General features: G+C 41.7%; 1 protein-coding gene and 2 long non-coding RNA genes across 3 annotated transcripts in view; 1 reads left to right on the plus strand and 2 right to left on the minus strand.

The window, feature by feature from the left end:
• The window catches only part of HTR1B (5-hydroxytryptamine receptor 1B), a 5458-nt gene extending 3447 nt beyond the window's left edge, over positions 1-2011 (plus strand). Inside the window, exon 1 of the mRNA XM_072999426.2 lies at positions 1-2011. This exon is cut by the window's left edge and continues 3447 nt beyond it. The gene's annotated coding sequence lies outside the window, so the exon portion shown is untranslated.
• An 11944-nt stretch (positions 2012-13955) lies between these two features.
• Positions 13956-37708, minus strand: LOC144586790 (uncharacterized). The gene is made up of 2 exons (XR_013541819.1): positions 37609-37708; positions 13956-37110 (listed from the first exon to the last, which is right to left on the minus strand). It is a non-coding gene; the product is annotated as an uncharacterized LOC144586790 (long non-coding RNA).
• A 3121-nt stretch (positions 37709-40829) lies between these two features.
• Positions 40830-55277, minus strand: LOC144586792 (uncharacterized). Its single transcript, XR_013541820.1, has 2 exons — positions 50075-55277; positions 40830-49645 (listed from the first exon to the last, which is right to left on the minus strand). It is a non-coding gene; the product is annotated as an uncharacterized LOC144586792 (long non-coding RNA).
• Positions 55278-72089: the final 16812 nt, after the last annotated feature.

Below are 72089 nucleotides of genomic sequence, written 5' to 3' on the forward strand. Positions count from 1 at the left end.
GAAAGGAGGGCTTTGAGAAATGTTCCCCTGTACTGGCCAGGGTGCCAAAAAATCTGATTTGTACAGCAGTCACTGCTTCAAATAAGCATGGTATTTAGAAAACCCTGGTACACCCTCATTTGCCTGTATTATGTAATATGTTCAAGGGAAGCTTGCTGATCTGCACATACAAGCCCCACTTTTCACAACAGTAAAGTTGTTATTAAGATCACTTTCCCCATGTGGCAGGCTTTACAAAGAAAGTCTTTAATGTACACACTGTTGGGCCTGAAGACCTGCAAGGTTTTCATTAAAATATCAATGGTTTTTCAGAATGCAAAACATATCCTGCCCCTTGCACAAGACTGCAAGTCACTTGCTTTGCCTGCGTATGGGGACTGAGCAGAAAAATCCAAATCGTGGTCCCTTTAGGTGGCAGAAATAGAACTTCATTTATATTATTACCACTGTAGAGGAAATTTTTTTTGGTTCCCCTACATATGATTAATAGTCATATGCTTGCTGCCTTTTGCTCCAAAATATGCCACTTAAGTGAAAGCCCTAACGATAGCATGGATCCTAGTGTTAAATGGGTTGTGGGAGGGGGCATGGATCTCATGATCTTTCTCCAGAAAATTCTTGAAAGCTCTACCCAGAGGTCCAGGATTCCACTCATCCAAAAGTATGGTGTTTTCCTGCCACACCTGAGGTCAAGCAGCCAGCTAAGGAGGCCAATGAGGACCTCTTCCTGTTGCCACGTACTTGTGTACGTCCCTGCCTGTTGAGTTCACTGCTCTTTCTCTGTTGAAGAAGAACTGCAGCCTATGGCATTTTGCAGAGTAACAGAATGAAGAAGTATCCCCCCCCCAACCAAACATGCTTCAAGGAGTTTAGAGCCCACAGGATTGATAGAAGAGGCAGAGGAAGCAGATAGAGGAAAAGGGAAAGGAGAAAAAAAATGCAGGGTAGCAAAGAATGGACCTGATCCAATGTACTAGCACACACATACCCTTTGAGCTGAACTGAAGTGCCGTGGAAATTGAGTTTAGTTTTAAATTAAGAACATGTCACTTTTATACAAATCTAGTTCTTTGAAAAGGCACACTTGATTTGGAAAAGAAACAGGGAACAAAAACTTTATCTGTCATGGGAATCTTCTGCCTTTCTCAACTAATTTGCATGGATATGCACACAAAAATTCACATATTTGTGTCTGTGTACTAACATTTTGGAGTCAACACCTCCCCCTTTCCATTTTTTTTTCTAGAAAGAGTTGCTGATCTCATTCTGAAGGGCTAGAAATTCACAACATTGCACTTAAATCAACAATAAGCTAAATGTTCTAACCTCTTTCCAAGTTGGCTGCTTGTGAAGGTTGTTCAAGAAATATATCTATATATCTATTTCAAAACAGCCAATGTGGACACTGTGACAAGTGAGATCTAGAGCTCAGCCAACACACAGAGGGAATGGATTATTTATCTCTCAATAATTAGGCGTTGTTTGCACTACTACAGTCCCTTCAGAAATGAAGCACTTTGAGTTCCTGCTTTGGGAACCTTGGAGGAAAAAAACATGAAAGTAGTCCCTCCACCCTTTTAACTAATTGGGAATAAGAAATAGCCATTTGATGTCGTGACTGCATAGCTTTTTCCATATCTGCATCACTGTTACCTCATCAGACACTGAGGAATCTAAAGTCATCTGGAACATTGAGTGCTTGGTGTTTAGATGCCGTGTGAACCTGAAGGAGTAGGGTTTTTTTAAAACCTACTATATCATTTGCAAAATTAATGCTTTATCAAAAACTGAATAAACTGATGTTACTGGAATTTGAACTTACTCCATTATATATTTTTACTCATTATTTTTCTATGACTAGATAGGTAACTTCTATGTAATAAGCCCAGCAGTCAAAATTAAAAATTCAGAATATGTTCCATCTGCTTTGATAGGATTGCATTGTAAGTGTTCATCCTAAGTGTAACTGAAAATCAAACAATAAAAAAAAAGCACTTTACTGTGTTCTCAAGAGTATTGACAAAAATTGTGTTGCTAATTATGGGGATTTTTTTGGGGGGGCGGGGTTTACCTGATTGCAACATATTATCTTTTACAGGTGAGACTTATTTGATGATGAGTCATTAAAGAAAGGTGATGACTCATGACTGAAACCATTAGCTGCCAATGCAAGCAAGTGGCTGAGAAAAAAACAGCACAGGGGTTATGCTCACTTGTTGGTCCCAGCAAGAGTCAAACCCCCCTGACTTAAGCTGTTCATTCGATAGTACAGTTAATTTAAAAAGTTAGATGTAGCTCAAAGTCTCTAACAGCAGCTTAAAGGCTGTCACATTTATCACAGTACAGGTTTTCAGGGACACTTCATCAGATTTGTGGTGTTACCGCAAGCAATCATATATTTAATAAAGTGGACTGTAGATATCTGAAAGGTTATTTTATTTTATTTTATTAAATTTCTAGCATACCTTCTTATGTCGAGACACTGAAGACAATAGGCATGAAGTTTTTTTTTGCAGGTAGTCTTCCGTCCAGGGACTTACCAGGTATCAACTTATTTACCAAGGTGGTTGCACAACCATAGGCCTTCTTTTTGAAAGTAGTCTTGGTAACTTATTTTCTTTTCAATTTAAAATATATGATTAGATAAGACAAATACAGTATTTGAAAGGGTGTTTTGTTACAGAAAACGGAAAGTGCACCACGGCACATAAGCAGATTGAGAACTCCGACACCACTCGAATTGAAATAGTTGCTTGTCTTCGGGGCAATTGAGAATTATGAGGATCATTTTACCTTTCAGTAACTGGATTTTGCTTAGATGTGGGAATGATTGAAACAGCCTTGATGGATGCATTGCACTTGCCAGCTAAATGAGGAATTCGGTCCTTATTCCTTGTGCATTCAAGATTTCTGTTACCTGATGATGATGCTGAGTAGTGTTTTCCCTGTGGGGTTTGCACAAAACCATGTATTTTGCATTAAAAACCTTCTATCATGTGCAAAACTCTATTTTATTTAAAAGCTTTGTACATATTTTGCATAAAATGTAAAGCTTTGTGCAAAAAACATTTCCATGAATTGTTTGCAAAAACGAAACAAAACAAAACAAAAAATGGTGCAAACAGAACGCATGACAAATCGCACCACGGAAGAAGAAAACTGTTGAATTTTTTTGTTGTCACTTGTGAGAAGGAAATGTGAAACAATTTATGCCATCACTTTATCATGCCAAACAATTCTTCATTGTTTTACAAATTTCTAAAGCTCTTTAATATGTCAAGGATTTATATATATCAACCTGTGAGAATAATGTGTTATACCTAGGCTCAAAAAGTACTTAAAGCACATCTGTGTTTTTGTGCTGTTTTTTTGCAAGGAAAGATTCACATATAATTTTTCCCATTTTGAGACTTGGGACAACAAGAGCAGTTTTCTAAACAAATGCTATTACAAGAGGGGCTTGGAATAATTGCTATTAATGGTAATAGTACTGTACTTGGTCAGTGCAAATCTGTCATAGATGTACCCCACTTATCTAGATGACAGAATACTCACATCTTGGCTGTTCCTCCCATACCACTTGTATAAAACATTCTGCCCATATATACAAGTTACAGTGAAACATTTCCTTAAAGCTAAATAGTTACCAGGAAAACCAGTTAATAGAGAATGCATGTTTAGGTATTTCTTTTTTAGATGTATGAGCCCTACAGAATTGTTTTAACCATTTCTGAATATTTGTTCTAAAGATTCTGTGTCCAAATCCTGTGATGTATTCGTTTCCCTCTATTCAACACAGTTTAGGCCTTATCTAGAGTACTGTGTCCGGTCCTGGACACTGCACTTTATGTAGGATGCCAATTAAGTGGAGTAATTTCAGAGGAAGGCAACAAGGAAAGTCAGGGGACTGGAAAACAAGCAATGTGAAGAAAGATTGAAAGAACTGGGCATGTTTAGCCTTGACAAAAGAAGACTGAGGGGAGATATGAAAGCATTTTTAATTTACTTGAAAGGCTTCATAAAGAAGAGGGGCAGGATCTGTTCTTAATAATCCCAAAGCGCAGGGCACGTAACAATGGGCTCAAGCTACAGAAAGTCAGATTTAGGCTGAATATCGGGGGGGGGGGTTTCTTAACTGTTAGAACAGTGCAACAGTGGAATTCAGGAAGTTGTGAGTACACCAACGCTGGAGACATTCAAGATAAAACTGGACAGCCCTCTGTCAGATCTGCTTTGACACGGATTCCTGCGTTGAGCAGGGTGTTGGACTCTATGGCCATATAGGCCCCTTCCAACTCAATTATTCTATAAATCTATGATTTTACTGATAAATGTAGCATATTTTCTCAAATGTTTACTTGTAAGCCATAACCGTATATGGTGCTTAGACTGGAATGAAACATGTTATCCATTTTCAAACTTTTTGTTAGTGTTGGGCTGAGTGATATGTCATCATTTGAAATGTTATCTGGTTCTAGTTCACAGTCCATCTCATTTCTAGTTCTTGAAGGAAATAGAACCTAGATATGTTCATTATAATTGGTTTACCTGATTATACCATGAAACCCTGTTTCCATATAAGGCTGATGATGTAATTGACCTCAGCAGTTTTTGGAAATTAAAGACTCCCCCCAATCCCATAGCCCCCCAATGACATGCCCACAATGAAAGGATCCCAAGAGAGCTGCAGGAATAGGAAATTTTTAATTTCTCATAGAAATCCATGTGCTTGATGATGAAATCAGCCTTACACAGCGTACAGCAAGATTTCATGCAGCATTTTAGTTTTCAGGAAGCCTATATATTGTGTCTCAACTTCAATTTTCCAACTCTCTCTCTCTCATCATTTGCCACAGCTGTCGTGCTGATGATTCGGATGATCGTGATGAATAACCACAACTAAAGGCAGAATTGGTGGTGCAGCCTTGTATTCATACAAATGCTTGCCATATTATTTAGGAATAAGTACCAGTACCCATGTTCATCCAGTATTTGATCTAAGCATTAGGAATAATTTGGGTTTTAATATATGGGATTTTCAAATCTTTTTAAAAATGTCTTGGCTTTAACCAAGGAGGGAGGCATTTTGTTCCTCAATGGGCTAATGAGAAGCTTGTCTAAGAGGTGTACTAAGCTGCCACAGACTTTCAATCCAGATAAATCAGTCTTTTGACATTCCGCTAAAATGCAGAGATACAAGAGGAAAATTAAACAGGGGAAGATTTTGTGTCTCTTGAACGATGCTGACATGGCAAACTCAGCTGTGCAAATGTTAAAAGATTTTGGAGTGCAGTCCTCTGAGGTGCTAGACACTCTCACAGTGCCAGAGGTTTAGGAAATACTGCCTGCACTACTTTTTGGGCGTCATGGCAGCAGGAAATGCTGCAGAATGCTTTATTCATCAGAATTCCATACAGTGGGGTCTTGACTTGAGAACTTAATCCGTATTGGAAGGCGGTTCTCAAGTCAAAAAGTCTGTAAGTCAAGTCTCCATTGACCTACAGTGCATTGAAAACCGATTAATCCCGTAACAGGCCGTTTTTGTTCCATTTTGGTTTTTTTCTGGTCTGTAAGTCAAATCTCAGTCTGCAAGTCAAACCTAAATTTTGCGGGCAGAGAAGTCTGTAACTCAAAAAGTCTGTAAGTCAAGCCGTCTGTAAGTCAAGGGTCCACTGTACCTAGTTAGCACCGTTGATCTATTTCTAGATCTTTAGTTTTGCATTTGTTGCTTTCCTAGTTTCACTTTTTGTTGAGTTAGGAAATGCTTTTTCCTTAGGTAAACTATTTTTTTAACTCACTGCTCAAAAGATGATGCAAACGGATCCATAATAGTTTTTGGTGTTAGAAGCAAAAGGACAAATAAAGATATTCAGAAGATAAAATAATGGAACAAAACATAACATCAGCTGCAACAAAAGGAAACTAACAGTCCCTGCTGAATTCTGAGACAGATGTTGGGGGGGATTGTTGATAGCATTTTTTGGCACCAATATTACAATATATTTACTGCAGACATTGTAAGTAGTATGCGAGTGAGTAGGAGGGGAAAATTTTTTGGAAAGGCAACAGTGGTATTAGGGAGTATTGTAGACACAACCCATTTTAGTCCATTGGGTAGAGCACTGGCATGCGGAAACCCCTTGTTCTATTTCTTGCTCATGGCCACGACTGGAATAGAGGAAGCTCTTATGTGTCAAGTCAAATCATTGTCATTCGTGCCCAGTGGAGGTTGTAGGAGTGGGGAGGACTTAGAGGGACAAGCCCAGTGAACTTCTGCTTCTCCTGTGCTTCTTGTAAAGTGTACAGGGTCTGTCAGTCTTCAGCCATGGATTGAAGAAAGAGCAAGGAATCACTTTTTTCACTCTTTGGATCCACTGTGTTCCATACCTGCCCAAACAATACTGGAAGTGACCAGAAGGCTACTTCCATTTTAGTAGAACCCCATGGGGGGGAGTGTGTATTTGGGCACACTTTTCAAACATACATGGTCATAGTCATGTACCCTGATGGTTGCCCTTTACTCCTGAAATCAGGGAGCTAAAAGATCTGAATGCATTTAAATAGCCTTGCAGACCACGAAGTGGATAAAATAGTGCAAACTCTTATTTAATGTGAATTTCTTTCTGATCCGTATTTTTGAATATACACCCACAAGATTTGCCTCAAAATCCTCGTGGCATGTTAAAAAGTTATATACAGCTCCGTAATTTGTATCAATTTTATAGCTTCTTTCACCAAAGCGAATTGCTGTGACGTATATTCTCTCTTTGGTAGGAACTACCACGGACTGTAAAGACAGTTTCTCTGCCTTCAGTTTCTCTGCCTTTTAAATCAAAAGTGGAGGCCATCTGCCGGGATTTTGCACCCTATTTGAAAACAGCGGATTGAGCTGAGACATCCAGCACAGCGTCTTGTCCATAGAGAATTACTCAGCTTAAACCTATGACATTCGTAGAGGTGGACAAGGTCCTTGATCGCTGCCGAACCACCTCCTCCTCCCTTGACCCTTGCCCGGCCTGGCTAATCAAAGCTGTCAAGCTGGTGATAACTGAATGGGCCACTGAAATAATAAATGGGTCTCTTCTTGAGGGCAAGGTTCCTCTTGCCCTTAAGGAAACGCTCATTAGGCCCATTAGAAAGAAACTGAGCTTGGCGGTGGACATGATTGGCAATTATAGGCCCCTTGCCAATGTTTCTTTTCTCAGCAAGGTAGTTGAGAGGGTGGTGGCTGACCAGCTGCAGGCTCTCTTGGATGAAACCGATGCCCTGGATCTGTTTCAGTTGGGTTTGACGCCACAGCACAGCACGGAAAAGACATTGGTCTCCCTGCTGGATGACCTACTTAGGGAGGCTGACAGGGGCAAAACGTCTTTGCTCATCCTCCTTGATATCTCAGCCAACTTTGATACCGTTGACCACGGTATCCTCCTGGGGAGGCTCTCTGAGTTGGAGATTGGTGGCCTTGCTCTCGCTTGGCTCCGGTCCTTCTTGGAGGGCTGTCCCCTGAGAGTGCAGCTTGGGGAGAATGTATTGGTCCCGTGATCCCTCAGTTGTGGGGTCCCACAGGGTTTGATAATCTTCCCAATGCTGTTTAACATCTATATGAGGCTGTTTGGGGGGGGGGTCATCTGGGGATGTGGAGCTTTATGTCACCAATATGCCAATGACACCCAGCTCTACATCTCCTTTTTTCCATCTGCAGTGGATGCTGTTCCGTTCCTTGGGTGCTGCCTGGAGGCCGTTCTGCAATGGATGCAGTCGAAGGGACTAAGGATGAACCTGGACAAGAGGGAGGTCCTGCGGGGGGGGGGCAATGTTAGTGGTTTGGGGAACTCCCTCTCTTTTTTGGGGAGGTGACTTTCACCACAAAGAATTCGGTTCACAGTCTGGGGGTCCATCTTGACCCAGCGCTTACCATGGAGACCCAGGTAGTGTCTGTGGTTCAGTCTGCCCACTTATATCTTTGGCGGATCACCCAGCTGCATCCCTATCTAAACACAGGGGTGCTCACCATGCTGGTCCATGTGCTCATAGTCTCAAGAATAGACTACTGTAACACTCTCTACGTGGGGCTTCCTTTGAGACTGATGTGGAAGCCTCAGATGGTCCAGAACAGGGCGGGCAGGCTATTAACAGGGGTGAAAAGGTTTCACCATATATTCCCCACTTTGGTCGCTTTACACTGGCTACCTATTCACTTCCACTTTGATTTCAAGATGTTAACCATTACATATAAAGCCCTTAATGGTTTAGGACCTCGATACCTGGCAGAGCACCTTCTTCCACCCAGTTCTACCCGCATCACCCACTCCAGTCAGGCTGGGCGGCTGAGGGGCCTAAGACCAAGAGAGGCCTGGTGGGAAAAAAGCAGAAATTGGGCCTTCTCAGCAGTGGCCCCTCAGCTTTGGAACAAATTACCTGTTGAGATCTGCCTGGCTCCCTCGCTGAGGGCCTTAAAGACTAATTTGAAGACATGGCTATACAGGCAGGCCTTCCCTACAGCCATTACCTAGCCTATCTCCCCTTTTCTTCTTTTTCTTTTTTCTCCTCCTCCTCCTCCTTCTTCCTCTTCTTCTCCCCCTCTTCTTTTTTTCCTTTCCCATCTTGGATTAATCTGGATTTTATCTTAGTTCATTTTTATATTATATGTAAACCACCCAGAGTAGACACGTTCTATGGGCAGTGTATAAATCTAATGAATGAATGAGTGAGTGAGTGAGTGATTGAGTAAATAAGTAAGTAAGTAAGTAAGTAAGTAAGTAAGTAAGTAAGTAAGTAAGTAAGTAAGTAAGTAAGTAAGTAAGTAAATATATAAATAAATAAATTTGGTATTGTTTAGTCATTAAATCATGTCCGACTCTTCATGACATCATGGACCAGAGCATGCCAGGCCCTCCTATCTTCCACTGCCTCCCGGAGTTTGGTCAAATTCATGTTGGTAGCTTCAATGCACTGGCCAACCATCTCGTCCTCTGTCGTCCCCTTCTCTTCTTGCCCTCACACTCTCCCAACATCAGGGTCTTTTCCAGGGAGTCTTCTCATGAGATGGCCAAAATATTGGAGCCTCAGCTTGATGATCTGTCCTTCCAGTGAGCACTCAGGGTTGATTTCCTTCAGAATGAATAGGTTTGATCTCCTTGCAGTCCAGAGGCATCAATTCTTCGGCTGTCAGTTTAGACCTTCTTTATGGTCCAATTCTCACTTCCATACATTGCTAGTAGAAAAACAAAATAGCTTTGACTATGCAGACCTTTGTTGGCAAGGCAATGTGTCTGCTTTTTAAGATGCTGTCTAGGTTTGTCATTGGTTTCCTCCTCAGAAGCAGGCGTCTTTTAATTTCATGGTTGCTTTCACCATCTCAGAGACTCTAGCTCTGATCATTTCCCTTCGTAAGGCTATCTTCGAGCCTTACTCCAGTCCCTTTTTTGTTTTAACAACCCTCAACAACAAATAGTGCAAGAGATTTATTACTAAACCCTTGAAAGGATCAGAGAGCACGCATCGGTTCAAAGGGAACCTATGTTTCCACTGACCGGTTTTTCCCTTTCTATTACTTTCCTCTATATCTTTGCACTGTCCATTTAAGAAGGCCTTCTTGTCTCTCCTTGCTATTCCTCTCCCAGCATTCAATTTTCTGTAACTTCCCCTATCTCCCTTGCATTTTGTTTCCCTTCCCTTCTCTGCTACTTGTAAGGCCTCGTTGGACAGCCACTTTGCTTTCTTGCATTTCCTTTCCTTTGGGATGGTTTTTGTTGCTGTCTCCTGTACAGTGTTACGAGCCTCTAACCATAGTTCTTCAGGCACTCTGTCCACCAAATCTAGTTCCTTAAATCTGTTCTTCACTTCCACTTTGTATTCATAAGGGATTTGGTTTAGATCACTGGTTCTTAACCTTGGGTTACTCAGGAGTTTTGGACTGCAACTCCCAGAAGCCTTCACCACCAACTGTGCTGGCTGGGGTTTCTGGGAGTTGCAGTTCAAAAACATCCGAGTAACAAAGGTTAAGAATCACTGGTTTAGATTATACCTGACTAGCCCAGTGGTTTTTCCTACTTTCTTCAGTTTAAGCTTGAGTTTTGCTATAAGAAGCTGATGATCAGAGCCACAATCAGTTCCAGGTCTTGTTTTTGCTGACTTTATAGAGCTTCTCCATCTTTGGCTGCAGAGAACATAATCAATCTGATTTCATTATTGCCCATCTTGTGATGTCCATGTGCAGAGTTGCCTCTTGTGATGTTGGAAAATAGTGTTTGTGATGACCAGCGTGTTCTGTTGACAAAACTATATTAGCTTTTGCCCTGCTTTGTTTTGAACTCCAAGTCCAAACTTACCTGTTGTTCCTTTTATCTCTTGACTCCCTACTTTAGCATTCCAGTCCCTTATAATGACAAGAACATCTTTAGTGTCAATTCTAGAAGGTGTTGCAAGTCTTTATAGAACTGGTCAATTTCAGCCTCTTCAGCATTGGTGGTTGGTGCAAAAACTTGAATTACTGTGATGTTGAAAGGTCTGCCTTGGATTCGAATTGAAATCATTCTATCATTTTTGAGATTGCATCCCAGTACAGCTTTTCCCACTCTTTTGTTGACTATGAGGGCTGCTACAATTCTTCTATGGGATTCTTGCCCATAGATTTCAGATATGATAATCTGAATTGAATCCACCCATTCCTGTCCATTTTAGTTCACTGACACCCAGGATGTCAATGTTTATTCTTGCCATCCCCTGTTTGACCACATCCCGTTTGCCAAGGTTCATAGATCTTATGTTCCAGGTTCCTATGCAGTATTTTTCTTTGCAGCATCGGATTTTCCTTTCACTTCCAGGCACGTCCACAGCTGAGCGTCTTTTCGGCTTTGGCCCAACCACTTCATTAGCTTTGGAGCTACTTGTACTTGTCCTCTGCTCTTCCTCAGTAGCATGTTGGATGCCTTCTGACATAATGGGCTCATCTTCCAGCGTCATATCTTTTAGCTTTTTTGTTTGTGTTCATGGAGTTTTCTTGGCAAAGATACTGGAGTGGCTTGCCATTTCCTGCTCCAGGTGGATCACGTTTTGTCAGAATTCTCCACTATAACGTGTCTGTCCTTGGTGTCCCTGCACGGCATAGCCCATAGCTTCTCTGAATTACTCAAGCCCCTTGCCACGACAAGGCAGCAATCCATGAAGGGGAAACAAACAAACAAACAAACAAACAAATAAATTCTTTTTTAAAAAACTAGACCTGCCAGTTGGAGTCTGGTGTTTGCAAAATGGCTCAAAGAAGCAGACATACAACCACACGATACATTACAGATGGCACATAATTAAAGAAAACTTTTTATACTGTGCAATCATTTGTGCAAACAAAACCTAGGCTGACCTTTCCCACAACTAACCACATAACTAAGAAAGCTAATTGACAAATTAGAGGAGATAAGAAAATGAGACATTTACATCAGTCAAAGGAAACCCCTCTTCAAAGGACAGGTTATTTGTAATGTATAGTTTGGCTCAAGCATGAAGAATTAAAGAAGAGAAAAGGTACCTTTTCTGAGCACATATTTGGGAATTTGTTTTTGATACTCGAAATGAGATTTTGGTCTCAGCATTTTTCCACCTGTTTCTTCCTCTCACCACATCCTCAGAAATTATTAGTTGCAGTCCCTAGGTGGAAGCCACTGGGAAGATCTACCTACTCCAACCTCCAGAGCAGCACATGCAGCTGCTTCCAGTTACTTCCATTACAACCCAACATGTAGTTGATGCTGGCACAGTGTGTGTGGGGAGGGGAAGGAACTGGGGGGGAAATGAAGAAGTGGATGAGAAGTGCAAAGGAAGCCTTCAGGTGATGGAGGACAGTACAGTATTTGAGGATGGAGTAAGATGTATGTTGGAAATAAACGTCTCCACCTGCTGTGTCGAATTGTAATGACATGGCTAGGTGTCATTTCTCTGTAACTTCCTACTCTTGGACAATGCGCCACCTCGTGGCATGGAGTGCCCATAGCGCCCAACACCCAAATAGGTGCAAAATAAAGAAACAGCAACATTTACACACCCAAATAAATTTGGATAGAAGCAATATAGGAATGGAGTTATTTAAACCTGCTAAGCAGGTGAAAAAACTTGGTTGGCCAAATAAATCTATTTTACCTGTGTGTTATGTACATGGGGATTTATAAAATTTGTTGTTGTTTAGTTAAGTCAGGTCCGACTCTTCGTGACCCCATGGACCAGAGCAAACCAGGCCCTCCTGTCTTCCACTGCCTCCCGGAGTTGGGTCAAATTCATGTTGGTTGCTTCGATGACACTGTCCAACTATCTCATCCTCTGTCATCCCCTCCTCCTCCTGCCTTCACACTTTCCCAACATCAGGGGCTTTTCCAGGGAGTCTTCTCTTCTCATGAGATGGCCAAAGTGTTGGAGCCTCAACTTCAGGATCGGTCCTTCCCGTGAGCACTCAGGGTTGATTTCCTGAGTGATAGGTTTGTTCTCCTTGCAATCCAGGGGACTCTCAAGAGTCTCCTCCAGCACCACAATTCAAAAACATCAATTCTTTGGCGGTCAGCCTTCTTTATGGTCCAGCTCTCAATTCCATACATCGCTACTGGAAAAACCATAGCTTTCACTATGTGGCCCTTTGTTGGCAAGGTGATGTCTCTGCTTTTTAAGATGCTGTCAAGGTTTGTCATTGCTTTCCTCCCAAGAAGCAGGCGTCTTTTAATTTCGGGGCTGCTGTCTCCATCTGCAGTGATCATGGAGCCCAAGAAAGTCAAATCTGTCACTGCCTCCATATCTTCCCCTTCTGTTTCCCAGGAGGTGATGGGACCAGTGGCCATGATCTTAGTTTTTTTTTGATGTTGAGCTTCAGACCAGGTTTTGCGCTCTCCTCTTTCACCCTCACTAAGAGGTTCTTTAATTTCTCCTCACTTTCTGCCATCAGAGTGGTATCATATGCATATCTGAGGTTGTTGATATTTCTTCTGGCAAGCACAATTCCGGCTTGGGATTCCTCCAGTCCTGTCTTTTGCATGATGTACTGTATTCTGCATGTAAGTTAAATAAGCAAGGAGCCAATATGCAACCTTATCCAGCCACCTGCCCTGTTAAAAAACAATGAGGGTAATCTCTGGCTTGCCCAGGAAAGAGCTAGAGATCACAGATTGATGCACTGGAATGTTATGTGCTGCCTGTTCACAACTGGGTACTGGCCAATATAGATTTATATATACACAATTGTGTGTGTGTGTGTGTGTGTGCGAGAGAGAGAGAGAGAGAGAGAGAGAGAGAATCCTTTGCTCAACATCTTTACTTCTTCTAAGCAATTATTGACAGCTACTGGTATCTGTCAGTGGAAGACAGGAGGGCCTGGCATGCTGTGGTCCATGGGCTCACGAAGAGTCGGACAGGACTAAACAACTAAACAACGACAACGATGACTGGTATCTAGATTAGAGATGGGAGCTTCGTATTCATCTCCTGGAGGCTACAAATATGACGTTTGGCAGCACAGGTGGCCAGCCTGACTGGACCCTCACCCCCCAAAAAAACCCAGGCATCCACTTGCCACTCTCTACATGGCACACGTGGCCGGTGTCATCAAAGCATGCCAATCATGGCAGTAGCCCGACTGGTGCTGCCCTGCCTCCCCACTCAGCTCTGGTCAGGGGCGGGATGACAAGCGCCTCCCCACTCAGTTGCTGAGTGGCCAGCTGAGCAGGGAGGCAGAGCAGCGCCAGCCGGGATACTGCCATGATTGGTGTGCTTTTGATGACACCAGCTGTGTGAACTGTGCAGCGAGTGGTAAGTGGACGCCTGGGTTCGGGGGGGGGGGGAAGGGTCCAATCGGGCTGGCCACCTGTGCTGACAAGCTTCGCATTTGTCTTCCCCAGGAGGCGAATATGAAGCTCCCATCTCTAATCAAGATTCCTCAGTGAGCACAAGCGTTTCACTGTCTTTTTTTAAAAATGTGGCTCTCAAAGATGCAAAATACGCACATCACAGCTAGCTATAGATAGCAATACATTTCTTCCTGAATAAGAAGTATTAGAAGCATCAGGAGAAATGTGGATCTTCTAAGTGTCTGTAAAACAATCTGTTCTGTATTATTTTCTCTCTCCCAGGATGCTAGCTGAAGGGAACTCTTAAGAATCACATAAAACATGATGATGGCTAGGGTGATCTTATGGCCCTGCTACTCCCTGTGGCTTTTACACTATGGCACATGCCAGTATGTCACAGTTACAATCCTATATTCAGCAACCCTATATTCAGGAAGCAACAGAGGCAGTACCAGAACAATCTGCATAAAACCAAAAGCCAACATAGTAACACAGGCAGACAGCCCTCATAGGAGTGAGCAAATCTGCCAGTTTCAGTCCATCTTTTCTCCAAGCTTTGTTTCACCCCAAACCTTGAGAGTTTCCCCATTAAATTTGGTTTGTGCCGAACTTGATTTAAAAAAAAAAAAAACCAAACTCCCCCCCATGTTTCCATAAACATTTATATGTGCTTTTCTGTGCATCTCTTCTGACAGATGAATCTTGTGTTGAGTTTTACCCGTTATTATATATGTATACTGTATTTTTGCAAGCAATTTCCCTAATGCTTTACAATCTTAGTTCACTAATGCTGAGTGCAGTTTGACCTAATATGTGCATTTTTATATGCTATGGAACTTTAATTTCAACAAACGTATAATCTGGGACCCTAGGCTGGGTAACTTCAAGCGCTCTTATGACCCACATGTGTCTATCCTCAGTGCCAGAGGGCTAGTCCTACAACCCCTCATTCTTCACATTTTCTTACCAACAGAGGGGGTGCTGAAAAGCCCCCTTATACTCTCAAATGGTCAAAAATGCTTTTTTTTTTTTTAAAAAAAGAACTAATTATGGGTATTAGAGGGTGGGCTGCTAAGGGGGGATGTTAAAATATGGCGGACGTCTCCCTCTGCCTCATACACATTTGGGGTGTGAGGATGCAAGGTTGTTGTATTTGGACCCCAGGGGCCACATGTATCCCAATGTATGTCACTGACCAACATTGTAGGCCATTGGGTATCTTACCAAGTCAGTTCTTCAATATTTTGTGAAATTACTGGGGGCAAGGTAGATAATCCTAATGTACACACAATAGATTCCACTGCATTGTTTAAAGTTCTTTCCCTAAAAATATTCTAGAATCTCCTTTCCTCAGATCCTTTAGAAACACGATTCCAAAATTCTCTTTTGTATTCCATTATTGCCTGGTTTAGTTTCCTCCAGTTATTATTGAAATATTACTATTTTCCTTACTTATTTTCTGATGATTTATACTCGTTCCACATTCTAGTTTCTGGGTACCCTTTCAATCCTTTTTTGTTTGGATTTTCTTATAAATGTTATCATCTCTTTTTTCATTTCCCTGCAGTCCCCATCAGATCACTCACATCTGTAAAGTCTATTATTACTCTGAACACAAATTGTTGTCACTAGTGGGTGTGAGACCTGGTGTGATTTCATCATGTATCCTCTGAATATTATCACGTTCCTCCACAGTTCCCTTCCTCAGACTTAATTGACCATTTTGTAGTATACAAGTTATGCTCTCAACTAAGTGCATAGACTGTTTCAGTTTTCTATAGCCCAGGATTCTGACCTCTGTTTTATGCTCTCCACTCAAAATGGGAAAACGGGTAGGTTCAACTAACTATAACCAAAAGGAGTAAATAGTCACTACCCACCCTTTTGCTGGTAGTGAGTAGTGACTATCATACTGCAGTAGAGATGCAAATGTAATTCCCTACACTAGGGAATTTGCTGCATATAATGGCTTCCTGTACTCTACTTTAGAGCACTGTTTAAATAACTTATTTAACAGTTTAGTAGAGGGGGTGGGAAACACCACCAGTATTATTTACTGGGGATATATCTAATCCTAATCACTCACTCTTGTATTGCACACTAAGCTTCCTTCTAATACAAGTATGTGCTGCCAAGTAAATTCTGACTTATAGTGGCTCTTTTTGGGGCTTTCCAGGTAGAAAATACTCAGAAGTAGTTTACCATTCTCTTCTTCTGGGGATACCTTATGGCTGTGCAGCTTACTTGTTAAAGGCCACACAGGTTGAGCTCCTAAACTCCACTGCCAGATACTTAAATCACTGAGCTATCATCCAGCCAATTTAGCTTCCTTCTGGACTGGCAAAATTATGAAGAAATCAGGGTGACTTATTTGCACATTGGAAAACAATCAAGGACATTCCAAATAATTTCTGCAGTTACGTAACATCTTTGCAGAAAGATACAAGCATGCAGGCAAGCCAGCAGACCTAGCTGCCAATATGGGAGAATTAGTACTTGTATATAGTGATCGGTTAGCCAGTCAATGGCCAAAATCTCTATTGCAAGTGGCACTGATAGCAAGTTGCCAAATCTCTGCTGCCTTTACCCACATTTTTTTTAATTTTAATATGTAAAACATGAAAAAGTAAATTTATGTAGAAATAGACCCAAAAACAATTCCCAAGGATGAGATAAAAGGATTATATGAAAGCAATTCAGTTTATTGTAATCAATTAAGCAAGCTCTTCTATATAGAAGTTTGTGATACAGGAGGAAAGATATCCATTATACATTCTTCAACTGAGTTCCAAAAGCCTGTGAATGGGTACCTGTTTTCATAAAACTGAATGCCAGTGACATTTCCTTGATTAACCCAAATGCATGAATCCTATACACCAGATCCTGGTGTACCAGAGAGTAATAACCTTGTCCTTTGAGTATTCCAGTAGGTTGCAATTACCAGTCTAACAGCTAGACAAATATTGAAACCAGCTGTGTATGTAACCAGTTTGCATTTCTCCCTTGAGACCCAGTCAGCAAACCCAAAGTGCATACTGGATGATACCTTTAGCTTCTATTTTTTTCCCCGTGTTCCAGAAAAATCAAGTTCCAAAACGTGCTGACTCTTGGAACATGACCATCACATATGGTAATATGAAACTAAGACCCTGACAACACATAGGATTAGCTAAATTATCTCTCCCATATAATCTTTTAAGCATCAAGTGTAATACGTATATGAGTATCAATTCCATTTGTTTAATTGAGATATTCTTGACTATTGTTTTCATCCACAACAATTCTTGAGTGTTATTGTGAATGGTGGCTCCCATTTTCAACCCTGAAATAAGACAATTATATAATAGGGATACCAAACTGGCTCCACAGAACAGATCCCTAACTATGCACTCATAGGAGCCGAAAGGAGGAGGAGGAGGAGGAGGAGGAGGAAGGGAACGGGTGATGTTGGCTTTGAGTGGGGCTGTCCAGGGCACACCCTCTTTACTCTCCTGCCCTATGCATGATGCTTTCAGAGCACAGTCCTATAGACTAGACAGAGAGGAGCCTTTTCAGGATTGGTACTAGTCGAACAGCCCAGGCTTGCTAGGATGCCTTGACTCTTTTCTTGAAAGGGAATAAGGCTGAGAATAGTCACATGCTATAGCAGAGGAGTGCAGTGATAAGACAGCACTCAGGCATATATTACAGAGATATGGGTAAGGATGTGATCCAGTGATGGCTAGAGATATCTTTCATTGTGCATTGCCCGTTCCATCCAAGTCAGCTGCACTTTCTTTATGTTCTTCCCATTGATTACCAGTCCCCAGTGTGCGCGCACATGTTTTCTCCCAGCAGACTTTCTTATCAATCTCCCTGCTCCACGCTGTGGCAGCTGCATGGCTGCATTTATAATCATGACACTAGCAGAAAATCAGGCATTCATCTCCCTGGCTTTCAGGAAAGACAAATGAGGACATGCCGGGAGAAGAACGGAGTAACTGTGACACAGGTCCAGCATTTGTCGAACAAAATCAGTTACGGAGTGAGATTGACAAGTGTCGCCTAAAAATGTGGTGACCTTTTTGTTCATGCAGAGCCCCTGTGCTTGTGACCGGCACATGACAGATGACAGTATAACAGGTGCATCTTGCCCCTTGCTGCACCTGTTAACTATCACACCCCTTGGAAAGGCACAAGAGCTGTAGGATGACAAATGGAGCATCCCAATAGAGGAATAGTGCAGTCTTCTCTTCCCAGATGCTGCCACGGCTTTGCACGTTGCAGAAGAACTGCCTCCCCACTCCAACTGCTGCCCATCCTTCTGAAAACTGGAGTATTGCCCATGTTAGGAAGACCTAGAGACTGTTGTGAGCAAAGAGTAACATCAATTGAAACTGAAATGGACTCATACTAAGTGAATGAAGGTCACCGCCTATATAAAATATTTTTATCCCACCTTTCTCCTTCAAAAGGACCCAGGGAGGGTTACATCATTAAAAAGACAATATTCAAAAGCTAAAAACAGTAAGTCTACAAATATTTAAAAAGAATTAAATGAGTATTATATTAAAAGTGGTAAATAAATTCAATATTAAAACACATTAAAAGCATAGAGCACAACAACCCATTTAAAAAAACCCTCTCATATAACATGGTCATTAGGATAAGTCTCTCTCACACATGCACAGTGTCACCACTGCATTGAACGTCTGCCTCCAATTGCTATGTCTTCTGCTGCTTATGACTGAGCACATGCTGGCAAGGAAGAGTTCATGTGCCTTTGGCAACACCGCAAAGCGTTAATGTTGTGCTTGTTGTTTGAAAACAAAGGTGACTGTGCTTCATGTTGACTTCACTGAGGCACAGGAGGAACTTTCCAACTTTCAGGGACTTAGGGTCAGCAGAGATGATTCTGTGTCTGCAAATTGTGTACTTATCTGGCATCCCTTGTAAAAAGCTGTAAAGCAATGGAGTGGTGTAATACAAGGATTTGGTTTCCTTAGATTGGAGATTGGGGTAAGACATTCTGTCCCCATGGATGTCTGAGTGTCTTGCACCCCACATGGTGGTTGCCACAAGGGATGGAGAAGATTTGGGAGTTCCACTTTTGGACATAGCCTCCTGTTCCCATACATCATCTGTTTAAGAATTTGTGACACACTTAGTCTTTTCAACTCTATTTTCATCAGCATAACATTACAGTATTGTCAGAGCCACAAATGAGACTTGGTAAAGGTAAAGGTTCCCCTTGACATTTAGTCCAGTCGTGTCTGACTCTAGGGCACGGTATTCATCCCTGTCTCCAAGCTGTAGAGCCAGTGTTCATCCATAGACAGTTTCTGTGGTCACGTGGCCAGCGTAACTAGACACGGAATACCGTTACCTTCCCACCGTGGTGGTACCTATTTATCTACTCGCATTTACATGCTTTCAAACTGCTAGGTTGGCAGGAGCTGGGACAAGTGATGGGAGCTCATTCTGTGGATTCGATCTTACGACTGCTGGTCTTCTGACCTTGCAGCACAGAGGCTTCTGCGGTTTAACCTGCAACATTAAGTTCCTCTAAAATCTCAGTGCTCCCACACCAAATCCCCATGCTATCTAGTTCTCACTCCTCTCACTGCCATTGTCTTTCCAACAATAGAAAAGTGTCCATAGGTAAATGTAAGCTTTCTCCTTAACCGACCATGTGATGCTGTGTTGCTGGGCCAGTGCAGAACAGTTCTATTCCCCATCCCACCCCCAAGCATATGCATTGCATGTGAAAGGTCCCAAGTTCGATCCCCAGATAAGTTTAGAAAGGATTCTGCTTGAAACCACTGTGGGAGGTCATGTCAAAGTCAAGAATTCTGGGCTAGATGTACCAATGTTCTGACTCAGCATAAGAAAGAACGGTTTGGCCCTTGTGCAAAATCCAAAAACAAGGGGAAGGCGATCTCTTAGTGAGGCAACTAAAAATCTCTAGTTTCATTCAAGAGTGGGTGAGGGTGAGCAAGCTGAAAATTGAATCCTGACAAGATGGTGGTGGTGCTAGTCAGTAGAAAGTCAGATTCAGGAACTGGGATTCAGCTTCCTCTAGAAGGGGTTGGGCTTCCTTTGACAACTGAGGTTCATAGCCCAGGGGTGCTCATTGGCTCTTTACTGTTGCTGGACATGTGGTACTGCTACAGAAAGACTCAGCTGGATTTTCTTCATAGAGATCACTGCCTGTGCAACAAACAGTGCTCGCACAAGAGGTCCTAGCCTTCTTTCCTACATTGGTAGGATGTTCCACTGAATGGAACAGGACCACAAAGTAGGTATTAATGTACTCATAAGTGACTTTATATTAAATTTAAATTAGTATATTAAATTGTATTTTTTAAAATTGCATTTTCCTGTTTTCCTGCTGGGAGGCAGAGAGGAAAATCAGCTGCATTTCTTACTTGTGTATTAGTGTTGTGTGTTTTTTTTTAATGAACTGAAGGTAGAGTGGGGCATTTTCAAGCACAGTTCAGATCCCTGCAAGAAGCACGGTTTATAAAGTAATCACAGAAATATGCTAGATTATTGCAGAGGGACTGGAGCAAAACAAGTGGACAGAAGCACCATTTTTCATAATAGCTCTTGACAGAGGAGATGAAATGTTACTCTAGGCTAACTGAAAACTTTGCAAATGCAGAGGAGAAGAATGACAGAAGGCTGAACTGCTTGGCAATTGTAGTGCTTCTTCCAGTGATAAATAAAGACAAATAATTAAATCCAGTCAGGGGAGCTGCCCAAAACAACAACAACCCTATTTGCAGTTGTAGTAGATCATAATAAGAAGCATCTCAATATGTGGTTGTTAAAGTATCATGGCCACCTAAGGGTATTTTGCCATGGGAATAATGAAATGGTAATAAAGGAGGCAGCAGGAGGCAGGAAGAGTCCTTCAGAAATAACCCAAATGGAGGAAAGTTGAGTAGATTACTATTCCAAAAATGATGTGGCTGTACTCATTTGGAGAATCGCAGAACATGCATTGTATCAAAAAGCCTCGAGTGAATGAGAAGACAGGAAAAAAAAACCAAGTAGAAACAGCAAGAGCACATTAAAAGTAGGATGGGTAAACACAATGAATATATGGAATGCAAGTAACATTTTTCTAACCACTGCTTCCAAGAAAAAGTGAGACCAGGCTTTTAGGATTTGCAGATGTGGAGTAAATGTATGTAGTTATGACACAGTTTATGATGGAAAGGGTCATGTTTTCGTTTGAGATGTGTGGGAGGGGTCCCCAGTGATCAGTTTCCGGCACCTGTGTTTAATGCTGCAGTAATGTTTCTTCCCTAACTCTCACCACAGAGTAACCACAGCTGGCACACCTGGAATTAGGAGGCAATCCTTGTAGACCAGAGAACTGGAGAGACATTTCTTCTTAAAAAATAAACCTCTGGAAATGTGAAGATGGTTTATTGTAAAACTCACTGCTTTTGTAGGCTATGTTATCATAACTGTTAGAGCAACTCAAATATTATTCTAGCTGTATTAGTCACAGGAATGTGGAGACAGTGGTTTAGGCATCTGGCCGTGAAACCAGAGGTTGGGAGTTTGACTCCCTGCTGTGCCTCCCTGACAGACAGGAGCTGGGCTTGATGATCTATAGGGTCCCTTCCAGCTCTGTAGTTCCAAGATGATTCAAGGAGCTCCTTGTCCATCAAGGGGCTTTCCAGGGCCTAACCACAATTCTACCAAGTAGACCGCTGCTACTCTTGTTCTGTCCAAGGTAACAAGGCATTCTTGGGACACTAGGTAAACAAAGACCAAATCTGAACCACCAACTCCCATAGTCTAAGAACAGGACCCTTAAACAGTACCAATGTATCAAGGAGTGAGATGCTGACTTTAGTACCGTTTGAAATTCGCACAACCTGTAGGGAGGTAAATTTATTTACAGGAGATAAGAGGGGAAGAAATAACTGTATAGAGAACCAGAGCAATTTTGGGAAAAAGGCAAAAAAAAGTAGAGCAATAAGATAATTCTAGCTATTCATACTAGACTATGGACTGTACTGTAGCAGGTATCTGACTAGCTTAACAGATATCAAAATGCAAAGGCATGAAGCACAGCATGAAGCAAATGTGAGACATAGATGAAGCTTAACAGGAGACAGGAGGGAAGCAGTGAGGCCAAAACCCCATAGCAACCAAAATGGATCCTGTTAACCAATCACAGGCCATAGTATCTAGAAGATTCGAGCACTTTGGAGTGCATGCTGCTTCTCAAGTAAACCCAGTCAGAAGCATTTACTTTAATTATCAGTCCATTTCTTTAATAGCCTGGACCATTTCATATTCTGAGATTCCCCTCATTGTTTGGAAAGGGGAATTTAAAAAGCCCCTTAAAGCTAGATATAAGAAACTCAAATACCCGGAGGTGGGGATAGTTGGTTTTAAAATCACTGGGAAATTGACTGTATATTTATATGTGTGAGGGTGGCCATCTCTTGATCGCCAAAAAGGAGGAAATGGAGGGCAAGGAACACTGACAAGGAAGTGTTTACCCTAATGTGGTGGCATACATGTTGAAATCAATCGATCAATGTTTGTTTGTTTTATATGCCACCTTTCTCCCAACAAGCAGACTCAAGGCAGCTCACAATATTAAAATAGAATTAAACACATAATAAGTGAAAGAATAAAAAAACAATTAGACAAACAAATAAATAATGGATCGTTCTTCACAAAAGACGTACATTTTGCATTATATTTGTACATACTAATTTAAAGAAATATATACAAATATAATCTCAATTGAACACTCTAATTTAAGTGGAAATCCACTACTGCTCACCATTAGGAATGGGGATATTTGTATTTGTAAATGAATACATGTATCGAATACATGTATCTCCATCCTGGCTGCACCTAATGCGGGTCTGGCCTTCAGAACTGGCCCGTCCACTCATATACCACCAGCATCCTGCTTTTCCTGCCAATCGCGGCAGTAGCTCTGCTATCTCCCTTCTCAGCTGGCCACTCAGCAGCCATACAGGGAGACTCGTCTTCCTGCCCCAGCCTGGACGGTACTAGTTGTCATTCTTCAGGGTCTAGAACCACCCCCCCTCTGAGGTGTCATTGCAGATACATTTTGTCTTTATGCAGAAGAGGCTTATAATGTTGTTCCTTCCCTGAAGGAGGGCAGCTCTGTGCCCAGCTCCAGAGAAAAAAAGGTGAAGCTAGTACATTACAATGATTTATTGTATAATTTCCCAAAATATCTTTACACCTCATGAAAAAAAAATGTCCGTGCTTTCTACTACATTCTCAGCACTCGCCAGAACTTTCCTTGGTAGTACCTATGAGCTTACTACAAAACTGTCAGTTAGGCAAGGACACTGCATTATTTATTTTCTGTTACGCATCTTTTCATTCCAAGGAAGTGACATTAGCAACCCTAAGAATATGAATCGAGGTTGAAGGAAGGTCAGCACAGACCAGAACAGATAAAAGACAGTCTAGGAAAACTGAGGAGGTCCATATGGTTACCAAATCAGGAACCTTTTCTGACTCTCAAGCAGGGAAGAGCGAAACCTCAGTAGTACAGAGTTTGCTGTGTATTGCATTTAAGTGCCTCACAGGCAGGGTGGCCATTTATTTCTTGATCACCCAAAAGGAAGAAATGGAGGGCAACAGCCGCACACACTGAATTCAAATCTTACTGTGCTGGATGGGCCAACAGGTTAGTGTAGGGACAGATTTGAGTTTTGACACTGTACAGAAGATACTTTGAGTTTTCAAGCAGGTTGTTTGGATTTCCAATATGGAAAATCGAAGTGTTTTGCCCATTTTTGTTTGCCCTGCTGCCATCAAATCTTGAGGCCTTTCAGGGTGAAACATGGTAACTGCTGAATCCAGTTTGGTAATCTGAAGACACATTCTCATCTGATTACATTTCAGTAATCTAATAATGGTATTACCCATTTGGATTACTGGATTATGAACAAGGATAACATGGCTCCCCCCCAACCCACCCCCATTTTGTTCTTCACCCTTAAGGCAGTATGCAGTTCATGCAGCTTTATATGGATTTTAATAAAATTTAAGGCATGAAAAATAAGAAATTCATATGGGGAACATATGTCTTCACAGTCATTCACAGTCAGTGCTCAACATAATTGCCTTGAAGTACAGACATCCCTTCTAAACCATACCCTAAGAGATTATATATAGCAGTGGCAGGGAATATATGTTCCTCCACATATTAGGCTGCAGCTGCCATCAGCGTTACTAATAGTGAAGCAAAATTAGAGTTGTCACCCGAAGACATCTAGAGCGCGATGTATTCCCAACCCTGGTATATAATGTTCTTTCTGTGCAACCCGAGTAAGTGCAGGCATGCATCTAAGTGTGACCGCTCTGAAGATTGCAGTTTAAGATGAAATGAAAAGGAAACAGCATATTGGTAACCCAGTAAGGGTGTATTGGTCACAAACTTGATTTTTGTGGCCATGTTTTTTGTAATGTGCAACCTGGGAGAAATAGCTGGCAAATATAGGAAGTGAAAAATAACCATCGCCATTTCATTTGCTCCCTGCTAGAAGAAGGCACGAATCTCTCCATTTATCCTGGGGGAACCTTCCAGCATTTATTTATACATTCCATATCCCACTTATGCTGGAGATAACGAAATGCCAGTCAATCCGTCCTTATCTGACACACAGTCCTAGATGAATCTTAGCTTTTGCCAGAACTGTGTGTTTTTATCACGTTGCTTTTATAAAGTATGTGTAGAGACAGACAGACAAAGGTGTCAGCATAAACAGAAAACTGCAGTGTAGCGTTGTTTTAAAAGGAATGGAGAGCCAAAGAATCAGAGAAGCAGCACAATGTAGCAGATAGTGTTTGTTTGTTTATTTATTTATTATTTATTTATTGGATTTCTATCCCACCCATCTAGACCAAAGGTTTTGGCCTGGGGAGGCTTGGGTTCAAATTTTCCCCTCATCCATGAAGTTCAGAAGGATTTGGCTGCTTCAGAACATTGCCGTATGAGAACAAAAGTTGGACAGCATGCCTTGAGTTTTGAGAAGACCCAAGTGGTGGAATGTCTCTGAAATACAGTAGGATACAGCACAGAAGATTTCATTCTGTCCGCCTTTCACCCATCTATAGATGGCACTCCGAAGTTTACTCCCAGGAAAGTGTGGGCAGGACTGCAGCTGAAGGTTCAGGCAGTCCAATGGGTTCCAACATGTGGAGTAAACCGGCAGCACTAAGGCAGCTCAGCCACACACCTCTGAATACAAGACCTGGAGCAACACAAAAGTGAAAGCCGGCCTCCCACCTATACTTCTTCTTCTTCTTTAATGGACTTCAGCACAAGTGAAAGAGCTGCAAATGATGGGCATTTGAAATTCACCCAGCTGGCTGCAAATGACAGGAGAAAGAAACAGTTGGCCCAGAGACCTTCATATTGGCAGCCCTGGCTTTGGTGGATGGAGCCAAGTAACGCTCCACGTGCAGTACAAATTTATGCCGTGGTGTTGGCATCCAATCCAGCTCCCACAAAGGGGGTGCTGACATTGGTGGATGATAAACTTGGCCATGAAATATTCTTTGAAATGTATACCTTTGTGTTTTTGTGTGCGTGCTGCCAATGCAGATGCTGCTTTCGGGATACAGATAGAGGTTTCTCCACACAGGCTAGGCTTCCTAGGAACAAATGGGTATTTTAAGAAGCGAGGGCATGGAATGTTTCTGACAGCACAGTCTTGTGCATGTTTATTCCAAAGAAGTTCCAAGCTATTCTATAGGACTTGCTGACAGCTAATAGGGCCGTATCCTTAGCCTACCTTGTGATGCAAAAACTGGCTTCTTTAAAAATTAAAGGAGAGTCACTATCAAATCAAAAGCACTGCACAGTCAAAATTAGATTTACATCTGGATTGCAAATAAAATACATCTAAGGCTTTACAATCCAATTGGTCCTCGTATAAAAACAACTTCCATATAAGGTCTGTATTTCCACCTTCTCTGACAGCGTTTAAAAACCAAATGTGCATGGACATGCACCAGAGCTCTTCAGGTTTTCAGCCTCTTTTGCTACTTAAATAGCTGAGCAGTGCTTACAGCCATCTCTTCTAGGTGAAACACAGAGAGAGACACAAATGGATACTCCCCTCAAAAAACATGAACATCTGAGCATAGGAGCTTATGTACTTGGCAGTCAAGGGACAAACATTTTTCAGGAACCACTCTTTTTTTTTCTTTTTCTTTTTTTGATATTTGATCTGATTTCTTTGAATCAGAGATTCCTTTTGCCATCCTAGGTAAAGGTAAAGGTTCCCCTTGACAAATTTTGTCCAGTCGTGTTCAACTCTAGGGGGCGGTGCTCATCCCCGTTTCCAAGCCATAGAGCCAGCGTTTTGTCTGAAGACAATCTTCCGTGGTCACATGGCCAGTGCGACTTAGACACGGAACACTGTTACCTTCCCACTGAGGTGGTCCCTATTGATCTACTTGCATTTACATGCTTTCAAACCGCTAGGTTGACGGGAGCTGGGACAAGCGATGGGAGCTCACTCCATCACGTGGATTTGATCTTACGACTGCTGGTCTTCTGACCCTGCAGCACAGGTTTCTGCGGTTTAGCCCACAGTGCCACCACGTCCCTATTTGCCATCCTAATTACAATCAAAATGTAGGCCAAACTGAAATAAAGGGAGATGAAATATAACTTCTCTGGATAACTTAGAGAGCATTCCATATGGCACAGTACCTAAACTTAGGCAAGTTGAAGATTGTTTCAGGTAATCTACTGGCAGATGGCAAAAGGCATGAGTTCCTTTCTATATTGTGGTAAATGGTTCCCGAGTGTTATCAATCCAAGACTGTCTGAAAAGCAGTCTGATTCACAAAGTAGTCTTGACTTTTTGGCAGCAGTCATGATGGCACTAGTGTAATGCATAGATTAGTCTGAGGCTGCAGAAGGTGAGAGACAGAATGCTACCTTGGGAGGTGGTGATACTTCAGGAGGTGGCGAGTGCTCCAAAGATGGAGGCATTCAAGAGAAAATTAGACAACCATCTGTCAGATCTGTTTTGCCTTGGATCTCAACATTAAGCAGAGGCTTGGACTTGATGGCCTTTTATATACCCCTTCCAACTCCATTATTTTATGATTCTGCATTTCAGTGATGCCATACATCTGGATGAATTCCATGATAAATAACTTTTCTAAGTCCTATAGTATGGTAAAGCGGTTTATTTAAGCAATGTGGGGGGATGGAGGTAGACAAATGCAAAAAGGGCCTGGAAATGTGAGGCCAACCCAATACTGTTAAACTCCCATCTAGCCCCCATGATCACCGTGGCAAGGGATGTGAGTACTGCCGATCTAGCAATATTTGGAGGGCTGTGCATTCCTTATTGCTGAATTCCTTATTGCTGAGGAATGAGTGGTGTAGCAGAACTATAAAAATGGTGATCGTAGCATGAGTATGTGTGTGGTTTTTAATTTATGCTCTAATTGGTGCACAAACATGTCTTGATTCTGAACTAATGCTGTTTAAGCTCCAGTAAATGCGTGGAATAGAAGTTTGTTCATGATTAATTTTTGCTGGATTCTACAGATTTAAAAGTAATAATTGGATTGGACTGTAATCATTCCCCTCCCAATATGTTTATCTTCATGGTGTGCATAAAATAACATCCTAACCAGTCCTGATCTGGACCCTCAGTATTTATATAATAGATGCATAAGCAAGAGCAAGCAGCTGCACAATTATAGCAGCATATCAGCATGATGATCACTTACCTGTACATTTGCAGTTCCCTAAGAATACAAAACCAGTCCTGCTGGATTTGTCCAATCATTCAGCTAGTCCAGTATCTTTTTTCTCATTATGACAAAACTTTCACATTGAAATCATTGCCCCAGTAGATCTATCGGCTGAAGGGGAGAAAGAATTCTCAGCTTCTTGACCAATTCCTAGAATAAAATATAGGATTTTTTTTTCACTCAAAAGTCCTACATCCAGAAAGTTCATTTTCTAGTAATATATGGCAAAATAGCATCATACACAATTAAGAGAGAGAAAGAGGGATGATGATCAACTATCGGAGATCACAGAGTCAGGGAAAAAATTAGAACCAATGTACATACTACAGATGGAAGCTGTCTAGAATAAGGAATTCTTAAGAGCTCAAAATACCTGATTGATATAGAAACAGATTTTCACACCTTGCATAGTTCACAAATTTGTTTGCTTAATTTATCTGTGAAGATTCTCAGTCATCCAGGTGAGGTTATCTGGAAGCTGAGTCATGGCAACTGGACTTCTTTATTAAGTCAAAATGTTTCACTACTCATCCAAGTAGCTTCTTCAGTGTGAGGAGGGTTGGTAGGAGATCCCTGATATATCTTCCATGCTGGTTTCACTTTCCCCTGGTCTGAATAGGCTCATTAGATGGACAGTGGAGGGTGGTGGTGGTGTTGAGTGAAAATCCCACCTCTGCAGTCCTTCTCCACCCATTGTCCTGGGTCGTTAACAGTCATTAACAGTGGTCTTGCTGATGAGTATGGTCCTGATCTTCCTGGGGAAGATAAATAGGAGACAGATCTAAGGCCTCCACCCCTGTTGAATGAGGGATTTTCTGTATGCACATGTATGGCCTCCTTGACCCCTCTCTCAAACCACCTATTCTCTTGATCCAAAATAGGTACATCTTGGTTATCAGATGAGCGTCCTTTGTCCTTCAGATGGAATACTGCTGATTGTGGTCTTGAGCCCTTGCCTGTTTAGTGGCTGTTTGGTTTCTCCAATGCAGAGCTCTGAATAATCCGCTTTGCATTAGACCGCATATACTATATTGCTCCTGTTATGTTTTGGTGTCCTGTCTTTTGAGTGGACAGGTCTCTGCCTTAGTGTGTTTGTTGGTTTGAAGTGCATGAGTATGTGTTGTTTACCAAAAGTCCTTTTGAGCTTTTCAGATACACCCGCTATGTTAGGAATGACCAGTCCTCTGTTGGCTCTGGGTCTCAGACTGTTCCATTGTCCTGCTGGGTCAGGACATTGCCTTGTTAAAGGCCCATTTTGGATATGCGTAGGCCTTAGGGGCTCTCCTCAGATGTCCATCTTCCTTCTTTGTTTGCTTTGTTTTGTGACTGGCCGCTGAAAGGTATGCACAGGCTTCATGTTTGGAGATGAAAGGTTAATCCGTATCCTTAAATTAAAGCCTAGTGATGATGTAGCCACAGGTATCTGAAATGCTACATTTGGGAACTGAAGTTCTCAGAATCCCACAGCCAGGTTTTAAATGCATGTATGAGGATACAGGGGGAGGCGGGGAATGTAAACAATCAGGTCTTGGTTTTAAAGAAATTGACTTCTGTGAAGTTAGGGTGACAGCCTTAAAGGTGTGTGCAGGAGATATTGTTGGGTGGAGGTGTGGTTTTTGAGGGACAGGAGTGTTTCATTCCTTGGATTCCATGAGATACTTCACAGACATTCATCAACCTGCCTCCCCCTTTCCCTGATTGGGTTTAATTTTAAAGACTTACCAGTTTTTGAAAGCTGATTTCAAAGGATGAGAAAGGAAAAGGGCTGTAGGTTGCCTCTGTAGTCCAAATAGATGGAAAAGCTGTATCTGGGCTGGATATGGATCTCTACACAGCCTGATGATTTCTTACATTTCCACAAACAACTCTTGTCTATTTTTCCCCCTCATAAAAAGGTCATGGTGCATTGTATTTCTTGGCTAGTGAGCCTCTTCTCATGTCTGATGTCCAAACCTGATGTTACAGATCTATTAGGAAATCTCGAGGGTGCTGCAGACCAAATGTCAGAGCCAACGTTTACTTTGCTCAGTAGCAAAGGTAGCTGTGTTGGCCACAAGGAGTGATATGTATAAGGGCATTAAAAAGAATGAGATCTCCTGGTCTCTCCCTCAAGCAAGCTTACATGAAAAGTGGGGAAAACAGAGGAGAAGAACAACAAACTGGACTTGACACGGAAGCCATAGTGTCCATGGGATACCCTGAGAAGGAATGAGGAAGACTGTTCTAATGCAGACATCCAAATAAGGTTTCACCTTCATGTCAAGTGATGGTCTTATCTTAAAGCAAAGTGTGCTGCTTATATTCCGCCCTATAGCGCTTCAAGCACTCTCTAGATGGTTTATAAGTTAATTATGCAGGCTACACATTGCCCCCCCCAGCAAGCTGGGTACTCATTTTACCCCCCTCAGAAGGATAGAAGGCTGAGGATACCTGGGATTGAACCCCAGGTCATGAGCACAGTTTTGGCTGCAGGACAGCAGTTTAACCACTGCGCCAGGAGGCTCTTGCAGGTTGTGTTGGAGGATAATCTCTCCCCTGCCTCGCCCGCCCCAAGTCGAAATTTGTTCTGACACAGCTATAAGACTTGGATTGGTCTCCTTGCCTGGGATAAAACCATGTGGATGAAAAGGGGAAATTGTCTGGGTTCCTATAAGCATACATGCAGCTTAGCTTAATGATAGAATATTCTTTTGCTTTCATAAATGAGCCCCTTTGCCTCATATTAAGGAACAAAAAATGCCCTTCAGACAAGGTAATGTGGTTTCCTTACCCATAAAATAACAATGTGCCATCAAGTCAATTCTGACTTATGGTGGCCCTTTCCGGGTAGAGAATGCTCAGAAGTGGTTTACCTTTCCCTTCTTCTGGGGTCATCCTGGGACTGTACAGCTTGCCCAGGGCCACATAGTCTGGCTCTGCTCTCAAGAGACACAGTGGATAATCAAACTCTCAACCTCTGGCTCTGTAGTCAGATACCCAAAGCACTGAGCTATCCAGCCAGCTTAACTTCCTTCTGGACTGGCAACATTATGGAGGATTCAGGGTGACTTATTTGCAGGTTGGAAAATGCATTTCCAGGTAGAGAATGCTCAGAAGTGGGTTACCCTTCCCTTCTTCTGGGGGCATTCTAGGACTATGTAGGTGGCCTAAGGCCACAGAGGCTGGCTCTACTTGTAGGAAGCACAGTGGGGAACTGAACTCCCAGTCCTTGGCTCTACAGCCAGAAACCTAAACCAGATTTTCTTACCCATAGGGAGGAATTATTTCTCTTAAGCCCACAACAGTGTGCACAACCAAAACAAACGAGGGCTGACTGCAGCATTCTGCCTCCCAGAATCTCAGCACGAGGGACAAGGTATTAACAGAAGAGAAAAGAATAGGGCAGAATAGAGAAAATTGCTTTTGGCTTGTTACTGATTAGGCCCCCAAGATCAGATCATTTGGTGACAGCCAGAGCCGTACATCATGACAGCATTTTGGTGTCACTTGCAAACATCAATATGCACATCAAAATGGAGAAGCTATATGGAAATACCAAGGAAATCCATGATGAGGATAGGGAATCAGAAGAATAAGCACATAGTAAAGGCTGATGCCTTTGATTTCATGAAAGTGTCAGAATCCGCTCTAGCTTTTAAACTGGACTTCACTGGAGTTATCAAAGATGTGGAGTCAGGTCTATTGAAGGCTGGTTGCATCTTGTTGACTATGATAAGTTCTGGCTGGTGCTTCAATTTTCCCACCACCACTTTTTTCTTCCCCGAATAGGTGCTTACCCTGGTGAGCCACATTTATATTCTGTGGAACACCCAGAATACAAAATTATGGGACTAGAGGTCCTCAAAATCCAAAACTCCCGTGTCTACAAGGTGCCATAAAAGTGTATTGTAAGGTTATATTGACCCCCAGTGCAGAGTTGCATGGAATCTGGACTCTTGCAAGGTTTTCTGAGGAGAGAAAATGGGCAAATTATGCATCCCATGCATAAAATATTCATGCACAAAATGGCAAACGAATTGTATATTTTAGAATCAACTTAATGCTAAATCTGTGAGTCACAAAGGGAATCAAGTGAAGCAACATGAAAGAAAGTACGATACTGTCAATCAATGCAGCTTATCACACCAGGAAAAAAGTAAAGTGTGTAATATATTTAAAGAATGGCATAGATGAGTACATCTGTTATGATAATAATGAATGTGTTACTTGCTAATTTGGTACCAAATAGGGCAACCCCCCATGGCATATAACACTGCATGCAGAGTCACATGAATGTCCTTAAAATAGCAGTCACTGGGGTACCTGGCTGAAACCAGGGCTGTGGCATGTGAAATGGGAGGGGTAAGCCGACTCCTGTCATAATCAGGTCCTGTTGAAAACGGTCTCCTCCTGGCCCAGGAGCAGAATTCTCATTGTTGCCTCTTCTGGCAAAGAACAGCTTTAGTTTAGATTATTCCTGGCAGGGAAAGAGTCAACCCCCTTTTTTTTGCAAGCACCACCGCTCTGATCCTGATCATCTGTACCATTAAAAAAAATCTTAATAATGGATCTAATGTCCTGTGTAGTTTGACCTTTAATTTTTAAAATTTTCAGAAAATACAGCACTAAGCATAGCATTTCATGCAAATCAAACCTAGTGAAATAAAACGGTGTTCTTTTAGACAGTTTAAGGGGGAAAGGCAAGTGTACTGAAGCATATTAGGCTTCCTCAGATTCATTGCATCTGAAACTGTATCATGCCTTTTAGCTTTTCGGAAAAAAGGCCATTCAGCCCCTTGGCATTCGCAAGAGTCCTATTTTGGACAAGCGAGAGGAGTGTGGTTGGTTACCGAGAGGCAATAATGGCCTCCCTGCCTGTGTTCCGCAGGGCTTACTTCTAGATCAAACATTGCGCAATGTAATTATCAGTCATACTGCCATTGATGATAATGTAAAGTATATGCTGAAAAAAAAATAGGCATGGCATAAAACCTGCTGGGCTATTGAACAAGGAATAGGACAGGCTGCTACTACTGAAGAATATGGATTGCATGATAAAGAGCTCAAGAACAAAATGCATTCATCTAATGATGGGGAAGCAAATGACAGTGAAGCAGTGTAACTTACACTCAGCTGCGGGGCCACTGTATATAATTGGTTCAGCACGGCCGGCAGTTTGTTTAACACAAAAGCGGAATTCAGAATGTTACATTTTTTAGAAATAAAGTTGTATTTCTCATTACTTCTTGGCAACTTGGTTGTTGTTACCATTGCTCTAATCACACAAGTAATTTGTTTCATTACATGTTATTACCGCAGTGTATTATTGTTACGGGCAGAGAAACAGTCTCTAGCTTCCTTTGAGTGGCAAAATTTAATATTGCACCTTGGAAGGATTTATAAAAAGGCAAAAGACAAATCTGAAGAAACCTGGAGAAATATTTCCTCTGGTATTTGAAGACTGACAAGAGAATGAGAAGAATTTGGGAAAATTTCCTGTCAAACTGCTTTCTAAAAATGCCTCAAAATGTCCTTTAAAACTGTTTTGTTTTGTTTTAAATTACCTCGTTGTCATCGTTTAGTCATTTAGTCGTGTCTGACTCTTCGTGACCCCATGGACCAGAGCACGCCAGGCCCTCCTATCTTCCACTGCCTCCCGGAGTTGTGTCAAAGTCATTCTGGTAGCTTTGATGACACTGTCCAGTCACTTAAATTACCTAAGGGTTACTTATTCTCCACCCACCAGTAAATAAGGATGTGGGACTCAAGAGATGGATTCAAACATGGGCCATGGTCCTATTTTGAAGTGGGGCTAACTATATAAGCCCAGTGCCCCATCCCAATGCGTGGTGCAGCTGCGATGCAATTGCATCACATGCTAGTCCCACCCTCTTCTCATTGGAGGGGGGAAACGTCCCCTCCCTCTCAATTGCCTGGCAGGGGGTGCACGGAGTCAGCATTGCTCCCAAGACCTAACTTTGTAGCCATTAGTTTGTTACCCAAAAGTACTTAGTTTCAAATGGATGAGTTTGCAACTAGTTACTTCCAAGCTCTGTAAAGAACTCACTTGGGAAAATGATCAGTATATTAAAAAAGTCCCTATCATTGTCAGCAAATTTTGCAGCCAAACATTTATCCAGTATGTTAGCAATATGTTTCAGCTGCTAAAAGGGTGATTTGACTTATTTACTTACATGCACATAATTCACTGATGAAAAAAAAATTAATGAAGCAACCAAAACTTTCAACAGTTCTGTTATTAATATACTGCTTTGCGTTGTTCTTACTACAGATCTCCAGAAGGTTTGCCCTCCATGAACACCTTGCCAGTCAATTCTGAATTTCTCTTCTAGGATTAGAGTAACTTGCTATCTCCAGGTTCTTGGTTTTTTTTTTCTTCGCATTTTTGTTAAGAGTAATATATCAGTATTGGAAACGGGGATGAGCACTGGGCTGTACAGTCGGACAGGACTGACTAAATGTCAAGGGGAACCCAATACGTATATCAATGGCAGCTTCTGAACCTCACTGTTTTCTAAGTGATAAAGCACCCAAGATGGGCAGTTTCACCATTAGGAGGGATTAGGAGGTAAAAAACAACAACCCCATTTTAGCTGCAGAAATGAATTTTTCACAGCTGCCTTGCTTGCACAATCAACATGCAAACACAGCTCATTGTTTTCTCATGTTGATCCATCACCAAACAAAAGCAAACTAATTTGCAATTTGCAGCACTGTGAAAGATATTTACAGGATGATCACACACCATCTAAGGTCTACGTCAGCTGCACTTCTAATTGCTGAGCTCCCCATCTCATCTGCTTTGTCTTAAAATCATCACATTAGAGGCCAGGCTTTGCATACTTGGAGGAGGCAGATGTGCCCACACTCATCCACGCAGCTGTAACTTTGAGATTAGACTACCTTAATTCACTCTATCCAAGTCAGCCTTGGAGGGTCACCCAGAGGGTTTACAGAGTCTATGGCAGGACTTATGTTGGGGGCTTATGCTTCTGCCAATATAAGGACCGAGGCGTGTGTGTACAAAGCCATGTTACACTGATTGTAGAGGCATTGAGTTTTACTAGTGCAAACAACACTGAACAATTGAAATTTGAAAAAGACATATATTTTCAAGCCAACTGAATGGCCATGGGTGTTGTTAATTCCCAAGGAATCTGTAGAACCCTGGAGTGGTGGGGAGGAAAGGTCACAGATGCTTATTTTGCCAGCCATTCTCAATACAGACAAAACGCTTAAAAACACATAGTCCCTGAGTTCAGCTTGTCTCACCCTTCCCTTTAGCTTGGTGCTCATTTACCTTGGGCAACCACCTGCCTTGCCCACTCCTTAAGGCCAGTCCTGCATGTTCCACCTAGGCTAGTAAAAGTAGCTGGTGTTATCCAGAGCACAACCAGAACACGCACAGAACACAAATCTTTCTATGGTATGTTTTTAAAATGTATGGATCTCAGCCATAAAAGCTGCCTTTTATTTTCCCCTTAAAATCTTCATTAGTGCCTATATTCTATACAGATCCTTTCCTTTGCCACCATGCACAGCATATATCCTGCTGGAATTGTTGGTAACAAACAAATGCTTAAAAAATGACGGGGCAGGCTAAGAAGGATGAGGAGGGAGTATTGTGCCCGTATAGACCAGAGATACAGAAAGGAAAATATATGATTGAGAGAGCAAATTAAAATTGCATTTAAATAGCATCTGTGTACATGGAATTTTTTTAAAAGTGGCAAACAGCTTGCTTTAGAAAGGGAGAGAATGAAATATTAAGTTGATTTACATTGTGTCTCTCTTTCTCCATAACAAGTTGAGAACATCAGTTGGGACCCAGTCTTTTGTAGCTGAATTGTGCGTGCTGAACAAGGTGAACAGAACATCAGGCTGGAAGGCTTCACTCAAGAGGTGAAACATCCACACTGGAAAAAAAAATGTTGTTAGCATTGTTCTTACACATTGCAAAAGAATTAATAGCTCAATTCAAGAAGGCAGTAAACCAGAGTGCTTGTCTCCAAAGGCCTATATAATACAAAGATAAGCAAAGATGGGTTATAAAAGTGTAAGCACTGAGCATTATCTTGTCAGGGCGTCACACACGGATGCCACCAATAATCAGCACACAGACTCCAGCGTCGTCTTGTTATTCTTAAGGATTTATTCCCATGAAGATTTTGCCTGGGTCCTATGATCATCTTAACTGCCACTGTCATCATTACAGAGCAAATTTGTAAATATCTTAGCCTTTACTAATGTTTTCTGATTCATTAGTATTTTGTTCTTTCTAAATCGAGTTCCTATAAGCCTTTTTCTAATTAATCCCCTGCTTCTCTGCTCTGTTCAGATTCTGTTCAAACAAAATGTCAACTCATTTTTTAAATATAATTTGAAAATGCATTTAATTTTCCTCATGTTTTTGTATAATTAAGAGGCCCTAAATGGATCCTGCATTTATTAACAAAGGGTTGTTTTAAGGCTTCGTACTAATGGTACACAAGGCATTGGGGTTTCCCTGAGGAAGGCCATTTACTGGAGAAAACCACAAGCTTCCTTCTGGACTTTTTCAACCTCAACCTGGAGAAAGTGTGTCTGGGAAGACTTTTCTGCACTGGGGTGACTGTCAATCTGTCAAGTAGTAACCAGTTATTCCTTTCCTGGCTCTGAATTCAAAGAGAGCCATACCTTTTGGCTCAGTGTATCTCTTTACCCCTTCTGAGGCTGTTGGAAGCAGTTGATCTGTTGAGGCCTGTTGCTCAAAGCAGTCACATTTCTCAGTTTTGCTGTTTGATCTGTTCACTGTAAGTAAATGAAATGCTTTTATTTATTAATTTATTTTTACAAATGTCTCAGAATAAATTATTAAGATTGTAATTGCCATGGACAATTAAAACAAGCATTTAACCCTTGCAGTACAAGAGCAGTTGTTTTTTTTCTAAACTAAAACTTCAGCATTTGGGTTTCAATTGCAGTATTGTCACTTTGAAATAAATAAGTTGATTTTGTGTTACAGTTTGTGCACTCAGGCTCAAAAAAGGTTCACCATCACTGCACTAGGCACTCAAAGGCAGCCACTGCCCTCAAGCAGCAGATTTTTCAGTACCAGTGTATTTTTGCCATCTATTCATGGTATAGATCCACATGAATTTTAATGTACGCTCATCTCCAAATCATTGCCCATTTCCTTCGTTGTGGCACTGGTGTGAGAGGTTGAACTGGAAGCTTCTTTGAAGTGGCATATTTTCTCCCCACTTGTACTCTGCAAGGAGCTGTCCATGGGGTGCTCATGGTGTTGATGATGAAGATGAGGCTTCCCAGGTCTCAGAGAATGAGCTGCTGTGCCAGGAAATGGCTGGGCTCCCCTGAATCTCCAGGCCAGGCAAACAAATGTGAGGAGCAGTGGTGGAAGGGAAGGAGCGAGTCTCGTTTATTGTTACGGGGTGGCCATAGTGTTTGGGTACCCAACTCCAACCCTCTCCGAATGGCACCAGGGCTCACTGGCTTCCTGTGTCTGTCCAACACGACGCATAATATACTTGCTTAGGAGCTCAGACAGGGAACCCACAATGCCTAGCTCATTCCCTCAGATGTGCATGGAGAAATATTATGTTCCCAATTCCTGTGACATCACAAGGCCCCACACCATTACTTTACAAAGACCCACCCCAGGCATTGGGCCCCAGATATAATGAGGGGATGGGGAAGATAATCCCATGACAGCCCATGACAAACAAGACAACACTTCAAAACCATTCCAGAAAATTCTTTTATTGGTTTTGTAAAAGAGGCTAAATGGGTATCCCCAGCGGAGACAATGACCTGGTTCAGCTCCAGCAGGATGCCTGTCTTCTGGTCCCTCGCATCCCCCTGGGGAAGAGAACACTTCGGGCCCTACGAGAGAGAGAGAAAAACTACAACTAAGGGGCGAGCTCATCCATTGCCGTCAACCAGCTTTAACCCAGGCGTATCCACCGACCAATGTTCTGGCAACTTCATCCCAAAGTTCCACCTGCCAACATCCACTGGCTTCCACCAGGAATATCCACCCGTTCATCTCTTCCACTCCGCTTCTGAAGCCAGCTTCCACCAGCTCCCAAATGCTTGTGTCACACACAAGCACCAGCAACATCCCCCATTCACACACACACACCAGCCAGCCCCGACACACACACACCTTCACTCCACCAGCCATTCACACACACGCCCGGGCTTCCATCCACTAATATCCACCAAGCTTCCGCCAGCTGGTTTCAGGAGGCTAATGTCCCCCGCCTTCATCCGCCAACCTCTGCCGGCCTCTGGGAGATTGCACCAGCTTCTGTCTGCCGGTCCATCATTGTCATCAGCCAGCTTCAAGCCACAGATCTCTGCCAGCCTCGAGCTGTTAACTTGCAGGCCCACTTAGCAAGTTCATCTGCTTTCACGAAAGAACTTTCCTTGGGCAGAAGGGCTGGGTCCCCTGCAGCCGCTACCGCTCTCTCTGCCAGACTGCCCTCTGGCCACTGCCCTCCCTTCTGGTCTCCTGCCCTGCCCAGCAAGCCCCTTTTATCTGCCAGCAGAGAGGTGGGGCTCTGTGAGGTCACAAAGAACCAGGAGAGTGGGGTTGCATTCCCAAGGCAGCAGTAGCACCCTCGGGATTGGCTGAGTCCTGAAGATGTCAATAGTCTCTCTGATCATGTGATTCACCCACAAAAGCTTGCATTTTGCATGATGTTTTTAAAAACTTTGTGGCCTATAAATGTATCCCCTGTCACCAATCCCTCTGGTTGTTAAATCTCCCCATATTGGCCTTCTGACAGGATTCTAGGCTGGTGCTCCAAAAAGTTATCTTCCAGCATTTGCATCAAAAGGAACTTTCCTAAGCCCTGAGCTAGGGGGGAAAATGAAAGTAATAAATGAATAAGGATGGGCACAATCACACAATGAAGCCTTTGACCCTTTTTTTGCCTCTTTTTGGACATTTCTTTCTTGCCCTTGCCATGAAAAAGATATTATAAGGAGCCCGTTAAGAAAACAAACTAAGTGTTTCAAAGACTCTTCCAGCCTTTAGAACTCCCTCCCATTGGAAGGCAGATTTGCCCCACCAGTAAGTATTTATTTGTTAATACCACCCATGGGGGGGGGGGGGGAGACACAAGCATTTAACCTTTGCAGTGCAGGAGCAGTTGTTTTTTCTAAACTAAAACCTCAGCATTCAGGTTTAAATTGCAATATTGGCACTTTGAAATAAATAAGTTGATTTTGTGTTGCAGTTTGGGCACTTGGGCTCAAAAAGGTTCACCATCACTGATTTAGAGCATGGAATGATAAGAAAAAACTATTAATAAGTACAGAACCTAAAGAAAATTATATAAAAATATTATATAGATGGTATATGACACCACAGAAATTGGCAAAGGTAAAGAAAAATGAGAAAGATAAATGTTGGAGATGCAAGACAGAAAAACAAACACTATATCATATGTAGTGAGGATGTAAATTTATTAGGAAATTTTGGAAAGAAATAGAAAAAATAATCACCATATATTTAAAAATAAAAATGGAGATGAAACCTGAAACTTATTTGTTCAATAGGGTAAAGTTAAACTCAAGACAAGAGACAAAAATTGTTTATATATATTAGGCGCAGCCAGAATTCAAGTGGCAAAACAATGAAAAGACAAGGAGGAAGCTTCGGTGGAGGATTGTTTAATAAAATTAGAGGAATTAATATTATTGGGCAAACTATCAGACTCATTGAAAGGAAGGAGTAGAATGGAGCACAAATCTCAATGGGGGAAAGTAAAGATTTATCTTAGATAGAAATGAAATAAAGATTCCAAACCTGTACCAAGTGACTTAGGTTTAAATTAGAAGCAGAATTGCTCTCAATATTGGCAGAAGTAAAAACAAAATAAAGCAGATGGTTAATATGGACATAAAATAAGAATTAAGAAAGATATTATTAAGATTGCAAAGAAAATAAATGTCTGGTGGAAAATAAGGAAGTAAAACTGTTAAAAGACTTACTGTTTTGCAAAAGAGATAATAGAAAGTTATTTCGGTTATGTGCTAATATTGTGATAATTATTTACTTATTTTTATATATTTTTAAAAATACAATAAAATTAAAAATTAAAAAAAAAAGACTGCAATTGCCAATTAATGAGAAAAGATGTGGTCTACTCTGAATTCATTCTCTATGAATCCCTGCACTTCTGCTGCATGGCTAGAAGAATCTAACCAAAAATTCAAAACTCTGTAACACTTCCTTGCCTTATTTCACTTAAGGTGATGCTAAAGGTTAAAGCAGGTGTGACAATGGGGAACCCATGATCAGATCCTCATTGTTTACAAAACAACACTTGCAATGGGAATATGCTGTGTGTCTTTGGATCGTAATGTTGGGAGCATAGTGCTGAGCAAAGGAAAATGTAACCTTTTTTCCTTGGGCTGTTTGCCTAATAAAAATCTCTCATTAAGCTTTTTGCCCAGCCCATAAAGTAGAGATGGGCAACACATGACTGCAACACCCATAATCTCATACCAATAACTGTACTGGGTGAAGGTGATGGAAGTAAATTCTAATAACATCTGGGGAGGCATGGGTTACAGTGGACCCTCTACTTAAGGAATTAATCTGTATTGGAATGGTGGCTGCAAGTCGAAAAGTCTGTAAGTCGAATCTCCATTGACCTACAATGCACTGAAAACCGATTAATCCCATAACCAGTGGTTTTTATTCTATTTTTATTCCATTTTGGTTTTTTTCTGGTCTGTAAGTCAATTCTCTGGCTGCAAGTCGAATCTAAATTTTGCAGCCAGAGAAGTCTGTAACTCGAAAAGTCTGTAAGTCGAGCCGTCTGTAAGTCGAGGGTCCACTGTATCTGCTCCTGCCATGAAGAAAACTGGGAATGGAACATTATCCCACAGAGACCTATCAGATATGTTGATGGGTCTTTGAGGACTAATCCATCTCCAGTTTGTGCTGCGTTATTAGAATGCTAAACAGAGATGGGTGAGAATTTCATTGTAACAATTTAACTGAACTTTGCAAATAAGAAGCATTATAAAAAGCTTAATTTACAACATTCACATGAGGAAACCAAAATAAGGGATTTGTTCATCCAGTCTAAAAAGTCCAGTCCTACCATCTTTATGAACTCAACCCTAGGAATAAGGCTGAGTTGGGCTTGTCAGCTCTGCCCCTCTGACCCCGACAGTTCTGTCATGTTCAACACTTGAATGGGGTGGCAGGTACAACCACATCCTCTCCACACTATGAGAAGCTAAGCCTTTTGAATTTGACCCACACAGCTGGGCAATCATTTAATTTGGCTCAGTTTAATGAGAACGTCATCATAAGCAGGGAGGAAAGAACTTGATTCTCCTCTCCCCCCCCCCCAAATGAACATAAGAAACAACAGAACCATCAGATGTATCTTGCCCCTATTTGTAAAATCGGGGGTGGGTATGTGTGTCATACATTTGGCAGTGCATAATACATGACTGAGAGACTACATTTGGCTTAGTGGCTTGACACCTGCTCGCCTTCACTTAATATGAGGATGGCTTCTTGTTTTTAGCACTATTGCTTTGGTTTCTATACAGCACGGGGCATGTTTTGTGTAAATCAATTCCCTTCAATCAATAACAGTTTAAGAATGTATTTGTCCCCAGTGATCAAGACAACTGCAAGGCAGTATACACACCGTTGTTTCTCTGCCAGAACCTTGTCATTATACACAAGCTGCTTACCTTCTCTCATTTCCTTTATGTTGAAGCAATCTCGTAAGGTGCAATGTAGCAAATATATTAACAGAGCTTTTCTGCCAAAGAGCTTTTCAACACTGATGCCACTCACATGGCATTGCAACCCACCATATGCGGGTTGTGTTGAAAGGTCCAAGGCAAATGCCTGTTGTGTGGCAAAATGGCTTCTAGCATCTGGAGTAATGGGTTGGGGTTGATGGGGTAAGGCAGCAATATGTGTGGAACGTGTGAGCTGCTCCCTGAACTCCCCAACTACATCTTTCCCTTGCAAATATTGGAAGACATCTGGGCCTGTTCTACTTGCTGAGAAACAGTGAATTGCTAGCTGTCACAAAACAGATGAGAGGTGATGTACTGGAAGCTGATGAATCATACACCAAACAGAGGGAGAGCCATCCCTCCAATTCTAAAACCAGAAAGCAGTTGGCCAGCTCTGCTGATCTCAGGTTTAATGAGAAGGAGATCAGAGTATCATGAAATAATCACGGAACTGAAGAGGTGGAAGGTGCCCTAAGAGCCATCTAGTCCAACCCCATGCCAATGGTGGAAATCATGTTTCAGCTTTTCAACTGAAAATGGCACCACGTGACCTATTGAGCCACTTCTCTCCAATATTATCATGGACATCTGACACGTGAAAGTCATCATATTCTGCCTTTTTATGCTCCCACACCTCATCATTTCCAGTGACCACTGGAGGCAATAATGGGAATGCACGAAGTGATGACATAATTTTACATTACAACACATTGCCGGGGAGAGGAAAGGCAGTTGGCCACAGGGCTGCCATTGTCAGTAGCAGAACCCTGCCCTTTGTCCTGTCTAGTTCTGTGCTGACAAACACAGTATCAAGGTAGTAGCAGTATGATGCAATAAAGGGGCGGAGGCGGGAGGAGGAAACAACCCATCCCTGAATAGAAAGCGGAGGGACATAGGAGTCCAAAAAGGAAGCAGTTATGGAAACACTGAGGTTGTTCCCATTCCATGAAAGTCTTCCAAAGAAACTCACCTGAATTCTGGCAAGCAGGCAAAGAAGCCTCACATGAGCTGCCTCTGACTTTATTTGGTGCCCTGCTGTGGGCTCACTGGATGTTGAGGCAGCAGCAAAGCAATGAGCTATTAGGGATGTCTGAGAGCTACCCCTCACTGCTCCAATATAAATGCCTCCAGGTTATGCTGGGGAGGTGCAAAATGTCAGACAACAGAGGATCTTGAATCCATGAAGATGAGCAGGCAGCTGGGCCCAAGCCAAAAGCCGGCATCCTGTGGGGGAAGAGTCTGCTGTTGGGCCTGAAATTGTTTTTTAGTGCAAAGAAATAATCCTATCACCAATATTCTCTTATGTCTGCACAGCCAGGAGCCTGGCCAACGACAATTGGTTCTGCTTGAGCCAAAGTCTGATACACTTCAGTCAGTCTGTCATATAATCAGTGGGATTTAATTAGTGGTAAACAAAGAACATAGCGAGCTTCCCACTCATCTCTGTTCCAGTATTTCAATGACTGCTTAAGGAAAGATCGTTCTAATCTACTTCAGTTATTGTGGACACCAAGTCAGTGGATGGCAGTTTAAGATTCTTCATGTAAAAGATGGAGGTTTTACTGAGGCTCCTTTAAAGAGCAAAAGACAGTTGATTCCTTATATGATTTCCTACTGAACCAGTATATTGCTGTTGATGACACTATACATGGAAAGAGGAATTAAAGGGACTTAGAATAAAAGAACAGACTTTGGACACTGGGGGGGAAAAAAACCTAAATTACAGGTTTTTCATTTGTAAAGGTTGTTGTCTTGTGGTGAGTTTTAAAGACAGGACAGCTTCCATTTTTTACATCATTTCCTGTTGTCGCTAATCAAATCAGGGTAGGTATTTCCAAAAGAAGTGCTTGGAAATGCGGCACATTGATTGAGTCAAATCTTGTCTCAGTTCACATCAGGGAATCCTTGGCAATGGCATGATTTGCAGAGAAAAATGGGCCTTTATTTGTTGCCTTATATATCTCCCCTTAGTGAAGCCCTTCAGTGCACAAGGCTCCTCACAAAGACACGTCTTCATAAGCCATTTCCCCCCAAAGTTACTGCGTTTCTGAGCCAATCTAATTTCAAGAGGCACGTTTCCCTCTGTTGATACAATGCCACCTGCTTCTGCATTGTCTCTAGTGTTTCCTTTGCAAAGAGAGCACAAGGAAAAAGAAATCTGTTTGTTCTCAAGAATATTTCCTTAGAGTCCAAAAGGTCTTATCTTGACGCAGGTTTTGAAAAGCAAACTACAAATACTACAGATACTGTCATATCCACAAAGCTCAATTAGCTTGGAGGTGTCTCAGAGCTTAGTCATAAATTGAGGGGGACTTTTCCAGATGGGGCAAAAGGTCCACCTGCCCCCCTGTCCTAGTTGAACCCTACTGGTTGCAAAGGGTCATAAGACTAACTGGAATTTGCATCCTGCACCACACCTGAAAGTCGTTTCTCTGAAAACCACTTTTCTCCCAAGGAAATATTTAAATCCCCCCCCATTTTTAAATGTTTTAAAATTTTCTCTGCTCTAGCTTTCCTCATGGAGCTTTTGAGGGTGTGTGTGTGTGGGGGTGCTCCTTAATTGAAAGTTTCCAACCAGGCTTCTGACCACAGAAATGAACTTCACAGCTTCCCTCTTAAAAATATCTGGAAATCTTTTGAAAATGTTTAATAATGCCACTTCTCTGCTGGAACGATTGGGATTTTTTTTAAATTAAAAAAAATTAATTAGGAATTTGGTTATTCTTCTTGTTAGCAGCATACAAGGCAGAGAAACACAAAACGCATGGTGAGATTAGCTCAGTATCACCTCCCTGTCATGGAAGAGAGTAGTCCATGAGCATTCCATCCTATTAGAACAAGGCTGTCATTCTTTTCCAAGAAACGCCTGGTCTTTGGTATCTACAGTATATGGCACAATATCTTAAGAGTTATTCTCATTTGTCTTTGAGCATTGAGACGCCCTGCATAAACTGCAGTATTGCAGTCAAAGACTGTGCTCATGTCCTGAGTTTGATTTTCATGGGCGATCAGCCCTCTGTCCTTCCAAGGTCTGTAAACTGAGTACCCAGCTTGCTGGGGTTGGGGTGAGGGCGGGTGGGAATGTGTAGCCTACATAATTAAATTGTAAACTGCCCAGAGAGTGCTTTAAATGCTATGGGGAGGTATATAAGCAGAACACTTTGCTTTTGCTTTTCTTTGTTAATGCAAATTCTCTTTTAGTTTGTTCTTGAAGGATTTGCTAAATTCCACAAATCCCTCACAAATTTCCACATTCTGGATGGAGTAAGGTGGCCTTCTGAATGGAGGGGAAAGTGAAGCCAAGAGAATTTTCTGCCCCTGTCATCATACCCCCTCTCCCAAGGCAGCACCGTCCCCTAAGGAAGAAAGTGGCATTGGGATCAGTGCCATTGGGACCACTGATGGGAAGCTCCTAGGTAATGGATCTGCTTTGTGTCTTGTCTTTATGGAAGCCTTAAGACCTTTGCAGCCATGTGCAAAAATCATACACTTTCTTCTACACTTCTCAGTATAAATCTCTGTTCTGATTTCAGTACCAAAACTGAATGAAGCTCACCCTCTTCTCACACAAAATCCATTCTTGGTTACTCCAAGTTTAATTTCAGCAATATAACTGAGGTCAAGGTGGCTGCAAAGGGACTGGGTGACTATGGAGTCATTTTGTTGCTGTGATCATCTAACAATTGGAAATCAGGAAACCTTGCTCATCATCTACTACCTACAGATCACCTAGAGATTGACCAGGAAATCCAGAGCTGCTTTCTACTCACCTTGGCCTGTTGGGCACCCAAACTGCAACATTTTCATGAGTATCAAACAACATAAAATAGGTTTTGGTATTAGTCACTACTTACTCCTCTCTCCCCCAGCCTCCCAGGGATGATAATGATCATCATCGTCATCGTTAATGTCTTAGAAATGCAGAGCTGGAAGGGACCCTATGGATCACTGAGTCAAGGAGGCACAGTGAGGAATTGAACTCCCAACCTCTGGCTACCTAAACCACCGAGCTATCCAGCAGTTCCATGGAATGTATTGAGACCAATGATTGTACCTTTCTTTAATAGCCACATTATGCAATATTTTGTATCCCTGATAGTGGTAAAAAAATAATTACACATTTTCCTGATACTCTTAAGTGGAGATGGGAATGTTTTGCTAGGAGTCAAATATGTTTTCACAGCATTCTGTTCCTGTGCAATGTCTGTATTTTATTATGTGCATCTAAAGAAATACATCAGAAAAGATAAACTTTCTCCGATATAAGTTTCAATAAAAGCAGTTGTGTCTACCATTTCTTTCTTTCTTTGTTTCAGCTGTCAGATATAACATGAATGTGATATGCCATCACTACTACTACTTCTTCTTCTTCTTCTTCTTTCTGTTAACTTTTGTGGACCATTATAAAACAATGGAAATGTATGTATATTTAAATTTCATTCAAATTAAGTTTGTTGAGACCCCTTTTAACTGGATTTAAAAATACCCTCCTAAACTGTTTTTGTTTCTGTTTTGTTTTTCTGCTATAATAATCTCTGCATAAGCCTATCATTTGCATGAATATAGATTTTGCGACATCCATATATTGGTAACTATAGTGTCACTGTAATTGCTGTATTGTAATCATATTTATGACAGATAAATACTTAGACATACTTAAGGGGTTTTGGTGGATCTCTTCTTGCGGGTGTGACAAGATCTAGAACCAGATACTGTACATGAAACTGAATTTGGTTACCTACAGTAACAGCTTTTTGGCGAACATAGCTTGGGAACCCTGACGTGGGATGTCATGAGTCAATGAAATGTCAGCCATGAAATGGCCATCTGAGGGGATGTTTATGAACAATCCAGCTGCATACAAAAGAAAGCTCCGAGAATAGTTGTAGTTCAAGTTTTGTGTGAGAAATTTATTCATTTGGTTTGGATTTAATCCTCGGGCCGGAGGGACAGGAGATAAAGAAGAAGATCAAGTTAATGGCTGAGAAGAAAGATGGAAAGGTAAGAAGGGGAAGACATCACAGAAACAAGATGCCCGAAGGAAATTACAGTGTAGCAAAGCACTGAGAAATGGAAGTCGATGGAGAAAGCAGCAAGAGAAAGAGGAAGTTGAGGGGAAGAGACCTGGACAAGAAAGGAGGTGCCAAGGTAAGGGTTTTTTTTTGATAGCTTGGTCCTTTCCTCCATCCCACAATGGAGCAAAAGAAAGAAGAGACTCTTCCCATGCATGCAAGTTGGCAACCTCAAGTGACATCAGCTTCTCTTCCTTCTTTCATAATGCTTGTGGATTTTGTAAGTTTTCATTTGATGTCACTTTCTAGGTCTATAGCAACATGAGTAATCTTTGCTTGAAGTAGCTCTTTAGAAATGAGGGCAGTCATAAAAAGTGAATGTTATAAAATTAACCTTTCCCCTCCATTTCCTCTTCACAAAACCTTTCATGCTGATCAGTTGTCTATGCTTTCTACTATTATTTTAAAAAGCAATTTGAAAGATTTGTACCAAAAAGGATTTCAAAGGTTCTTTTTTCTTTTCTTTTTTCCTTTCTTCTTTCTTTTCTTTTCTTTTCTTTTCTTCTCTCTCTCTCTCTCTCTCTCTCTCTCTCTCTTTTTTACAAACCTACTCACCATCTGCAATTGGCAAATCTCAGTGACATGACTCTGCGTTGCTTAGCAATAAATACTTGTGTAGTGGCTCTGGAGTCACAAAGAGCCTTCATTACTTTGTCATCCAGCCATTTTACACATCTTTGAGGGCTAAAGCAGCCTTTGATTCACTTAGGCTTGGGTGAGAAGAACAAAGAAAGATGAAAAAAGTACATGCGGGACGTTCTGATAAATGTGCCGTGTCATGAAGAACTTGAAAAAAGATTCACAGGATAAAGAAATTAAAAAGTAAATGAACACAGTTGAACTTTTTTATCAGCAGGTCCTAGAATATTTGTTAGAACACAGATTGTGCATGAACATTTGAAAATGTTCTAAAAGGCCATATATAATAGATGATTAAAATGGCATGTAAGAAATTGCAGGGGAGTTAGTGACAACTACATTGCCATGATGATGCTCACTGCAGCATCCAAGTTGTTCCACCAGCTCAATTGCGCACAGCAAGGTTGCGAGTCCGCTATCATTAATTTCAAAGTCACATTCACATACTATGCAAAGCATGTATTATCTTTTAAAGAGGATTAGAACAACGAGAACAAACTGATTGGAACAGCGTTAATTGTATATTCACACACGAAATGGCTGCAACAGGGTGAGCAAAGATATTGATGAGATGATTGCGATCTGTCAAGACCAACGCAGTTGGCCCCGGATGCATCCACAGAGAAAGCAAGAGATAATTTCTGGAGCGGAATGACTTATTCTTATGATGTGACAGTTATCCAGATGTGTGAGTTTAACCATTCCTTTGCTCAGGTCAACCTTGTTGAGAGACAGGGTAGGGTAGTGATTAGCGTGTTGGACTATTACTTGGGAGATCCTGGTTCTAGTCCTCACTAGGCTGAGACATTCTGCATGACCAGAGGCTAGTCATTATCAACCTGATGGGGACTGGTCTATCTAAATTAGGGAAGATGACGATAAATATGACAAATAAGACAGACAATAAGGCAGACAGCTATACACAGCAGCGGCAAAAGCTCTGCCCAGGCTTTTCGGTCTGATCTTGGGCATCTCATGTGAAATGAGGACATTCTGGATTCTGAGCTGGTTATGGAATTTTCATCCCTATACAAACATTTCAAAAAATTAAAAATATAGCATTAGCCCTGTCTGCAATATGGCTGCTGTGAAGCAAACCACTTCTGTGGGGGGGGGTCACCTGTTGCTGTTCCATTCTAGGTATGTCTGTCCAAGTACTGGGATAGTAGATGGCTTGAGGTCCCTGGTAAGCTGCTCAGAGCTTTCTGAAGGGAATATAGCCCCCTTTTTATATGGGTTTATGGCTTAATAGAGGCTTATCTTATATCCTTCTGCTCCTCAGAGTGGAAAATATTTGCACCTCTTGATAAAATGATTCAGTTTCATGTTCAAATTCAAGGGCTGCCTACAGTGATAAGCCCAAATCAAATACATAAGAGATAAAACCAACAGAAAGTAAGAAAGAAACTGAGTAGTATTGAAAGGGTAATGTAGTCCTAATTTTCATCTTCCATTTTGGTAAAAGATAATTTGGTACAAATGGCCACACTCACGGTCTTCCACTGGTTCTCCTGGTGCAAATACCAGACTACGTGACAGCAAATAAATGGATGGGGAAAATACTATCCTTTGTAAGAATGTGCCTTTGGATTGCAAGGAGCTTTATGGTTGTTAATACAGTAGCAATTTGCAAAGATAAAGGGCAGCTTCCCTTTGGTGTGCTTGAATTGTAAATGCAGGAAGAGAGGGGACGTCCTGAAGAATATGTCCCACATTTTGCTCTTGTTATCCGTTTTGTGAGTTATCCTGTGTTTGGTTGGGGTGGACTATAGCTTAGGTGCAGAGTGCATGCTCCCTGTGTAGAAGATCCCTAGTTCCACCTTTGGCAACATTAGCTCAAAGCATGAAATAGCCAGTGAGGAGAAAGACCCTTGCTTAGCATTAGGCAGTGGTTGGCAAAGTGCAACACCCCCCCCCCCGAATTTCCAATACTCCAGTGCAACAAAATTTGAGAGGGAGGGGGAAATGGGTTCTCCTGTTCCTAGAAGCCTGTAACAGGCATGATATGCACTTTAAGCCCAACTGAAAGTGGTCAGCTTGATTCCCCTCTTTCTTTTTGCCATTTTTGGTATTCTCAAGGCCCAGCACATTTCTCCTGGTTGAATATTTGACCCTCTATCCCACCACAGTTGCCTACTCATAGCCTATACAGATTGTGGTATTTGGAATAATGCACAAAATTTCATTTTACATGAAAACGAACATTTTATTATCATGAACTACATGTTAGGGGGAAGAGAAAAGACTGGATCTGCTCTCTCTTACTACCAGAATAAAAGACAGAGGTTAGGATCCCAGGAGAACACATCAGTGAACCCTAACTACATGATTCTCTTTCTGTTGTGTCCTAGTATTAATCTTGTGCAAAAAAGGTTGTCACCTGAGATCCAAAAAGATGCTAACAATGTTCAACTAAGTCGGTGGTTCCCAAACCTTTTTTGCCACACAGATCCATTGACTTACTGGCCACTAGCCACGGCTCACCAATACAGTAGGACTGCCATATCCACAGGGTCAGCACCCACAGTTTCACTTATTCACTGCCTGAAAAAATGAAATAAAATTAAATTAAAAAACAACATATGCATACAACTTCCCAAAGTGCATTACTAGGACTGGCCACTAGATAGAACTAGAGACTAGAGATGGGAATGACTCCCCATTTTGGCGAGTCGTCCCACTTCATGAGTTGCCAAAAGTTTACATCTTGCGAAGCACGAAGTTGCCCTCATGAAGCCACAAATGATAAATATATTGTCGGTTTGGGGGGTTGTTATTTTTAAAAAAAAACACCCTGCCACCCCCTTCCACCCCCAGCCCCACTGACGCCCCCTTCCTATTAAAAAAACAACAACAAAACACCATCGGCGGCAGAAAGGCAGCCACCCCCCGCAGCCACCCAAATCCACAGCCTACACCACCCCTTCCTTTCCCTACTTTAGCCCTCCCCCACCCCCACCGACACCCCCTTACCTTAATCACTGCTGCTGAGGTCTCCTTCTGGCCTCCCAGCCACGGCATTTAGGGTAGGGGTAGGCATTTAGGGTAGGGAAGCTGATCATACTGTCTGAACTGATGTGAATTGATCTGGTTTTAAGTAGACGCTTCAGTGATAGAGATAAATAGATGGGAGGGGGTTCTGATTTGCTTTCCCCTTTGTGTCATATGGTCAGTGGAGGAAAAATGCAAATCAGCCTCTAGCACTTCCCACAAAATTTTGCCAAAATGATCACACTGTCAGACATTGTCAACAGGGTAGAAAGAATTTTGATCTTACTGCTGCATGATGTTATATTCTACTAACAGATACAAAATGGAAGGGCAATTTATTATAATCTACCAAGCACTGTCTGCTATATGACTACATCAGGACTTTAAAAAAGCAACATTTGTTGAACTTCACCCTTTATTGAGAAAATTACAACAAAATAATGAATGTTTAGGGAAGAAACCCAGGATAATAAACAGTGGTGATACAAAACTCCTTTGAGCTATAATTTTATTTTGAAATGCTGAATTAGTTACTTGACCCGTTTACACCTGTGCTGAATGTAGCTGGTGAGGGGGAAAAATAGATAAAAAGCTCAGTGTTGCAAAATGCTACAGACTAAATCACCAATAGAATTTATTTAACTGAAATAAATATTAACCCATCCACCCACCCCCACTTCAAAAGGCCTGGATTCATTGAAAGCTACATTTGCATTTCCTCTCAGATCCTTAGTCATCAACACTTGGCCTCTGAATATGATTCTTGTCAAAGCTACTAATGGAAAAACACTCAGAAATAGCCATCTAGTAATTATGGTGTTAACAAACTGAATGGTGAACATGTCAAATCCAAACTGAATAAAGAAGCACTAATAAACATAGTAATCTGAAAGTCAGGTTTAGAGAGAGGAAACAAAGCTGTGGAGAACAAAGCAGATTTTGATCTGAAAATGGGACCTGTGTACTTGAGAACTGGTAAATATGCGCACAATAGCACAGATACAGGCACTCCCAATCCAAGGCATTATGGTTCCCCATATCTCAGAAGGATGAATTGAGAGCCCCTCTCCCTGAGATCACCCTCACTCCCTTTGTCACATGGGTCCACAATAGAGAAATGCAATGTATAATGAGAAGCTGACTCTGAAGAAAGACCTGTGACCAGCGATGGAAATGCAAATGACACACTGAAAGGAAAAACAAAAGCTTGAATGGACAGATTTGTCATTTTGGAGATGAAAACAGACACACACCATTTGATTAATAGGCCATTTGTGATGCCACTTCTGTGTGAATGAGGCAGATGGCTGTTGGGGATCACTCTCTCCTAGAAGAGCATGCTCTGGATATCTATTCTGACAAGTCATAGTGGAAATATTTTCATCTTCAGGCCTGATTTGCAAAGTCACCAAAAAGAGGCTTTTAATTAGAAATTAAGAGAGTCTATAAGGTAGGGATCTGAACAAGGTCCTTCAATTCATGGCAGGTAATAATCCACTGCATACATGTAAGACCTAATATTTGACTTTCTGTGTATTCGCGAAGGCTTTCATGGCCGGGATCTAATGGTTGTTGTGGGTTTTTCGGGCTCTTAGGCCATGTTCTGAGGGTTGTTCTTCCTTCAGAACAACCTTCAGAACACGGCTTAAGAGCCCCGAAAAACCCACAACAACCATTTGACTTTCTGTCTACTGAGCATTTTGCTGGTGTAACCAACACTGAACTTTATCAATCCTCCACTGGGGTTACTCCTATTTCTCCCTATAAAATTTCAGTTTTTTCCCTCTTTGAAGCATGCTCCCTTTCTTTCTTTATGTCCTTCCCTCAGAAGGCATTGGAGTTTAAAGTTTTCTGCACCTGACATGAAAAACTAAGGTATGTAACACAGTGACTATGAGTGTGATCACACTGGGAAACAGACCACACTATGGACCCTGTGTGGAGCAGTCTTGTGTGATCTGTTTCCTGGCAGCCACACAATGTACAGGGAGATGTGCTTCAGCCTTACCCTAATCCATGCCCAGGTTGGACCTTTCTGGGCTGGGCTGGGCTGGAGCAATTCTCTGGAAGATGGAAGGGGCACTTTAACAGCAGATGGCTGCTGTTAAATTGACCCTTTTCTGGTGTGATCAGCCACACATGTTTCGAGCCATCTCATCACACCTTTATCTTGCTGCTGCATGATGTTATATTTACTGAAATAGTAAGGTTAGCTTAAGGCACAGAATGGCAGGGGGGAGGTCTACAGCACTATCTAGGAGAATTTGGAGGTATGGGATCCTAGGTACACTTGTTCTGCTGGCTTGCTCCCCCACCTCCAAACCAGCCACACAGTTGTGTCAACCCCAGACCTGCTATGTCGATTCTACCCCTTTGATCTTAAAAACAGTCAGAAAAACAAGCACTCCTGGCTGGAAATTCAATTTCCCTGCTCTATATCAAATTTGTATTCACAAGTTGTTTATAATATGGTAAAACTGAAAGGTTTTATTGAACAATGTTGCATTTAGTTGCACAAGGTCATCCACATGCTGAAAGGGAGTTTATTTAATTTTGCTTTTGTAAGAAACAATTGAAGGTATGAACTTGTTATAGTTGAAGATTAGAAACATCAGATGGATATAAAAGCTGTTTAAATACAAACCCTACAAGTGTCACTTAAACACACACTCAGCTTTTAGAGTGACAAATCATTATGCCTTATCTATACAACAGCGGCCTGTAATTGGATGACTTGATTCAAGGAAGATCAAGCCAAGATGCTCTTCAAGAGGCCATCCACAGATTGTCCTGGAGCAGATAATGTAAACTACACATTTAAGTAACTCTGCAAAAAATAAAGATCGCATTACCTTCCTTTTTTCTTTTTCTTTTCTCTTTTGGCCTATTTCTATCATATTTGCCGTCTTCAGTGGCACCACCGCTGTTAAGCAAATAGTATTTCTTTGCTAAAGAAGTGAAGGAGCATGTCGGAGGCATTTGTGCTACAAAATGCTCCTTGAAAATAATTGACTGACTCCATGCATAATTTATGGAATTTACTGAAAATACTGACCTAGATTTATGTTGCCATATTAAGAACATGGGGTGCATGTTATCATCATCATAATGCATGGCTTTAAATGGTCTGTCGCGTTAGGTTAGGGAAAGATTGCCTTGCAATGATTAATTTAAAAAGAAAGCCCGACTGTCATTACACCGCCTGTGTTATGCTGGTGAGGGTTGGTCTCTGTCATAGGAGGAGCACTTAGTCAGGCTACGAGGAATGGGCTGCCTCTGGAAGACCAGGGGGCGGGGAGAGGCAGGGGAACAAATAATTTGTGAGCCTGAGGGAGCAACTGGAGAGCCTTCCTCAGCAACTGCCAGGCTCATACCGTCTCTCCTGATTTATATTTTAATGGGGCGATTGGTATCTCACAATGCAAAGCATTGGCCTCCAGAGCCGAACATTGGGAGAAATTTTATTTTGGGACTACAACTACTAGAATACCTTAGCCAGCTTCAAATGATGTCAACATCCAGGAAAGGGACTACAGTATTTAATTTAAACGAATTGAAACTTCCAGTTGCTTGCTTTTGCCCTGCGAAAGCCTTTAGAAGCCCAGTTATATATAACTGATGGATCACTGCCATCAGGATTGGGAGGGCTGGCAATGATTCAGAAATCATTTTTTTTTTTACTATTAACATTCCCTCAACCCATTCCCAGGGCTTCTAAAGGCTTTCCCAGGGCAAAAGCAAGCAACCGGAAGTTTCAAGTCATTTAAATTAAATAGTCCCTTTCCTGGGTGTTGACATCATTTGGCTCCCACAGCCTACCTATATTATATTTTCATATATGGAAAATAATAAAAAAATTTCCCTACAAGGTAGAAGAAAAATCTGCCACTATATTATTTTTTTCCTTTAGATTTTGGTTGTATCCATCATAATCCTGTTGAAACAGCTACATGTACAACAGCAATGACACACGCAATATGCACACCCTTGGACAAGGTATCTGTCATGCAACCAATCATTTGAAGAACAACCTGCCAAAGAAGAGGGGTTGTGTGTGCTTTTACCCTTGCACATTGTGAATACTGTATTTCAACAGGAGTCTGGTTCTGGCTTTTTGACTTGACTCAAGGATGGGCAGTGTTAAACTATTTGTCTCAGCCGCTCAGGGAGAATTCAAAACAAAACAAAACATACAACCCAAATGACTCCTTTCCAACTAAATATCGAGCGATGGCAGAAAAAGAAAGAAAAGTTGTTGAACTATTTGCAGTAATTCCATGGGGTCAAATGTAAATAGAGATCTGAAATACCAGGATTCTAAAATATTCTTGATCAGCTCTATGTTAAACAAAAGTTTAGCAGTCGAGGAGAGACCATAGAAAGGGTTTTACACTTGTTCCCCCACTATATCTGTATTCCAAAGCTTCTACTTTTAACCCTTCCCCCCTCATCTCTCACAGCAATGGTTGTTGATACTATCGTTTGTATTTTGAAACTTCCATTCATACAGAACACATCGTTTCAGCCTAGCTGGTTGCACCTTTAAGGTCTGCATTTTAGAGAGAGGGAGAGGGAGAGAGAGAGATTGTGCTGTACATGTGTTAAGAGAAAAAGCACTTGAGAGTTCACCACATTTTTGCCTGTAACGGTTTATTCAATACCTTTAGGTACATTCTATACACGCACATCGCCAAGCACTTCAATGACTTCACAGAAACATCAGTGATGAGTGAGGATTTTCCCCAGGTAGGTAGGCAACACAACTGCAGCCTAAGTCTTCAGATTGTTTTAAAAATATAAAGCCAAATTTTTAAAAATGTAGAGCACCACAAAACAGTCTTTTAGAAGCACATCATTTCCCAGGGTGGCATGTTCTCCTGAAGGGAACTGTATGTTCATAGTCAGAACTCTTGCAGCACAGTTGAGAAACCTGTGAAGATTCCATGTGTACCCTTCAAAACAGGAACCTGGCATCAGCAGTTACACATTCACAGTCCCAGAATCGTGCGAAGATGAGCAAGTTTGAGTCCTTCGACATTAATAAATGATGTTGCACAACTATTATTAATCTTGTATTCATGAAAGAATGCAGCACAGCAGCCTGAACTTGAGTACAGCTCTGCTTCGCCACAATAAACACTTGTTTTTGTTCTGTAGTGGTAGACTTTAATTCTATTTGCACTCCCCCCCCCCAAAAAAATGGGTTTATGTGGGTTATGGCCTAGCAGGATTTTTTAGGAAGAAACGCATTTCATTACCTGTCAGTATGCTCAAATATTTTTAAATATTTGAAACAAAACACCTATCATACCTAGCCATAGGTGCTTTGTATCCATTTTCCAGATGAAACACTGCACCACAAGTAATGTGGATTTCCTTCACCCACCCAACCACTCCAGCCAACTGGGCTGCTTACTGGGCTCCACGCATCACTGAGGTCCCTCTTCGGTGGCAGTGCACCAGTCCAGACAGGACTGTGCACCAGCAAGGGACCAATCTTGCAAGGGACATCCTGCCTCCTCACTGGAGAGGTTGGCTGCTTGGGGAGTCAGGGCTGGCATGGCTGGGCTTCTTCCCAAATTGGTGCACTGTCACTAAAGAAAGATGCCAATGATGTGTGGAACCTGGCTAGTGGCCCAGCCAGCCCGGGTGGTGGTGGTGGTGGTGAGGGAAGGAAATCCACACCACCTGTGGTGCCGTACTTCATCTGGAAAATGAAAATGAAGTGCCCATTTCTAATTGTATAGTAGGCCACCTCACCTTATCTTCCTGAACAAACTCTGAAACACAAACAAGGCCCAAGGATCTATGCCTTTTAGTAGGATTATGCGTTATATAACAAAGCCGTATTATTGTTTGCAAAGATAGATAGATAGATAGATAGATAGATAGATAGATAGATAGATAGATAGATAGATAGATAGATAGATAGATAGATAGATAGATAGATAGATAGATAGATAGATAGATAGATAGATAGATAGATAGATAGATAGATAGATAGATAGATAGATAGATAGATAGATAGATAGATAGATAGATAGATAGATAGATAGATACCAGACTGTAGTACAAGACCTGATGGGGCTGCAGCTAAGTATTTATTGGACACGGTCTCACCATATGGCTATGCATGAAGCTGCTTTATGTTGGGCAGAGCCCTATTGCTGTTTTCCTCTTCTGTACAAGAAATCACCAAAGTCTGGGCAGAAATCATTGCTCATTAATGTGTTTCTGGTTGTACTCATTGCCACTCCTGACTGCGTGATTCAGCACTTGTCGAGGGACAAAATCTGCACCTCATTCATGAGCAACAGCTTGGTGCTGAGAGTTATGTGATTCCCCCTACACAAGTATAAATTAGCGATAGGATTCCTTTGCTTCATGATGGTCACCTAAAGATACGATGGACATGTTTGTAATGCGAATCCTGTTCCTAACAGCCCCTGCAAGCTGGAGGACAGGGTAGATGGTGGGGTGAGCCAAAAGCCAACATGCAAGAGGGACAGAAAGAAGAGATTTAAAGCAAGCAAACAAGCAAGTAGTGGGTGCGCCCAATGACTTTTCTCATGATGTCCTTCAACTACCCTGACATCTGCAGTCCACATGGCAAGTGTGACACTTCACCATACTGCTGCCACCGGGAGAGGCCCACTAACTCCCCCGCCCTGACCTTGGTATCTGCCATACCACAAGTAGGCAGTAGTGGCGGCCAGTGCACACCCGGGCAGTTCCCGAGCAGGGAAAACCTGGTAGGGCAGAAGTTGCTGAGATGGGGAGATTCCACAGCATCCTCAGGAGTGATAGCAACAACAAGAGAAGTTGTTCCTCCACGGTTACCAACCCATGAATACAAATTATTTGTGATAAACTGTAATACAACTGCAATATCCTCTGCTTGGGAAGACCTAAGCGCCATGGAAGCATGGAAATAACTTATTGGCTTCTAATGTGATATGGCCCCCCTCCTGTGCCAGCAGTGAGTGTCTGCTATTTATATGAGATAAACCAGACCATCTGTACACATACACAAAAGGGGGCATACTTGTGGCATTAAAAGCAATAATGTTTAGGCCTACATCCAGTTGTGAGTCCCAGCTGGAACAAACCCATCAAATCAACTGCTCAATGGTAAGTCAGGATTTATTCAGTGGGTCTACTGTCATTCAGACTAATGATGGGATTTAGGTATAAAACTCCATCAGGCAGGAGGAAAGATTCAATTCTTCTGGGGAATTCAGTGACAGATTTATTCTGCCGTTCTTCAAAAACACATTACAAATGAAGACCTACACTCCATTCGGGCATTTCAAAAGTGTGTTCTCCAAAAGCCATGAAGGGAACACACTAGCCTGTTCCTCTCCTTCACTATTTTTAAGATGCAAAATCACAACCTAAAGTGGGGTGGGCTATGGTATGCGTGTGGGTTCCCCACATGAGGCAGAAAATATCAAAATTGCAGTTCTAGCTTACATCTTTAGTCCTCCTGAATAGAATTGAAGTGTAACTAGTTCACTGCAAAAATAAGCATGTATATACTTAACTTTGCCCATGTCATTAACATCAGGGAGTGGGTTGTAGTAACCTCTATGATTTGACCTTCTATCTTCTGATTTGATATTTTCATTTGCGATTTATATTCGACCGGGACGCACACCTGTCTCCTGAACTTACTCAGCCTGTGGCCTCATATTGTAGTAACCCCCCTGTCTTTTGCTTCCCCAATCCATCCCTCAATGCAGTGCATCCCCAACATTTAAAAGTCCTCCTAACTCTCAGGTAGGTTTCTTCAGGTAGAGGTAAACGTAAAGGTTCCCCTTGACATTTAATCCAGTCATGTCTGACTCTAGGGCGCAGTGCTCATCCCCGTTTCCAAGCCATAGAGCCAGCATTTGTCCGAAGACAGTTTCCGTTGCCATGTGGCCAGCGTGACTAGGGAATACCGTTTTACCTTCCCACCGAGGTGGTACCTATTTATGTACTTGCATTTGTATGCTTTCGAACTGCTAGATCAAGTGACGGGAGCTCACTCCATTGCATGGATTCGATCTTACGACTGCTGGTCTTCTTACCTTGCAGCACAGAGGCTTCTGTGGTTTAACCCACTGCGCTACCACGTCCCCTCAGGTAGAGAGGGAACTGCAAAGGAAGGAGCATGGAGTTTCGTTTGCATGAATAACATCCTTGTGCGGGGGCTGCCCTGGATGCAGCTCATAAGCTCTGTCCAGGCTGAGCTATACTGTAGCTAGAATTATAAACACACTTACAGAGCAGCACCTAATCTGGTCCCTTCTGCTGGCACAGCCTTTAGTCTTCCAGTTTGAGGAAGACCATTTCCTGCTAACATGTAGGTTTTCCATGCGTTCAAGAACTGTAGACACCGTAAGCCCTTGGCTGTGGGCCACCTCTCCTCTTCAGGGCTGGATTTGAGAGGACAAAGAACATGACAGTAGAGGGCATGGGAGTAGACGCTGCTCTCTAAATGTGTTTCCAATATTGGCTTTAGCACCACCTGAAGAGAGCCAAATATTAACTGGCAAATCGTTTCATATAACTGATGAAGTGATGTATAGCCCACTGGAACTTGTGCGACAATAGATATTTCATTTCTTAGACGTCACAGAATTTATGCTTGTCCAACAGTGTGATCAAGTTTCTTTCTCTTCTCTGCAACCCCTGAGGACATCAAAAGCCAGCTCCAGAAGATTGTAAAATGTCTCCAGGGCATGTTTAAGGCATCAGAGATGACTGGAGTGGAGGAGTTTTAAATCAGGATTCAGGCCACAGTTGTGTGTTTTGGGTGATTGAAACAATTTGACCATACAAGGCTTTTCGTTCTCTGCCTCCCACAGAAATACTATTATCTAAGTCAATATTTTGATTTAGATTTACCTGCTTGATACTCCCTGCCAAACTGTATAAATGACTTCCACCGCTAAGATAGTAGCTATAATCCATTAATTTTAAAGATGGAAATGTTTAAATTTTCAACCACATTTTCAGGACCAAACTATACATTTCAGATAGCCAATCATTAGAAAAAGGATTGATTGTATACTAATTCTAAAACTGCAGAGCTTGAAGGGATCCTATGGATCATCAAATCCAGCTCCTGCCAAGGAGGCACAGTGGGGAATTAAACTCCCAACCTCTGTTTCTGCAGCCAGCTATCCAGCAGTTCTAAGCACTGAGAACATGTGATGGTCACAGAAGGTGCTCTTTGAACCTCCCGTACTTTGCAAATAAGTTTGTGTGTGCATGCATGCTCACCAGTGTGTGAACAGTCTCCAAGATTGGCTTCAAGTTGATCCTAGATCAAATCAAGCTTGAGCTATCTCTTGATGTAAAAATGACAAAATTGAGGCTATTGTACTTTGGGACCATAATAAGAAGGCAAGATTCTCTGGAAAAGACAATAATGCTAGGAAAAGTTGAAGGTGGCAGGAAAAGAGGACCAAATATGAGGTGATCTGATTCCTTAAAAGAAGCCATAGTTTTAAGTTTATGAGAACTGAGCAAGCCAGTTTAGAGCAGGACATTTTGAAGACGCTCTTTCATGGTGTCACCATAAGTCGTAGGTTACCTGATGGCACATAAGAACAACATCTCTTTTTTATAGTAAATGTGAAATATAGAAAAGATAAACATGTTGCAGAATTTTGAAGTTTGGTTAAATGACTCTAGCTACACAACAGAAGAGCAGAACAGCTTCAAGTCTCCTCAGAGTAGACCACCCCTTTTCTCTCATCAACTTGTGCTTACAGTCTCAATAACTCACTCTGATAAATCAGTAAGAATAAAAAGATTTCATTTACTTACAGTTGAACAGATAAAAAACAGCATACTGAACAAACATGACTGTTATGACTAACGGGCTTTATCAGGCTACTCTGACTGCTTCCAGCAGACGCCAGACTACACTAACTGCCAGTAGACTGAAAGGGGGGGGGGAACATAGAACAGAGAGGCGAGTTCTGCTTGAAATCAGAGTCAGGGAAGAAACAACTGGTTACTGCTGGATTGATTGACAATCGCCCCAGCCGAGAAAGGTCCCTCCCCACCCAACCTATTAAAGGCAAAATGTAAGGCTGTTGAAACTCCAACAAAACAAGCACATGAAAGTATTTGAATTTTCAGATATATCCTCTCATGTGGCTTTCTCAAATGAAGATTTGAAAAAAAAAATACCAAGAATTTTGTGGCACATCATAAACTGTGGCGTAAGCTGTTGTGAATGTTTTGGTGTACCGATGCTGCAGGAGTCTTGGTGCATGTAAATGAAACAGGATGGAAATGTATGGAAGAAATATGTGTGGAGAAGATTTAACAACTGTCTCTGATGATGTAAATAGCATCTTATTGGGACCTTGCTGCCATAGATCATAGATAAGGATGGTGGAGAAACTTGCACTGAATAAATTCTGTCTCTAAGTGAATTTTAAAATATGTGTATGAACTAATCAAACCTTAACCATAGGGTTACAAAAAAGGCTGAGTTTAAAGATCCCTTGACAGTGATTTAATCATACCAGAAACCCAAAAGCTCTGACGCTGAGGTAAGGCCACCAATTCTTGTTAGCCACAAGGTTAGCATGCTTCACAGTCCCTTTGAAATATGTGTCTATAGTTCTATATGTGTGCTATGAATCTGCCCATCCAAGACCATCACTGTCATTGTCTTAAACCTGCAGAGCTGGAAGGGACCCTATTTGGATCTTCAAGTCCAGTCCGTGTCAGGAAGGCGTAGTGGGGAACCGAACTCCCAACCTCTGGCGCCACAGCCAGAGACCTAAAGCACTGAGCTATCCAGCAGTCGCAAAGCAATTTTAAATGCAATTGTAATCCACATTTTAAAAATGCTGGTTAATATTCGTCCATCTCCCATACACTGAAAGAGGAGAGCAGCGCATGCATACCTATTTATCTAGGTGTATATATTTGATTGTCTTGGCAACCACGGTGACAAGACAAGACAATCAACTTATTTCTTTTTCTCAGGGTTTTGCTAACACAGTTTAACTAACACACTCTTATGGCGATGGTGTTTACAGTAGAGAAAGCAGTGCTTCTTGCTGATAAAACAGAAGTGTTGCTGCTTGCTTAAAATGTTAGAGAGAGACTGTGATGCATCTATCTATGAGTTCTAGCAACAGTGCTGAAAATGTGCATTGAGATCCTGAGAGTGCATCTCGTACATTACACAATCACAGTGGTTTGAGTCCACTTTAATTCCCCTGGTCTCCTGCAGAACCCTGACATCCATAGTTTGGTGCAGGACAGAATTCTGCAGAAACCTCTGCTGTAGTTCACAGACTGTTCGAAGCACCTCCCAAATCTATAAACACCCGGATTTCAGAGGATGCAACCAAGGCAATTAAAGTGCTATCAAACTGCTGTAACTCTGTCGTGTAGATACCCTCCGAGGATGTTGTTCAAATGCCACTGGCAAAATGATTTTATCCAAATTTAGAGGAAGACCAAACAGGGGATGGATTTACTCCCTAAAGAAAGTCACAGTGTTAAGTCTGCAAGAGTTGAGGAGGGCTGCTGAGGACAGGACCTTTTGGAGATTGCTAATTCATAGGTTGCCGTGAGTTGGAAGCAACTTGACAACACATAACAACAACAACAAAAAAAAAATAGCTATGTAAATGTGAGGCTGTGAAAAGGCCTGCAGCACTTTGAAGTGTCTGAGAATCCCAGTCGAGCAGATGTGCAAGCCACCCTGATGGTTTGGACAGGACCAGGAGAAGAACAAGGAATGGTTGTTATTATGAGCAGTAGCAGTAATAGTAGTAGCAGCTGGATATTGGGCACATCATGAGAAAGCAGGATTCTCTGGAAAAGACAATAATGCTAGGAAAGGTGGAAGGCAGCAGGAAAAGAGGAAGACCAAACATGAAATGGACTTACTTCCTAAAGGAATCCACAGGATTGAGTTTACAAGAACTGAGCAGGCCAGTTGAGGACAGGACATGTTGGTGATCACTCACTCATGGGTTGCCATGAGTAGGAGGTGGCTTTGTTAACTTGACGGCACATAGCAACAACAACAATAAGCCTATAGCTTGATCCTTTAATGTGTTTCGAAAGTATTCATTTAGAAAATATGAAGTCTCGGGGGCCTGATTTTGTGAAGCTCAGCTCAAAAGAGGAACGGACTCTTTAAACAGAGCATACCTTCTTTGCCCTCTCAGTCCCAGACTTTAAACTAGCTGCATTTGCCTGCAGAGCTCAGAATGTTACTTTTTAAAAAAGGAGTTTGTTCTGTTACTCACTACTTTGGATCAGCAGGACATCCTTATCATTGCAGTTGCCCTCTCCACAGGAAGTACCTCCTAGAAATGAAGACACTTTAACCAGTGCAGCTATTTGAAAATGCATGAAAATGTCACCACTCCCCTCAAGTGGCCAATTATGTTTATTGCACATTGAAAATACTGTCTAAAAATACATTAAAAAGCAAAGATTCCTTCAGCAGATGCCTTGAATTACAGCTCCCACCTATTCAATTGGAGATGGACTGTGATTTGTAGTCTGAGGAGGTACCAACTTGGCTAGCTTGGCAGGAAGGATTACAGGAAGTTCTCCTAAATGAAGCTTCCATGTTCAATGGCAGTATATCTCTATCAGCTACTTTGAATGACCAATATTGGTGGTGGCGGGAGGCTTTGCTTCTGGATCTTCCTGATGTACCATTAAGCCACCATCTGCTAGTCATAGACTACCAAGACTCACATGGAGTCTTTGTAGTCTATGACTTTCATATGCTTTTCTGACTCCAGGGCCAAATCTCAGGGATTCAGATGCTGCCAACCTGACAATCCTAGATTCTGGGGTTTAAGGTCAGGCCATTTAGACGCGCTTAGACACACTATCTTTCTCATTCCCTTTCATGATGTAGAGGTGCTGATCAGTGCTTAAACTGTGTGCCACCCACTTATAGCATTTGCAAATGTGACTAAAGGATCGACCTCCTGAAGTTTCAGGAGCCCACCCACTGTCACATGGCAGGGGCTTGAGATTGGCCCTGAAATGTCAGGGGATGGGATGCTGCTCACTTGTCTTTGTGGTTCTTGCATGTGTAGAGATCTCTCTGCGTATACAACCATAAATGTAGAACTCCCTACCTGCAGATGTTCTCACGGTATACGCAGCTGTGAAGTTGGTGGGGCAGGTGGGGGAATCCTGCGCACGCCATTAGAGGCAAAGCTACACGGTGTGGCCTTGCTCCCAGCTCAATTATTCAGCTTTATTTTAAACTGAATGCGCAGAATGGACTTCAACGTTTTTCTGTACAATTGTTTGAGTTGATAGTTACCGATAAATTAAGACAATGACACTATGTTAAACAGACGATTTCCATGATGCTCTGTTAGGTACCTTTAGAAATCATGTGTACTCATTGTAAGCCACGGCGGAATAACTGGCAGAGTGTTGGACTGAAACTCAAGAGACCTGGGTTTACATAACTGTTCAGCCATGGAAACTCACTGTGTGTGTGTGTGTGGGGGGGGGGCAATGTGGAACTACTCCTCCAGCATCTCAACTTACCTTAAAAACCCTATTAGAACTGCCATAAATTGGAAGTGACTCGAGAGCACATAAAACAACAGCTGATGCCTTCTGACACCTTGGCATCATGGCCTTTTATGGTTCCTGCAGACTCCATCTCGCCTTGCAGGCCGGCTGTCATTCAGAACAATGAGCATCCCATCTGGCCTAAAAAATTTTTTTGGGGGGGATGCTTTGCCTTTTCCCCTACCACCCCTACTATTCTTGTGCCATCTGTGCCTGGTGAAGAGTTTTAGAGAACTCAAAAACTCACTTCCTCTATAACTCTAAAGGTATTACTCAACCTCAAGTGTTGTTTCTACATGTGAATCAGACAGGCACTTTTTTTCTGTTCGAATAGTTTAGTCATTTGTATCTTTTAATAGGATTTTGATGTATGAAATTCCAAAGCCATAAGAGAACAACTGTAAGTTGGGGGAAAATATTTTGATGTGTAATACAGATTCATCTGTGCTCATCTTCAGTTTATGGGTGTCCCCCACACACACACACTGCTGAATTGTCTTTTGTTGCTAAGAGCAAAACTAAATTATCAGTCACTATTCTGATTGCTGCTATAATCTGTCCTATAAAGTGCTATGAGAAGGACATTTCTTTGGCAGTGAATTAATGCTGAATAGTAAATCACCTTCAAGAGAATGATGTTTAAATGGTGTGTGTATGTTTTTTTTAAAACAACATTCCAAATAATGGGTGAAATCCAATGACATTTTTTCTGCTGACACATAGGGATTGATAATTTCTCTCTCTCTCTCTCTCTCTCTCTCTCTCTCTCACACACACACACACACACACACACACACACACACACACACACACACACACACAATACTGTAGATGAATTAAGAATATGGATTCTCCTCGGCGGCATATCTGTGGGAGTGTGTCTGTTATTATGGAGGCTGCCATATTGAGCTCCTGTGCTTCAGACATCATCCTGACACCTTAAGGTGAAACATCATATCCTGGTCTAGAAAGGTGGACATGAGCACATATGTATGAAATATCTCCTGAAAACTCTATTTGGCAAATGATGCTTCAGATTTACCTCAAAGCAGTATATCAAGTGGAGATCCTCTAACTACAGTACATATTCTTAACAACTATTGTCCATGGGTAAACTTACGTATGGCAGGGACGTGGTGGCGCTGCGGGCTAAACCGCAGAAGCCTGTGCTGCAGGGTCAGAAGACCAGCAGTCGTAAGATCGAATCCACGCGACGGAGTGAGCTCCCATCGCTTTCTCCCAGCTCCTCGCCAACCTAGCAGTTCGAAAGCATGTAAATGTGAGTAGATAAATAGATACCATCTTGGTGGGAAGGTAAAACAGCGTTCCCTAGTCACGCTGGCCATGTGACAACAGAAAACAGGCGCTGGCTCTATGGCTTGAAAAGCGGGATGAGCGCCGCCCCCTAAAGTCGGACACAACTGGACTGAAAATGTCAAGGGGAACCTTTACCTTTACCTTTAAACTTATGTATCATTTATATCTTTTCTAGGCCATCTTCTTGGACTACAACATCTTCCTATTACAAGTTTACAACCATGGACCAGAATCCTATTGCTGGTCACGTAACTTGCCATGGCTAACTGATGAGGTGCTTGGATGTGTCTTGGATGCATGCCTAGTCAGTTGCTTGACTATACAAAATGAAACACAGCCTGACACTTCATCATTTAGCTGCACTTAATTCTTTTGGAACTATACATATACTGTATGTATGCTACCAATATAAGATCAGCTACACTTAGCAGCTCTACAGTACATTAAAATGAGAGCTCAGTATGCAACAGTAGAAGTAAAAGGTTACTCTAAAAGCTTTCTGCAAATATTCTGTTAAATGCTAGCTTCTCTTTGAAAGAGAAGAACCTCCCACATGAGCAAGAAATTTTGAGGACCAGCATGTCCACTGTTGCTTTGATCTCACATGAGAGCTTTTTTTGTGAAAAGAGAGTGGGGATCCATCGACTCAGCAAAGGAATTTCAGCTGGCTTGTCATAAACTTTACTTTCTGATGCTATGAGAATGAGTTCCATCTAACAAGACAGAAATAGAGAGGGACAGGAAGTCTACTATACATTTCTGAGGAATGGCTATGAGGAAATTCTTCTATTAACTATCTTCTTTTATTGCATAGATTGATAATTTAGGGTCCAGTCTAGAAACCACTCAAGTTCGAAAATTTACAGAAAAGCTGTTCTGTTATCTATTCCTTGTCTTGCAGCAGAATATCCTGGATCTCAAGACAGCCACAACAATTTCTCATTTCAGCCTTCTTTTATGTGCGTTTAGAAAGTCAATCCAATTTTATGTTAATTGGAATTATTTAAAATATATAAGGTTCTAAAATTAGACATTGGGGGGAGGGTTTGTCTAATTCAGTAATGAGAAACCTTTTCCTCTTCAGATGAGATTGGATTAAAAACCCTTAAAAACCCTACTTAATCTTCTCAATGGTGAAGGATGATGTATTCATGCAAAATCTAGACAGCTGCAATTTCTAACTTTAGAATAACCTTATATTTTTAAATAACTATAACATAAAATTGGTTTATTTTCTTGTAACCAGTTCACCCAGTAGTAATATATTTCAGTCCACTCTTTCACCTTTGTATTCTTATACTAGATGTAGAAAGCAGAAACAAAAGACAACACACATTTTGTATTGTGATGGCAACTTGGATGGTGAAAACTGTCACAACCACCAATGCTGTATATTCCACAAAGCAAGAAGGGAATACTATGCCTCTTTCCCCAGGTCTTGGACTAAGTTGCTAATAGTGTTTGTGGCCACTATGCTAGTGTAGAATTTAACCTGCTGTCAAAATGAAGTTACATGTTGATGCTTCGCTAAGAGAATTATTGCCTATGTATAGAGGGCTCCAAATCCAATGAGTCATCTAAAAATATTTCTGCCCCTAAAAGTTAGGTTGAAGGTAGCTCTCTAAGAAACAGACATCAGTGAGAGAGCATGTCTAGAGCTAAAAACAAGTTTATGTCACAAAGAAGTGGCTGAGTTTATGAAATGAGATTTCAAAGGAATCCAATGCTGAAATCCTGAAGACTAATTGTCCAGCATATCAAACTAACTTGCATACTCTAGAGGTAAGATAATTTCCTGTTATGAAACTCAGATACTTTCACTAGTTAAGAATTTTTCTCTTTTATGTTGTGGGTTGTTTCTAATGTCCATTTCTAATCTCACTTGTTATAGTTTCCTATCTCATGCTCTGAGGATGCATTGCAGAGATATCCCCAAGTAATGAAAGGCATGTTTGCCACAGAATGTGATTTTTCTCACCTACAGTATGGGTATTTGCCTTTTGTGAATGCCAGATGTTCAAACTGGATTCAGAAAAGCAAGAGGCACTAGCAATTGTATTGCAAACATATATTGGCTACTGGAATGTGTGTGTTTAGTCGTTTAGTCGTGTCCGACTCTTCGTGACCCCATGGACCAGAGCACGCCAGGCCCTCCTGTCTTCTACTGCCTCCCGGAGTTGTGTCAGGTTCATGTTGGTTGCTTCGCAGATACTGTCCAGCCATCTCATCCTCGGTCGTCCCCTTCTCCTCTTGCCACCACACCTTCCTAACATCAAGGTTTTTTCCAAGGACTCTTTTCTTCTCATGAGATGGCCAAAGTACTGGAGCCTCAGCTTCAGGATCTGTCCTTCAAGTGAGCATTCAGGGTTGATTTCCTTTAGAACTGATAGGTTTGTTCTCCTTGCAGTCCAGGGGATTCTCAAGAGCCTCCTCCAGCACCACAATTCAAAGGCATCAATTCTTCGGCGGTCTGCTTTCTTTATGGTCCAGCTCTCACTTCCATACATCATGACAGGAAAAACCATAGCTTTGACTATTCGGACTTTTGTTGGCAAGGTGATGTCTCTGCTTTTCAAGATGCTGTCAAGATTTGTCATCACTTTCCTCCCAAGAAGAAGGCGCCTTTTAATTTCAGGGCTGCTGTCTCCATCTGCAGTGATCATGGAGCCCAGGAAGATAAAATTTGACACTGCCTCCATATCTTCCCCTTCTGTTTCCCAGGAGGTGATGGGACCAGTGGCCATGATCTTAGTTTTTTTGATGTTGAGTTTCAGACCGTTTTTTGCACTCTCCTCTTTCACTCTCATTACAAGGTTCTTTAATTCCTCCTCACTTTCTGCCATCAGAGTGGTATCATCTGCATATCGGAGGTTGTTGATATTTCTTCCAGCAATCTTAATTCCGGCTTGGGTTTCTTCCAGTCCAGCCTTCCGCATGATGTATTCTGCATATAAGTTAAATAAGCTGGGGGACAATATACAGCCTTGCCGTACTCCTTTCCCAATTTTGAACCACTCAGTTGTTCCATGACCAGTTCTAACTGTTGCTTCCTGTCCCACATATAGGTTTCTCAGGAGACAGATAAAGTGGTCAGGCACTCCCATTTCTTTAAGAACTTGCCATAGTTTGCTGTGGTCCACACAGTCTGGAATGTACTACCCAATAAACTGAGGACAGTGGAAATCAGTTTGTGTTTTTTAGACTACAACAAAGACTTTGTGTAGATCATCAACAACTAAGGATTGCTTTCAAAGAAATAGGCATGCTATGATATCTGATTGTTCTGATGCAGAACCTATAGCCTGGACAATGGGTTACTTTTGAGATGGAATATAGAGAAACAGATTAGTTTTCCACAGAAGAGAGTACATTTTTTTCTGCTTGTCCATTCGATGCATATTATATCATATAAGGAAAGCCAAAGTAGATTCAGATGAACAAGTGAAACATCAAAAATGTTATGCAGATGAGAACATATTATTGACAGAAAGAGCAATGGCAACATGGTTACTGGTGAGAGTTAAAGAAGAAAATGTAAGCTCAATATCACAGTTAAACCTTAAGAAGACAAACATCATGAGTACAGAGGAATGGCATAACTTTAACACTGCCATTGAAGACATTTTCTGTATCTCAGCTCTGTCATCGATCCAAATTAAGACTACAGCCAAGAAATCAGAAAAGACTGAGATTTGGAAAGGCAATTTTGAACAAACAAGAAAAGATTCTGAAATGTAAGGATGTAGCCAAGATAATCCATGCGGTGATATTTCTGATTACTGTGCACAGATGTGAAAGCTGAACAGTAAAGAAAGCCATCAGGAAAACAAATTAACTCACTTAAAATGTGGTATTAGAATAGAGCTTTATGGACATTGTGAACTGCCCAAAAGACAAATAAATGGTTTATATTGCTAATAAAATTCTCTGCGGGAACTAAAATGACTAAACTGAAATTGTCATACTTCAGAAGTATTGTCAGAAGACAAGACTCACCGGGAAAGACAATAAAGTTATAAAAAATGGAAGGCAATAAGAAAAGGGGAAGGCCTAAGATGAGATGACTCCATAAAAGAAGCCACAGTCCTGAGTTTGCAAAACCTGAGCAGAGTCATCAACAATAAGACCTTCTGGAGGCCATTAAAACATACTGTAGGGTTGCCATAAATTGGAAATGCTTAATGACATGTAACAACATGTACCTTGTGTTTGGCGTGCTTTGTCTTGTGATTGCTTGCTGAGCATAGTTAGCAAAACTGACTTCTGAGCTACATATTTTTGAAGAAATCTCCTTGTGTGTAAGAAAATGGGTTTATCACAGGAAATTCATGTTTCCCCTAAATGCCTAATTTCACTCCATTATTCATTACTCATAATAACCACAAAAGTTTCATCCAGTGTGTACTGTAGCCCATGAAAACGTATGCCAAATAAAGGTTGTTAGTCATTAAGGTACCACAAGGCTGTTTTAACTACAATAGATGAACATGGCTACCCGCCCCTGGAGGTTTCTACACAATAAGAAGACAGACATAACCATTAAAGGATATAGATTAACATAAAAGTTACATGTGCTAATTTATATGGGTAGATGCAAATTAGAGGGCCAGTCTGGTCTTACAACTTAGAAGACGTGGGTTCAAATTTCTGCTCAGCTACAGAAACTCACTTGAGGATAAATTGCTCCTTGAACATCTGTAAAAAAGTAAAGGTAAAGGTTCCCCTTGACAATTTTTGTCCAGTCGTGTTCGACTCTAGGGGGCGGTGCTCATCCCCGTTTCCAAGCCATAGAGCCAGCGTTTTGTCCAAAGACAATCTTTCGTGGTCACATGGCCAGTGCGACTTAGACACGGAACGCTGTTACCTTCCCACCGAGGTGGTCCCTATTTATCTACTTGCATTTATATGCTTTCGAACCGCTAGGTTGGCGGGAGCTGGGACAAGCGACGGGAGCTCACTCCATCGCGTGGATTCGATCTTACGACTGCTTGGTCTTCTGACCCTGCAGCACAGGCTTCTGCGGTTTAGCCCGCAGCGCCACCACATCCCTTTGAACATCTGACATAGTCTGAAAATCCTGCTAGATTTGCCCTAAATCTAAACTGACTTGACTAGATTATGCCTTCAAATGCTGTACATTTGAATCATTCAGGACACATAGCTAGACAGCCTGAACCAACCATCCCTACTTTCCTCCACTGCTGGAGCCAGAACAAATGATTATTGGAGACAGGTTATGACCTACCAACTTACATACACTTTTCTAAGGGCCAGTTTACTGGCAAGCCTCTTTTACGTTTGCACCATATTTTGCTCACACTCCTTACAGCTTTATTCCAGAAATGTGTAGTGTAAGTTGTTCTAGTATCAGGAAAATTTACATTTCTCTCTTAGGAAAGAAATGCAAGCATCTTCCTGAGAATATGACAGTCAGTTACGCCAGCTGCTCCCCACCTTATACTTTACCAGTTCCACACCAGTGCTAGGACTATGCTTGATACGGTGTGGTTCCTCAGGTCCAGCTTGATACTATCTTTTGTGAAACACAGAAACATTATCCTAAATATAAACACCCTGAAGGACATTTTTCTCTTTGTTATCTGTCTGTCTTAATTGGGACAAATCATACTGTGAACCAGGGTTCGGGTTTTGTTTTAAAGAAATCATATTATATCATACAGAATCCTTCTCATGGGACTCTGAAGGGCAGGCCCTTGTGAGGCAGTAAACTGAATTGCAGATCTTGCTTGCTGAAACACTGTTGTGGCTCTGAGGAGATGGGGATTGCTGTTGTTTCACCAAATCCAGTTAGCCTTTGTTCCACAGATCACCCCATCTGTTAACTGGAGATAACAGTACTCCCTTCCCTCACAAAGGTCTTCTGAGGATAAATATCTTGAAGCCTGTGAAACATCCAGATTCTACAAAGACAGGAGAAAATATATATGCCAGACAGTCAACACACTCACCTTGAAATCTCTCTCTCTCTCTCTCTCTCTCTCACACACACACACACACACACACACACAAACACACACACAGAGAGAGAGAGAGAGAGAGAGAATTTTAAAAACAACAACCCTGAAGCCTTTGAAAAAACAGAAGAGGGGGTATATCTGGAGTTCTGAGGAGAATGGTTCACTTTTGAATCCAAGAAACTTATTTCTCTCCCCCCCCCATGAGTCATATCTAAGGTTTTAATGGACAAGTGGAGTGTTTAACCAAAGAATGGTCCCTTTTCTTCTTTTTTTCCCAGTTCCCTGGCAGAGAAAAAACATGAAGGACATTATAAGATGTACAAAGCAGAACCCAAGGAAATGAAAAACTATTAGAAAGGTTATTACCGTATTTACAATAGAAATGGGGTGTGTCAAATAAGGAAGCAGGGAGGGCTTTTCTTTCCCCTCTCCCCTCCTTGGTCTTGCATTATTTATTTTGAACAAAAGCAATGTGTAAGCAACAAAAGCTTGCTCTGATAATCATAACAAGAACAACAAAAATAAAATAAAAAGTCCTGCCTGAAATGAAATACTTGACATTTCAATCACTCTCCCTATGTAGCAAAGCCATTCTTCATACAAAATGCATTTTGGAGATGGCTTTAATGAATTTTTTAAACTGACTCGTCCAGTGTATTTTCATAATAATGGGAGCATTTAAATAGCCATTTTATATTTTTTAAAATCAGCTATTTTGGAAGAACCTCCCTCCCCCAATAGCCTTTTAAAGTCACATATAGAGGGAGGGGGCACTAGGTTGATTCTAAAAGGCAAAATATTACTCATGATCTTAAGGAATACCTTAATTAAGTTAATTACATCTTGGCTGGATTATTATAATGCACGCTAGATGGGACTGACTGCGGAAAGTGCCAGGAAACTTCAGCAGGTCTAAAATATTGCAGTCAGATTGCTAACTGGGGTTGGACACAGGGTCACACAATCCCTCTGTTACAGCAGCTATTGGCTGGGGCCTGAGGTATCTCAAGGACCATCTCCATTTATGAGCCTGTCTGAGTGCTAAGATCATCAGGATAAGCCTTTCTCTCAATCCTGCCACTTTCCCCTATGTGTTTGGAGAGGGCCTCCTCTGTTACTGC

This window comes from Pogona vitticeps, chromosome 1, assembly GCF_051106095.1.
Source record: "Pogona vitticeps strain Pit_001003342236 chromosome 1, PviZW2.1, whole genome shotgun sequence".
Lineage (NCBI taxonomy): Eukaryota > Metazoa > Chordata > Lepidosauria > Squamata > Agamidae > Pogona > Pogona vitticeps.